The sequence below is a fragment of the Lepeophtheirus salmonis genome, chromosome 5 (genome assembly GCF_016086655.4).
Source record: "Lepeophtheirus salmonis chromosome 5, UVic_Lsal_1.4, whole genome shotgun sequence".
In the NCBI taxonomy this organism is placed as follows: domain Eukaryota; kingdom Metazoa; phylum Arthropoda; class Copepoda; order Siphonostomatoida; family Caligidae; genus Lepeophtheirus; species Lepeophtheirus salmonis.
Window position 1 is genome coordinate 45,694,734 of NC_052135.2, and position 72,089 is coordinate 45,766,822.

Consider the following 72,089-nt stretch of genomic DNA (forward strand, 5'->3'; position numbering starts at 1 on the left):
GATCAGCCACAATCAGCTGTAACTATGGAGGAAGGCAAAAAAGGATATAAATAAGGAAATTTGATAGTTAGTCCTATGTCGATGCCCAGTTCTACTCTGAGTCCAACAAGGACTTACAATTATAACCCCGCAACAAATCCTCAGAGTTACGCTCCGTTTTTTATGAGCACACACGAATGTTAAATCACATTTGGAATATAATTGAATCTCTTTAGGAAAGGATGTTCGTTACTCAGGAATTAAATGATAATGACAACTGCTAGGGAAACGAAAATTCCTTCTTTATATTACCAATCACAAATAATAGGGCAGTTAAAAGACACACCGGATTTATAACATTGTACACAAGGTTAGGACCATCAAGTAATCGTGCTTGCTAGAATTTTTAATTTGACGTATCATACAGACTGCCGGTGCAAGAAAGACAGATTTTGAAAAAACAAAAAACAATACGCAACCAATCATATGACGTCAATATTAAAAAGTGTGGTGGAAGTCAAACATCGGTTGTACACACGTTATGGTATAAGTAACTTCGTATTTCTATTTACCTTTCTATTGCACATAAGTTTATTTTTTGATGAACATTAAGTATTATATTCTAATAGGTCAAGAGCAAATTTTTAAAAACCACCAACATTCGCAAGATGGTGCTGATATGGCAAGTTGAATTAAACAAATAACTAAATAAACTACTGAACTTCAAGATTAATCAAGCAAAGTTTGTATGTCAGTCGATGCCACATTTTTGAGTTTGCGTAAACCACATTACTACTTGATACGTAGAAATGTCAATGTCACAACGAGTGTAAGTAGCTTAAGCTTAGTTCATCATATTACAAGTGAAAAAGGGAAGTGCATCATATTTATATTATTAAGATAGAGTTTGACTGTCTTTTTCTCGATACTTAATATCTCCAAGCAATACCGGATACCTGATTGTAACAAAAAACTTAAATTTTTATAACTCCTCAACAAATTAACCGGATTACTCTCAATCTTTGATGAGCTAACACAAATCTTTAATCCAGTTTCATACATATCATTATGTTGTTTTTAGTAGAAAGAGAAGTTCACTTTTCAGGAATTAAATAACAATAACAGCTTTAGAAAAGAAGATTTATCCTTCAGTTTGCCAACTCCAAAAAACGGGCGAGCTAAAAAAAGCACCCAATTTTCAACACTACTCATACCCATTTACCCTGATACCTACTTAATTTGACTCATTTTGTAATTTATCTACTCAAGTCAACCCAAACAGAATAATACAAAATAATAATTATCAAATCATTTAAATATATATCTTCATAAATTTTATTAATTTTCTCATTTCAATTATCATACATATTTTTTTCTCCTTCAAGAAAAAAACACTAAAGATAACAATAGGGGAAAATGGGTTTGAATAAAAAAAAATGTAATAAATAGTTTTCTTTTTACTAAAAAAAATCAAAGATTATTTTCACATCAGTAATCTCCCCAAAAGATGATGATAGTAGAACGGAAAAAAACAAAAAACAAATACAAGGAAAAAAAAGTGAAAAATTTTGGTGTAATATTAAAAATTATATTTTCGAGAGAAAAATGCGTTTTACATCACCACCATCACCACGACCCTGAGGATGGCTCAAAGGGAAGTTAAAAAAAAAAAAAAATATAACGAAAAATAGTCGTAATATAATCAACGCTAATTGTGAAAAAAAAATTAGTGGGTGGTTGTTTGGTCAAGATGGGAGGGGAATGACTACAACATTAATTTATCAGCAAAAAGGGCGAAAACTCAACAAAGCTTTGTTTATCATAATAATTTAACAGATGCAAGAAAGAAAAAAATATTTATCCCCCCCTAAAAAAGTGAGGAGAGGGGAGAAGAACACAACTCTTGAAAAAAAAAAAGACAAAAAAAAACTTGTAGATGATTTATAAAAAAGCATTTTTAAAGTAAGCATTTTTTTTTTTTTTCAGTAAAAAAAAAAAAATAATTTAGTAATACAATTATTTATTTAAAAAAAATTCTTTTCGTGTTATTTTCATAATATATTTTAAATAATAATAAACAATGTTTGTTGTTGATGAACTAAGTAGGGGGGTGAAGAATTGTCATATTATAATAATAGAAGATGATTACCATTATAAAATAATCCTGTGATAATAATAATCATTTTTCTTTAATGTCATACAAAAAGGCGTGTGCGGGAGTGTACTTAAGAAGAGACACAATTCGCTATTAATTATTGTATCATAAATAACTAATCATCTTCTTTTCAATACTCCTGTCTATTATTAACACTAATAAAAATGTCAACTGTATTATTACATTTCACGAAATTAAATTTGTATTTAATTAAGGGGAGTTTTATTTTTTATTTTTCAGAAAGTGTAGCAAAAAAAACAAGCCTTTTCTGAAAGAAAAACAAGGGGAACACGAAATCTTACTTATTCAAAGTACGATTAATCTGACAATATTTGTTGATGCAAAAACATTATTATTTCTTAATTTCTTTAAGTCTCCTTCTGAGGAGAGGAATAATATTAAATTTGAAAATAACAATCTCGAAAAAAAATGAAAAGAAAAAAAAAAGAAATATATTTTCCAAATGTATTTAGTAATAATAATAATAGTTATAGAATCATCAAATGCACAACATGTAAATATTTTGAAATTGAGTGGGATTCTCTCTTCACAATAATTTTCAAAAAATAAGTTGCAATTATTTGTGAACATACAAATGTACATACAAATTCACACATATAAAGGAGAGCGAGCACCATAGGGTTGGATGTGGTTTTTTAATATTTTTATTTTAAAAAAAAGTTAAAGAAGGGATTATTCTTCTCCTTCTTCTAACCACACAATTATCATCAAATATATATATATATACATATTTGTAATATATATAAATGTTTAATGTGTACATACATTAATATAGTTCACTTGTGTGTGTATTTTGAATTTCTATGTTTTAACGAAAAAATAAGATTTAATTTAGATTGATGCTGCGCTTTATTCACCACAACATGAAGATTAACTAACGCAGTATCATCTTTAGGATAGGACAGACGAGTTTATAGAGTAGAGTATATATGAGAATTAATTTAATTTAAACAAAATATTGATGATGATAATATTATAATGAAAATAGGCACTTTTTAGCTAATGTTAAGGGAAAACGGGATTCATTCAAGGGGACGACGCGACATCATATTATTCATTATTTTTTTCTTACATAAATTATACTTTATATAAAGAAAATTAATAATAAGAAAAAAGAAACTTATTTTATAAAAAAATAATAATGTACAAAATATTTCAAGTGTTTCTTGAGGCTCCAGTTTTTTGGTTACACAGAAATATTACAAATCATCCCTCAACAAATTATTAGAGATTATTTTCTGCTGCAACTTAATTATAAGTTTAATTTGAAGTGATTACTAGTATTACTGTCTCAGTAATTAATTAACATGAAAGATGAACCGAATCGATTTATTTTATTTTTTTTTTAAAGTTTTTTTTAAATATTTTTTTTTACTTTTTATTTTTTTGAAATCAATTTTCTAAGATAGTCGTTCGTTCATATTTAAGACCAAAAAACGGAAGAAAGAAGAACACCTCATTTTTAAAGGATAATACATACAATTAAATCCTGTTTCATAAATATAAATTATTAATATTATAATAGAATAATAACGACAAGAAGAAGTTGGTGAGAAGCAACAACTCTGGTAAGTTAGTAGAAAAGGGAAATTGAATTAGTATATCTTTAAAAATGAAACGTTGAAAATTTAAATGTCTCTGAATGTAAGATAGGTCTGAATGGACTTTTATATAAGTTTTTTTTTTCTTTCACGAAATGAATTCTTCCACTAACCAGGAAATTTGAATAAAAATGAGTTATTAGACTGCCAGCGCACAAACTTGTTACATATGGTTTTTCCCTCAAATTTTAACAAAAAAAACTAATCAGACATCTGATAGTCGTAGTAGAAGTAGTGGTTAAATCAAAGAGTCAATTTCTCTATATCTTCAAAATTTTATAAATGGACGCAAAATGAAAAATCTCTCTTCGTTTGAAGACTATTTGAAGCAGCTCCACCACAGTAGTACACATGTTGCACTTCAAAAATCACCACTTTTATCAGTTAAATAAATAATTAAGGCTAATCCACGAATATAAAGAAGGAAATGTTTTCGATATGACAAGCAATGCAATATAAAGAAAGAAGTTTTAAACTAAACCACTGAATAATAAAGATTATTCATACGATATCCAAGAAATGTCCACTTCAAAATCTCCTTCTATATTATTATTTAAATAGCATCCACAAAAAAATACTATTTTCATTTGGTATTAGCAGATGAAGATTTCTTTAATGAGTTGTTGTTAGTTGAAGCACTAACTACTGTGGACGCTGAACTTGTTGCTGACTTAGGTGATACAGTTTTTGTAGGTGTAGATGAAGCACTAACTTTGGCCGTTGACTTAGCTTGCTCATTGCTATTGTTATTATTAGGTTTAATTGATCCATTATTAATGCGAATAGGATCGTTATTGCTGGCACTATTTCTTTCTTCCTTGTTAATTCCGCCTATACAAAAATAAAATAATAATAATAAAAAAACAACAACACACATTTAATAACTTAGCATTACCATGGTTAACGGCCTTAATACCATCTTTCGTGGTTTTTTTAGAGACAGTAGAGGAGACTGTGGTAGTAGTCGAAACTGAAGCAGGCGCATTGACAGAATCTATCGCTCCTTTCTCCGCTGTAGTAGATGACGTCAAGGCAGCCGCAGCTGCGGCAGCAGCCTCCCGTGCCTCTTTCTCTTCTTTTTTCTTTTGTATCACCTGTGCATATGATAACGGAGGAGGCTTTCCTTCCTAAATGTAGAGTGAACATCTTGTTTTATCACAATAATAATAATAGAAATCCATAAAAAAGTACAAATTGAGTAAACTATTAGTAATTATAAACAGTCAATTAATTATAATATATTTTTGTAGTTCAAACCATAGTTTATTCGACTTGATATTATAAAGCGTAGTAATCATCTTACACATGAGGCAGCGGCGGTACGAGTAGATGAGGAATCGTTTGCAGGAATTGGAGGGGTAATTTTTGAGTGTGAACGACCTACTACTTCACCATTAAAACTGTCAGTGGGCCTGTAATTAATAATAAACTAAAATATATAACTGAATAAATATTAATTTATGCATCTACACTTTTCCCATTCAAATAATTAATTCAAACAAACTCATCATCATACATTTCCAAATTAATAACTTATTATGAAAATACCCTTCAAGCATTAAAAATAAAATAAAAATAACGTTCAAATAATCTATATTTTTATAATAACAATAATTAAAAATAAGGCATATACACAAATAAACAACTATTTGTCCACTGATGATGGTTTAAAAATAGATTCTTAACATCCACAAATGAAAAGCTTTCTCAAAAGTATAAAAATACGATAATAAAGCAGTAAAATTTAACTTATGTTATTTTGAGGAAAAGTATAGAGGAGTTAAATACATATATATATATATACAAGTTTCCAGCAATAATATTTTTTCAATTGTGAAAATGAGAGATGATTTCGTTTAATTGAATTACAATTATAAAGAATATTTTATACTTTGAGATAGATCATGTGAAAAACAATACTTACTTATTGGCAGGAGTTGAGGACATGACTTGTTCGCTTTCAGAGGAGGTGGAGGGAGAGGACTTGCTTACATTTTCCGTGGTCTCTTTGTGACTAGATTCGCTTTTTGCGTTGTTAGAAACATTGGGTGCTAGTGTAGGCTCGGATGCACTTACAGGAACGACTTCATCAGACCCTTCCGATTTTGATGATGAAACTTTCATTTTAGCAGTTCCTTTAACAACATCTAAAAATCTACAGTAAAAAAAAACAGAATAAAATGTTATAATTTGGAATTTAAATGTATGTACATAATATAGTTTTTAAAAATCAAGGTTGAAATAATGGATTACCTATTACTATTGGATTCCCAAGCAGAGCCAGATGCATTATTCACATTATTTTTTCCAGGTACAACAGAGCCTGATACTCCAACTACACCACCAGGCACTTTAACAGATTCATTGCCGGAAACAACTTCCAAGTTCTTAACGGATACACCAGACTCTCCTGAGCCTGGCAACGCAGGGAAATCATTTCCCTTCATTTCGAATACGGGTCTTGGTTGTTGAGGCCGTACAACAGTTGGAACTTGATGAGATTCTGAAGAAGCAGATCCACCACCGCTTGTTGCACCTCCACTGCTATTACCCTGTACACCACTACGATAACTATTACCATAGGCACTCATTCCTCTTTGGCTACCAGCACTACCAGAATAAGAATTCATTTGATGATGGCTATTATTTCGATCATCTGAATTCCCACCACCACCACGACTACCACCTCGGCCACCTCTAGTAGGTTTTCCTCGTCTATGAAGAAGAAAAAAAACAAACACACACATTAATATGACTTGTTTTAATGAACACAATATGAGAACGCATACCTTGCTGGAGGACCACCTTCTTTACCAGAATTAGAATCTATTGAAGACCTACTCGTGTAGTGATGCCCAAAATGATTGTAATGTGACGATGGATGCACATTATCAGAATGATGATCTGGTTTTCCTCCTCTTGAGGACATAGTAACATTATCATTGTTCGAATTAGATGAGTGAAGACTCCCACCAGCATTTACCGGAGTGATATTCGGGTCTTGGGATGATGGCAAGGAGGAATGTGATGGTCCAGTATTTGCAGGGGATTGATTATTATTCAAGGAATTACCACTGTACTTCTTGTGAGATGAATTTGAAGAATTTCCATCCCAACTTCGCGAGGCATTATTCCTCCCATAGTGTGAATTACTTGAATAATTATATCCACTAGTGTACCCACTATCATCCATACTATTATTATTTCCTCCACTATTGTAGTAGCCATGGTTTCCGTAGCTAGACCTGGGTTCTCTTTGGTCAGGCCTATCACTAACACCACTTCCAACGGAACCACCTCTTCCACGACGAGGTTTGTTATAGTTATGACTTCCTCGTCCTCCAGAGTTATTTTGTTGTATGTTCACTCCTGAATTTCCAACAGGAGTAGAGTTTGACGAATTATTGCCACTAGTGAGTGGCTTATTATAAGATGTTTGAGAAAATGCAACAGAATTGTCCTGGAACATAGGTGCATGATTGGGGAAAACAGGATTGGTAGGGTACCATGGCAAATTGATTCCATGAGAGTAGTAAGACGGCACAGACTGAAAATAAATTTTATTATCATGAATTTATATATAAAGTGATGTTCAAGATCCAAAAATGCAACATAATATTGTCAGTTTGGAAGTTAAACTTACGTAAATTGCAATTGGACTGCCATTATACGTTGGAGTATGTTGCATTATAGTCGATGTGTTAGTTAGAGAAGTGGCAGTATTGAAAGGATAATTTTGGGGAGGAAGTTGAACAGTCGCTGAGACCTGGGGTTGTTGTCCGATAGTGGTAGGTGCTCCAACAGTCTGATGAGGAACAGCCGCAACGAGAGAAGAAGGAGCAGAACCGGAGGCTGGTACTACTTGCTGCTGATATTGCACAGTAGGAGGTTGAGGACTATTTACTGTCATCGTTATAGTTTGTGCAGGCGCAACAGTTGTACTATTTGACATACGATAATTTCCCTTCATTGCTGGAGCTGCAGAGGTTGAAGTTATCATTGCAGTTGCAGATGATGACACAGGTGGTCCTCCACCACCAGATGAAGGAGGAATTCTATTCATCGGTTTTGATTTAATTCTAGCACAAATAGGGGTACCCTAAACACAAATATATATAATACGATCATATAAAATATTATAATTTTTAATTAAAAGTTAAATCGTTACCTTAAACTCTTTAACTTCTTCTCGCAGATATTTAAAGGCTTCCTGAGCATCTGAGTCACTTTCAAATGTTACATACCAAGAATTATTATGTGCAAATTCACAAGAAACAAACTTGGGGCAATTATCACCACTGAAAATAAACTCTACCTCCTCATTTGTCGTATTCTCAGGTGTGTCTCTTATTATCACAGTGCACCGTGGTTGATTGGGTCTTACTTTCAGACCATCAGCATCTACTTGGACATTGTTGGATTCTATAATAAATTAAGTGTGTAGAGTAATGGTAATAAATTCAAAAATAATATGCATCTACTATTCAGTATATGTATAGTATAAACATATGTATAATAAAACAAATAAGATGACAAAAGATCTATAAAATATGTTGGAATATGTGTTTGTATGTATAAGAGACTTTCATGCATAATACTTGCCTTGTAATAGGACACCATACAATAAACTCTTATTATAATTCAACAATAAAATACAAAACTTGATAAATATAATACTTGAAAAATAAATTAATAATATTAAACCAAATCACTAAAATAAACAAGAAATTTAGTCGTTATTGATAGCTAAATTTGTGATAAGGATGGATATTACTATGGTTACTGAGATACATCGAGATACATGTATATATATATTACTTTTTGGAAAGACATTGAAAGACTTATAAATATTGAATTATGGGATTTTAGATAGTGCAAGCAAAATAAATCAATAAAAGTGAAAATAATACTATGATAAAAGTAATAGTAGCATTCTTACCTCTCAAGACTTGCGTCACTAATTCGATATCCGCTGTCAGTTTCTTAACTTGATTGAAGTTAGCAACCGTGCATATGGACACAAACTGATCCGAATCCATTTGCGATATAAGATATTTATCGTGAGCGAGGTTCTCCCGACTGAAATAGTACTCAAGTTGATTAAGTAGCAACTCTTTGAGTTTTTCAAGAGGAATAGGAGGTGGTGCAGGAGTATGGATGCCATTCACAGGCTGTGAGGATCCCCCACCAGAGGAGGAAGAAGGAGAGGACTCAATAGAAGAATTAGTGGCTTCTTGTGGATGAGGAGGCCCTTGCTGCTGTTGCTGCTGCTGCATGGGTTGAGTCGCAGACATGAAGATGTGAGGTGGCTGTTGGGGTGAAGCCTGTTGCTGCATGACGACCATGGGATCATAGGTCATAAAAGCAGCAGTGGGTGCTCCTGCTTGAGGTGGCGGCGGTGGGGGTGGGTAATGCGATGCACCGTTGTAGTTTCCACTGGTTTGCGCAGGGTTGGATGTGGCAGGAGTGGCATAGTGGCCCTGTCCTCCCGCGTAATAGTTAGCATGATGAGGTGCCCAAGTGGGTTGTTGAGGGTGATGATGGGGCGGGGGTGTGGCATGATCATCATTTCAATGTTTCCGTTGTTGTTGGCTGATCCGTTGGCGGCGGCGGCTGCCGCAGCAGCAGCGTATTCCATGGGAGTGAAGGTCACGTGATGCGACATTTTGGAGGAGGAGGAGGAGTTGGAAGAGGAGGAGGAGCAAGAAGAAGGGAGGGAAGAGGCACAAGGAGAGCCCTCGCGACACAAACTAGAGGCTCCAACCAAGAGGCGACGAGCTCCCAACGGCAATTGGCAACAACAGAGACGACAACAAGAGGAGGATTCCAACTTATCCGCACGCTCTACATTCCACGCCGATCCATCCGTTCGATCCAAATCTGCAAAGCAAAAGACGGGTTCAATCATGAGTACATACGGGTACACGGGGCACAGCACTGTCTTGGCCCACTGCCAACACTCCACACAGCTTCTCCTCTCCCAAGAGGAGGAGACAAGACACTCACAACAAGGACTCACTTGCGGGTTCAACACGATGGCTCAATGAGGAATGACGACTACTCCTGGATGCGATTCTGGCTCTAAATACTAAGTAGTGGCAGTAGTAGTATTCCGACTCCCACTCTACGTAACTGTTGCAGTATGTATGTACAAGACACACTCACACTCACACACACTTCTTCAAGTAGTCCCAACCAGTTGGTGATGATTCCCACCACAACTTCTAGAGCTAAAGCAGTAGAAGAGAGGAAAAAGGGGACGACGAGATGACGATGATGAGATTATTCTCCTTTAGCACTACTACAGTAAGACTACGAAAAAAGGAAAAAAGAGAAGAAGAAGGAAAAAGGAACAGGCACAAACACACACATTGAGAGTGAGAGAGAACTAGAATTATAGAACAGAATACACTTCGTTCAGAAGGTAGAGCTGCTCCAGCACCAGGAGCCAAGAGGAATCTGACAAAAAAAAGAAGAAGAAAGGAATACGCTTTCTCGATCATCCAATCAAATATCGCATGTTCCTCCTTCTCTCTATGCCAAAACTGCCCCACCACGCCGCACACACGCCTTTATCATACAAATATTTCATAAAACCTCCTACAAAATGGAGGATCCACTTTTTCCGCCCTTTCTTTTAAAAACACGCCCGGTACAGATCCAGCCACGCTTTCTTCTTTCCTTACTACTACAACTTACAGCAACCCAACATACATTTTTTTCCTTCTTCTTCTTCTCTATCCTATACACGCAGATAAACATAGATAGACACGTTTTGAATAAGTAATATTGTATTGCATCCTACAATCCAGCGCACGCGCACTATCCTTCGTCCCAGCAGCAATGTCGATATATGAAGTCAAAACCGGAAGAAGCACGATGTTTTATGTATTTAGTAGTTACATACATATTATTATAACATAATTTTTTTTTCTCTCTCTCTCTTTCTTTCTTCTTGCACTTTTTATAACAACATTATTTAATCAATTTTAAGGGGAAGTGAGGTCATGACCGGGGCCTCCTCCCTATTGAGAAGTGGGTATGATGATCACTTGACGAAAATTGTTGGTACAGCAGTGATATTGAGGTCCATTGAAGTCTATAAAGGGTAATGGGCTAATGGAATGAGATGTTATAAAACTAAAGAAAGGCCTACGCTTATGTAGCCTATACAAAGATCTAACACTTACATGAACTAAAGAAGCTAATAATAATATCCTGAAGCCAGTAACATATCTTATTAATTATAAAGGAGTAGAAAGGGGGGAATCATATTATTTACAAGTTTTATCAAAAATAGCTAAATAATCACGTAGGTACAATATTTACCTTTAAACATGATGTAACCCAACTACTCAAAACAATTATCCCTTATGGATGGCACAACATTATCACACTCAGTTTTCATTTGCAAAATAATTGTTCATAGTCTACAATTATTATCCTTCAAATCTTATTAAATGAATTATGTATACCATATATGTATCGGTTGTCAAGAAGTAGAAAACAAAAAAAACTATAGGGTTTTACCTGCTATCCCATAAATTGGTAAAATGAACTATCATACATATTTGTGAAAATATGTTGTCTACATATTGTAATTTGTACGTCACATTATATTTTATTTATTTCTACTAACATCAATCATTTTAATTACCAAATATTAATTGAAGCTATCATTACATTCGATCTATTTAATATTAGACTACTTATTTACAAGTGATGGAACTATGGACCTCTGGATTATCTAATGCATAATATTTATTAATTACTCCCATTCAGAATATTAAAAAAATATTCCTTTAAATATATTATATGATATAATTTATAGCCGTCGAAGACCTAATGGTACTTCAATCATTGGGTTATATTAATTTAAATGCAAATTGTCATTATTTCCAGAGTAACTTATACAATTTGCAAGTACAAGTTATAAATAAGAATGATTAATGTTGAAATTTGGTTCTAATTTTTTCCCTTGTTCGATCTAAAGTGATTTTTTATAGTATAAATTGTACACGTTGTTGCCATTATTGTATCAAACCAACTTTCCTCTAGGAAAAGGCTCAAAGTTAGTTGGTAATTGTGTAAATTTATTTGATCTGAAATATTTGTTCATGGAAACAAGTTTTCAAACATCATCTTATAAAATGATACAAGATTATTAATTCAACCAATCAATGTGTATTGCACTTATTAAGGGAAAATAAAAAATTAATAATTAACAACTAACACCAAAATACCTTGTAGTTTTTGTGTTAAGAGAGGCCCCGGCGTACCAAATTCAAATCATTGACCGAAATTCAGACTGTGGATCCGTAGATCGAATTAATTAAAATTATAACAGTCTCAGACCGGTCTAGGACTTCCGAACCGAAACAAACTACTAATAATAATGTCAACAACATACCTACAAGAATCCAACATTAATCATTTATGTAACTATCATCTTTCCAAATGCGATTTAAATAATATATTTTTTAAATGCTAACAGGATTCGTGCTTTATTTTTAAAATTATGGAATATGTACAAATACAAAATATAAAAAAAATTAATGAATGTACTTATTTAATTAATTTGTAAATGTGTAAATTTATTTGATCCGAAATATTTCTTCATGGAAACAAGTTTTCAAAATCATCTTATAAAATGATACAAGATAATTAATTCATAACTCGGATAAAAAAATAGAACGTAATCAAATTGGTACCTAATTAATTAATTAATAGTTCTTATTAAAGTGCAAACTATTTTATGTAGGATATTTAATTAATTTCTTATAAGTAAAAATATTTTAAAGGTCTTATTCGAAACTGGTTTCTAATTTTGTTGCTAGGCAACATAAAAATAATCTTGACCACGAATCAAGAAAAAGCAAAATTCATAATTTACACATTTTTTTATGAACACACATTAATAACTATTATGGGCTTTGTATTAAAATTTTGGGGATGGCTTGACATATTCACAAATATTTGTTATAGATTGAAACCTTCATTTTATTTATGGGACTAAGTTTGGTTCCGATATGGTTTTTTACATATCGTATTCTTTTTTCTGTTATTATGACCTGGAATTTTTGCGAAATTACATTTATAGGATTAATAAGAAATAATCAAAAGAAATATATAATAATTAATCAATAATAGTTAGTTGAAGAATACAACTGTAATTTATAATTATTTTGGAGAAAAATCATCCTTGTTTTCTTTTATATTGACGACTAATATAAAATATCAAAATTAAATTAAAAATTTGATAAAAAATTTGCTTTTTGAAGAAATCCTAAAAAAACAATTATCTCCTCTGAAAACGTACATTATTATCAGATGTTAGCATGGCCTGAGGGTTGCCTAAAACTAATAACTAAATTTTTTTTTGGCTGGAAAAAATGCCAAAAACGCAAAAAATACTTTTTACATGCCACCCAACTCTATTTAAGGTAAAAATATTCGAAAAGAGTAGATTTTTTTTTGTTAGAGTACATTATTCTTTGAATTTGAAGTAGAGTTGGGACTCATTCTCCAAGTCGATCTTAAGGTTTGAGGCTTGACACAAACACATAAATAATGTTATTTTTTCTACATAAAGTTATTTGAATCTGGGGTCTGCCGGAAAGTTTCTGAAGCAAAAAACAGCTACATCACTAAAAAAATAGATTTTATAGAATTATAACAAATGTATTAATTAATTATTATTATATTAGTTAGATTCTGTTTTCTTTATAAGTAATATAAATGTTGACTATTACATATTTCTGATTTGATTTGATTGCAAGGATTGCATGATTGATCCGTTTCTATTTCGCAAGTTGGAACCAGTTCGCGCATCTTCAAAATAGGAACTGGGTACTACCTGCGCCTTGTTTCTTTTAATATTATAAAGGAATATATATTAAAAGTTTGAAGTTATAACTTTTAACAATATTTGTTTATATCTAATATTTTTCATGGAGTAAAAGCTTCTTGGAACTTACCAGGTACACATGAAATTACTATTGATTGATGTATAGATCTTAATGAACTAATTTTCAATTAAGTAAGTAGGTATTTCTGTATATCTTTTAAACAACACATGATGTATTTTTTGTAGCTCATTTATTATATTACCTATTGGTAGTAGTAAGGGATTTACCTAAAACGGAAATTGAGGCTAGAAAAGATGAACTAATATTAATTTATTGCCTAAATAAGTTATGTGGAATTTTATGATTCCATGGAAGATTTTTTTGTGGCTTTCAGCTATGTAGGTATGTTGAACTAAATATGTACATGCATATTTCAATATAGCTCCTAAACTCAAAATTAACAAATGGCAAATTAAAAGAACAATGGATGAAAGGTTTTATTTAAAAATAAAGACTCGTGAGAAACCGGTCAAATAAATATTTTTTTACGGTGAACACAAAATTAGTAACATTTTATGTTTGTTGGAAAAGCTAATGGAATAAACTCAGCTCGTAGGATAACAATGATTATAAAGGGTTTTTCATTAACAGCGCTCACATTTAAAAAAAAAAAAAACGAAAACGGTTTGAGATATCGACGATTTCTTTATTTGCCGTTAAAATACATTTAAGTTAATTTATGAATAGAATTCCATATCGTTTGAATGACCACCACGTGCACGTTTTACGAAGTTCCAATCGTTGAACCCAATTTTCGACTACTTTTCCGCATAAATTGGCTGAAACTGCAGCAATTTCGCAGTTGAATATTTGTTCTGAGCTCTTCTAACGTCGACGGATTATTGGCGTAGACCAGGGTTTTCACGTGACTCCAAAGGAAATAGTCTAGAGGCGTTAAATCGCCCGAGCGAGGTGGCCAATTGACTGGTCCATTTCTGGAGATAAGATGCTCACCAAACTTACTCTTCAATAAATCGATTGTAACATTTGCTGAGTGTGAAGTGGTGCCGTCTTGTTGAAACCACATATCGTCCAAGTCCATATCTTCCAATTCAGGCCAAAAAAAATCGGTTATCATGGCGCGGTAACGATTTCCATTCACAGTAACGTGGCGATTGTCATCGTCGACGAAAAAGTACGACCCAATGCAATCAACACCAAACAGTAATTTTTTGAGGATGTAATGGCGCCTCATGAATCATGTGTGGTTTTTTTCTGGCCCAATAGCGCATATTTTGCTTGTCAACAAAGCCATTGGGCCAAAAATGTGCATCATCGCTGAAGATGATTTTACGTTGAAAATCAGGATCATTTTCTAATTTTCCTTCAGCCCATTTTACGAATTCCCGACGTTTGAAGTGGCCAAGCGGCTTCAGTTCTTGTGTCAACTTGATCTTATACGGGTGTAGGCCAAGATCTTTTCGCAAAATTCGCCACAACGATGTCACAGAGACCCCCAACAATTGAGAAAAGCGCGTAAGAGACAAATTTGGGTCATCTTGAATTGGTGCACTTGCTGCAGCAATATTTTTTTTACACTTCATGCATTTCTTTGTCTCACTGGCACAGGAACATTATGTAGCGTGTATATGGACTCAAATTTTTCACCAAACGTTGAATTGTTGATTTTGCAGGTCGATTTCGTTGAATTTACCATAAATTAGCGTGAACGCTCATAAAGTTTGGATAAAAGACTCACCACTTTTGTAATAAATTTTAATAATTTGCAAGCGTTGCTCGAGTATGTACTGCTCCATGATAAAATTACAATTATTTCTGAGCACAGCTGTCAAAGAAACAATAACAAATATGACGTTATTTTCGAAACATATTAACGTAAAATGGAAGCGTTCCTATTGAAAACCCCTTTATATTCAACTTAATTTACATAATAGTTATGGATGGATTGAGAGTTTAAAGTCAATTTTACCTTTTGGGATTCGTAAGGAAAAAATATATATTGCATGATTGACATCATTTTTCATACCACACAACTTTTTAGCAAGAATTGTTAATAGTAGCATACATTAAAAAATCAAAGATTGCCATTCAATATTAATTAATTGTTCTACATTTTTACATGTATATACATATTACTTTTAAGAGAAGATAAAAGCTCTTAAAAAATATCTACATAGAGATATTTCTTAATTGTTTCACAGGTCATTGCTAATTAGACGTTTCATAAAAGAAAGAATCCTACACTATAATACTCTATATATAAATATAATTGATCCTTTAGTTTCAGAAGAACATTAAGAGTTGGTGATGATTAAAAGTTATTTGACACTTTGCATGATCATTTCGACTATAGGTAAGATAAATTGTTTATATATGTTACATCAAATCGAATATCACCTTAAGTTAATAATCAATCATTTAATGATTGTTATAAGTAAAGAGCTATGGATGCACATAGATGTGAAATAGTTAATTATCGACTCAACAAAGCCATTTTTTTAAATTACATAAATACTATCATTTACCTTTTTCTTTACGGACTTTAAATAACAAAATTGAACATAATGTGAAATAATAATTGATGAGAAAACTACATATAGTATATTATCCGCAAGGTGGTGTGAAAGTATATAGCTTGTTGTTTAAAAAATGTTACATGATCAGAAATTTTTTGACACCGTCCTCTATGAGAGAAACATACATACAAATGTCACTAAAAATACAAGGTTAGTCCATCTTTTAATTGGGCTTGCTAGAATTTTCAATCTGATGTATTATACCGACTACTGAGCAAGATAGGCAGATTTTGACAAAACACGCAACTACTCATAGCCTATGACGTCACTATTGCTAGAACTTTGAATTTAATGTATCGTACAGACTGCTGGGTAGGAAAACAGATTTTGACAAAACACACAACCACTCATCTACAATGACCCCAATATCAACGTTAACCTCGATACATACATGTTATTTTGTATTAAACAGGGAGTTGTGTTATTTTTCCACAAGACTGCGCACACTCTCTCACTTTGTTTACAAATGTATATAAGTAAATATTGCTCCTGCCTCATTATATTTTCTTTGTTTTTTCGATAATTTTGAAAATTATGCGTAAAGATTCAGAACAGAATTTGGTCTCTTTTTTTAGTTCATAAATAATGTACAAGGGATTTAATTATTATAAAAATATGTGTAGTGAAGGCAATTCTGAAATTTTTTTCAGCCAAAGAAAAATATTTTTTTATTGAATTGATAAAATCTAAGTTATTCAACAATTAAGTCAGTTTGACTACTTCAATAAGGCGGTCAATTATTAATCGAAAAATAATCAGCTAGTTTTAGAAAATATTTATTTGTATCTTGGAATGTTCTTTCAAAAAGTTGTATCCATATAATCACAACTAAACATATAATAAAATTATTATCATCCAACCTGCATCACTACCAATTATATTTACTTTTGATTAAATTATTCTATATTCGAATATTATGAGTTTAATAGAGTTTTTCAAATAATATTTGGGCGAGTTTGAGTAATTTTAGAAGATTGTCGAAATAACTAAAGTCAACTTTTATTTCTAATTCCTGTAAAACTCAAATCCAACAAAACCAATTAATCTTTTATTTTATTTGTGAATATGCAAATACCAGAATATGAATTTGAATAGCTGAATAAAAAAAAACCTGATGAAATGATTTGAGATAATTAATTATAAAATTCATTCGTCAATAATACTATACTTAGTCTCATATAAAAAAGCTTATAAGGTTAATTTTTCTTATAAAAAAAAAGAAAGAAAAGAAGGTTGATATCGAATATTAGCATATACATTATTGTTAGATTTACGCCCGAAAATCCTATACCGTGGATTAAACTAAATTGATCTTTCATAGAAATTTGGTCTGGACCAGTCTCAAAGAAAAATGCAGTCCAGATAGTTCCAAAAATGATTAAAATAAAAATAACCAAGACAGAGTTCAAATGGGAACTGCTAACAAGAGCTAATTCGAGGTGAAAAAATCATCATTAAAATAAAAAAGTTGTTGACAAATCGAAAGCTAACAAAAGAATACAGTTTAAACGTTCATGGTACTAAGTGGAATAAGGTCGTAATATGTGTCAAATGTCAGAACAACATTTTTTTTTAGGAATTTACTATTAAAAATATGAGTTTTACTCAAAAATCTTTTATTTCTTTTGCTAAGGAATATAAAATATGCAATAAAATATTATGTGCAAATTGTATTGAGTGTTTTTATTTTTTAAATTAATAATAATATGAAATATTAGGATGGGAATATATAGATAGGTAGACAATACACTTTAACTTTAGTATAGACCTATACGTCAACTTTTATACAAGTTTTAAAGAATAATTTTTTGAATCACTTATAAATACATGAATGCTCGCAATTTTTAATAGTAAGAAGCTTGTAAAACCATTTATATGGATGTTCATTTTTCAGCATACATGGTTAATTGCAAAGCTTTAGTAAGCAGAGCTCACTTGAGTACTGCTCAAAATTCTTGAGCGAAATCGGATGAGCGCTCATCATTTTAGAAGAACGATAAAAGCGTTCCAATTTTTTCTCACTTATAGCAATTTTATTATTCTTTCTGTTTTTACATCTTATGAGATAACATCAAACATTTTTGAAAGATAAAGAATAATTTTAAAGATTGCAAGAATAGCCGGTTGAAGTTATTTTACAAGATAAGCTAGAATCTTTTTTTTTCATGTTGTATCCGTGACTCTCTGCTGTTTCCATTGACGAGTTTGCCTCTCATGTAGCTGGTCACTCTAAAAAAACTCAGATATCGGTTCCCTCAGAGACACCGCCAGCTCTCCTGTGATCTTCTGCGTGGAGATACTGTTGGAAGATAAATCTTTATTATTTGTAAACGAATTTTCCTCACTGATATACAATTTTCTTATATTTCTATGTAGTAAATTGGCATAAGATCTCAAAATCACATTCAACCATAAGTTCAAAAACTTGAGAACCCTTTGTTCAAGGTTAAGGCTTAACTGATGATTGTGCACAAAACCTCGTACATACATGTCTCCTAAGATAGTGGCCCCGAACCTTTTGTCCTCAAGGTACACCAAATGAAAAATAAAATTTTTGACCTCCCTATTTTAATCAAACCAATCATTTGGATCACTATAAGCTATTGCAAATAATGTATGGTCGTCACAAATCATACGGCACACTTGAACTTGTAATAGATTGAATTTAATTGCGATCATAAAGAGTTGTTAAGTTCAATTAAATCTATACGAACAAAAAAATGAAATTTTTTTGGAATTAGTAATCTGAAGAATACATTTTCTTTTCCTTAGCTGTTGTCATTATTATTTAACTCCTGCGTAGGGAACTTCCTTGTTTACTACATTCAAAACCTGATTGAACATTCTTGTGTGCTCATAAAAGGTGGAGAGTAATCTTGAAGATTTGTCCCGGAGTTATATTTGTAAGTCCTTGATGGATTCAGTTTAAAATTGAGGATATACATCGGAGTAATTTTTGGTCAATATTCTTGTTTATTTTCTTCTCCCTTCTCTCATCTCACAGCTGATTGTAGCTAATCTAATGAAATATCATGACAACTAAGCTATTCTCCTACAAAAATTCTTCAATTATAAGGGTTACCATGTTCATTTTCGGTTTCTTTATTTTAAACATCCCCAAAATGCACACTACTTGTAGGTCTAATACAAGGAATAGTCTATCCAAGTTTCAACTTGTCTTTTCTTCTTCCTTTTTTCACCCTTGGTTTGTCATTATAGCTAGGAAGGCCGTAAAGGTTTTATAGTTTGATTGCCCTTATTTCCTCATGGATAAGCCTCTGAATGCCTGCTCGGATATTTTTTTAAATTAAAATATTCGAACTAAGGACGATTTTTTGGGGTTCAATAGTTATGAAATGAAAGAAGGAATTTAATTGAAACAAACATCTGCTAAATTTGATTTTTTTTTTCTTTTGTTAATTTATTTATTATATGTCCTCAGAACCATAATTAATAAATTAAGTTATTTTAATTCCTTAATACATTCATCAAAAAATTGTTATAATTCAATTTCCTCCTTCATTTCATAACTATTCTACTTAAAAAAAAAAAAAAATTGGTTAAAAAAAGTAAGGAAACAAGTGCTTGTTCCATATGTAGAGTATTCCATACCTTATCCTATAAACTCAAATTTTGTATTATAACAGATGTTTTTGTTTGTTTTCTAAAAGCTCTATGTAGGATATTTTTTACACCGTTTATTATACAAATATTATGCATAATTGATCAACATGTTTCTAAAATTCCATGTCCCTACGTCATAATAAGATTTATATTTTAATGTAACATTTTCTTATTAATTGATTTAGCACTTATCCTTTTTTATGCATATCGAGATAGCTTCCCAATGGTAGTTGGCCATGTTAGAGGCATATATTTAGGGAGACCACATATACTTTGATTTAAAAAACAAAAAACAAGTGGCAGATCGATATGCATGTTAAGAGAAGGGTAAGGTTTAATATTTTAAGCTAATACATTTTAAAATAAATATTAATAAATACATTTTGACTGTTGTTTGTTCCACGAAAAAAGACTTGACACATTTTAATTTTTTAGTAGATTCCATTATTGTCAATTTAAACTCTCAGATAACTTAATTATTTATACTATAAAACCCTATGATAAGATGATGAAGCTGGTAATAATAGTAATAGTTTTTTAGAAATTCAGCTTTGCCGTATTCAAGGTTTGATCTCCTTTCACGACCCAGAGTTTTAATGTGATTGGAAAGTAACGTAGCAATAGGACATTAATTAATCAAAAAAATATTCATAACCTCAGGATGGTGCAAAGATTCTGAGTCTAGTAAACAATCAACCAAATATACAACGCTCATATCCTATTGTTCAAAATTAACAAAAACAGGGGTCTCCAATAGACAGACCGCGAAATACCTTTGTGTGGATACAGGAAAAAAATCAACAACACAACACACCAACAAATTTCGCCTCCAAAAATGTACTATGGACCTTAAAAATCCTCAATATTTAATTTATTGCCCTTTTAATCGTGAATCCTTGAAGTAGAGACTCCATTTGTGATGTTATATCATCAGCTTAGTCACAAAATCAAAGTACTTAATACTGCTACAGAGCTAAACAAAGCATTTAAGGAGGTGTCTACCTCACTTCAACAGAAGAGTATTCCTAATAATTTATAAATATAATATTTTGTGAAATATAATCTTACTTTTAAGAAAGCTTGTCGGATTTTCTTTGGACTTTTTCGGAGTAAAGGAAGAAGAAGAGTTAGTATTGTTTGAACTGTCTGCTTGTCTATGAGATGCTCCTTCACTATTCAATGACTTTCCATGGAGCTTTTTATTATTCAATTTTGGATATATTTGAGGTGATTTAGATGCCCAAGTTGTTTCCGTAGTAACATCGAAGGAGCTAGATGATGCAGATGTAGCAGTGTAGTGTCTCTTAGGGCCAGAGTTTGTTTTGGAGTAGGATGGAGTGGATAGGAACGTAACACTTTTGGTCGAAGTAGGGGCCTGTGATTTCGAGACTCTGGTGTTAGAGTTAGAATTAGAGTTTGTATAGCTGATGATAAGATCTGTTTTATGTGCAATACTTCCACTGCTCTTGATCTCTGGATAGATATTGACAACCTCTTTACTATTGTCACTAAAATGGTGATGATTACTTAAAGAAGAAGAGGATGATGGGATACTGGGAGGAGGCTGGGAAAAGCTTAGTAATGAGACAGGGGCGGAGAATGAGGATATTGGATTTTGGTGTGAAATACAGCAATTGCATGTATTACTGTTATTATTAGATTTACAAGTGCTTTTGAAAGACTTGGAAGAGGAAATATTGGAGATACTGCTCTTTAATAAACTTGGATCACGATAAAAAGTACATAAATCCTCATTGGACTCCCAAATAATGGATTCAGAGTTGACAATTATCCGTGCTTTTGTTTCTAATGGATATAATTCCTCTCGAGTTGAATGATGTTCATATGAGCCCAGCTATATTTGAAAAAAAGTAAATAAAATGTATTGAAATAATTCTTCTTTCATTATACATATAACAATATATAATTATTAAAAAGTTAATAAAAGTGATTAATTGGACATTTGATAGAGATTTTCATTAATATCAATATTTTCAAAATCACGGAGAGTGTAAAAAACCCAGAAAAACAAAAACAAAAAAAATCCTGCAAGATATTAGTGCTCTTATTAAGTATAACTCCCTATTATGCAAATTCAAACGAACGAGAGAACAAAGTTCGAAGTAATGATCTCTGACAGGAGATATGTTGTCTCTCAATGTCACCATATTTTTTATAACCTTTTCTCAGGTGTAATTTTTACATTCAACCCAATTACAAAATTTTCACATTTTCAAAGGAAGGGGAAAAAATGCACGTTCTATGTGAAGAATATATTTTGAATTAAGTATAGAGTTGTAAATTCGAAGCACTTAAGTAATGTTAAAAAAAAAAAAACTAAAAAAATGGCATTGTAACAATGCCAGTTCGAATAATGTTTGGGTAGAGAGCAGCATAGCTGTCATGGCGTCTTATTAGATTAGCCACAAGCATTTATAAGAGGATGAATATAAATACAATTAATAAATCCAACTCCGTATTTAACAGGGTCATAGACAGGAATAACTCCGATCTCAATCTTCAATTCTATGTACTTTGAGTACAACTATGACTTATACTTATAGTCATTACTCCACAACAAATCTTCATTGTTATTCTCCGTCTTTCATGAGCAAACAAACTTTATATGGATTTAGATGTTATCTCCTAAGAATGTAGGAATAATAGCTTTAGAAAATAAAAGTGAAATTTCCTCAGATTGCCAACTACAAAAAAAAAAAAAAAAAAAAAAAAAAAAAAAAAAAAAAAAACTCCCTCCCGATAAAAGGTATAATCATTTACAGCTCTAAATTTAATTATGTCCATTCCACAAAATATGTAAATCCTTACTTTTCTAATGATATAACTTCGATTTGCATACACTTGACAGAGATATGTTCCAGCTTCTTTGAGACAATGATTGAGGGTATCATTGTGTAATTGGCAAACATGACCAAGTTCGTCAGAGCCTTCTTCTTCTATATTTGGAGAGCTACCGCTCTTTCTCTTATTTTTGTTCAAAAGTGAAGATGAAGAGCCTTGGAATTGAAGTAAATTATTCCCTGGAGAAGTAAAATTCTTTCCATCATTATTAGTACTTGATTCAACTACTCGAAGGTGGTGCAAAGGTTGTTGTTGCTGTTGAATTTCATATCCTCCAAGTAGACTACTTCTATTCGGAGAATGAACGTAGGAGGATGACGACATGGGTTAGGAAATGGCGGTGAAGGTGAACTCAGAGTTCCATTATCCATCTCATCATTTACTTGATTTAGAATGGATGAAAAGACTCGAAAAAAGAATTGTTCTGGTATGTATTGGACCTACTCTTGCCAAGGTATTTTGTCAAACTAAGCAATCTATATATTTCTGAAATAGAAAGAAAAAAAAAAATCTAATCAATGATTAATATGAATGATGTAAAATAAGCATAAAAAATCTTTTTGGTTAGGTGGGAGAAAAAGAAAAAAGTTCTCAGCCAGGGATTATCACTTTGCATTTTCTTATTTAGTCTTGATGAGAATCTGGTTGCATTGAAAAAAAATTATATAATAGTGACTCCATTATCATGCAATCTTACAATTTTATTATATGATTGTTACAATTTGTCAAAAAAAAGTGGGGGCCAACGACCCCTTGGCTCTTTAATTCTGGTGCAACTAATATAGGTACAATAATAGGGGCTGTACACTATTCTTAAAAATAAAGATGCCAGTAGTGTGAAAATAAACTGGATCAGCATTGATAAATTTGTAAACAATGTAGTACAAGGGTCAAGGATTCGAGATACATTCCGAAGATTTACTTGAATTTTTTAGACTTTGATATCAAATGTATTCTTTTCAGATGTATTTCGTGGTTTTTATTTCTAAAAAGGCCATGAAATGAAAACCCATACCATAACCAAACCCGGTGTATTGCTCTATATACATCCCATGTCTATGATATTCCATGTCTAGAATATAGTCCCTCATTTAAAAAGAGGGCTCCTTACATTTTGACTAGGACCAGTATATTCCAAAACCAAGATTTTGAGATAACCTATAATCTTTTTCCTGAGAATGATCTTACTCATGATATTTATCTTGTATAGAGTCTTTTATTATATTAATGACCGACGTAGCTGCCACGTATGGAATTTATTTCAAGTTTTTGTTTTTTGACAACAAATGATCGAATAATAATCATATAAAAAATCATTAGAAGTGTTAAAAGGGATTTAAATATTGCCTAAGATGGATGACAAATAAAGTTTCAAAAATGGTGATTGGGTTTGCAAGGGTTAAACTTGTAAACTTTGTGATTTTGTTTTTACTCATTAATCTAAATGTTGATAATGTTAGTTTTTAGAGAGATAGGATGAGAAGGCGAGGGCAGTTGTAACAATTTCTGCTTTTGAATCAATTACTCTAAGCTATTTTGACGTTGGCATGCCAAAATCTAATATAAAATATCTATAATTGGGTGTTATTGTTTGAATTTTTTTAAAGGTTATACTAGCCAGTTTTTTTTTTTTTTTTTTTTTTCCACAAATTGTGTTTTTATATGACTCGTCTAATATTACATCTGTCCTCGTAGGCAGTGACAGTTGTAACAGTTTAAGGTAGTCTTTATTAATATATAATAAGTTCTGTGTTATAAATCAGCATTTATAATAATTTAACTTCGATTTGTATTTTCATAATAAACATAACCTAAGGGCCTTTTCTAGTTATTGTACATTCATACATAATATACACGTATAGTACAATTAAAATTGCAAAACTTGTTGCAACGATATCTCACATTCCTCCACAATGATTAGGTTTTGAAGTTTGATAAAAATATTCAAAGATAATAGTAGAATCAATATCCAAAATATATAATTTTCAGTAAGCATAAGGAAAAACTGACTGCATTATAACAAGAATATTGTTCTTCAAAATTTCTCAAAAAAGTAAAATTATTTTTTTCCTTTACAATTACGAATAATCCACATATGATGTAAATTTTGTAGCTACATTTTTTTATATTTGAGAATTAGGACTTGTTGCAACTATACTACAGTATTAATAAATAAAATACATAAGGTTTAATAAGTTAGTTAATTTTGGATTATGATTCTTTTGGAGAGAATTTACCCTGGCTTCTTATTTTTACCAATATTTTTATATCTATTATGTCGACAGAATCAATTAATTATCAACTCAAATAGTGATTCTATTTTCAAATTAAAAAAAACCAAAAAAAAAAAACCGAGTAGGCTTGCTTTTTATAACTTAGCCTCATCAAATGTTTCGAGTTGTTTGGCTCTGCCTGGAAGTGATTTTATAACCACTCATAATTTAACCAAGTTATTGGCCGAAATTTGATTTTATAGGTTTGGCTAAGGAGTTACAAGCAATTTTATGATTCCAACTAATAAACTTTGTAGCTTTTATGAGATGTTGGTAAAAATACGGCTCCATCATGCCTCATAGGATACAAATTTAAGGATATGTGAAGAATATTAAGGGGATTTTTCTACTTCTCCTCCACCAAAGACCCTAACTCCATTACAGAGGCATAAGTAGCTAAATCATTTTTCTTTTTTTAATTTAAATTTCGACTTAACTCAAGTTGACACAAAACTAATTTTAATGACTCAACTTGGACGAGCGCGATTTCTACTTTATATTCTATCTAAAGTTTTTAACCAAGTAGCGAAACGAGGACCCACGTGATCCATAGCTAAAAAAGTTTCTTTTTTGCAAAGAAACTTTTTTTTTCCTCTACAGGTAGAGTTTAGTTATTAGTTGCAGATATAATCAGGAGTTATTATTTTATCTAATATATTTTAATTTTTAGAAGATGCTCATGAGCGTTCTAGAAGACAGACTTAGCTTAAATAAGAAGATTTTTATAATGTGGAGTTTTTTTATTCTAGTTCAAGGATGATGATGTTTATTCTGCGTTATTTTTTCTTATACCATTAATGTAAAAGTATACGTTTTATAATTAAGCTATGGAGTCCAAGACAAGTCTCGAGTCAAAGTTTCCACCTCTGAAAAAAATTGACCATTGTATCTTAAATGATACATTTGCTATTAATTATTATAAAAACAACTAACAAGTGATAAATCATAAATGTGTAATTGAAAACTCTTCTTCTGCTTGGTCTTTGGGGGATATTCAAAAAAGGAATAATCAACGAATAAAATAATTTCTTCCTTCCCCGAAGCAATTTTAGTGTGTAAGACACGCTTCATAAATCTCCCTCTTTTTAATCCCAGTCTATATCAGTAAGAAAAATGACAGAGTGATGTCATATATAAGCGAAATATTGTGAAAAAATGTTAAAAAGCTGCACCATTGTATCTCCTCAGGCTAACAGTCACGTTTCGTTACTTTGTTAAACACTAGAACGACGGATAGTAACGACCCTCCTTAAATGAGGGTGGATATCAAAAATGATGCCCATTTATTTTTATATTTGGTACCGTTAGAGGTACCTAAAATTGAAAGTAATGTGTCACTTCTCTACTCATTTATATTAGCTAAATTCAAAATATTATAAAAAACTTGTTTAGAGGACATTAAACTTTCACGCTTATGTGAACAGAGCTCAAAATTACAGTATTTTTTTTCATTGATAAGAAATCCATTTTCTGCCACTATTTAACTAAACATTTGATGAATATAGTGCTTATTGGTAGACTTTAGTTCCGGAGATATTTCTTTGCGAATACGATTAATAGTTCCGAAAATATTCGTCCTATTTTTCTGAAGTTCATTTGCAAGAAACAATGCTGTAATCTATTGTAACATTTCTTGTTGTACCACAATACTGACATATTCTTATAAAGATTTATTAGTTGGTCTTAGATAATCTTTTCCCAACTTATGAAGTCAATTTACCAAGTATTTGCATCAACCACTAACCAAAATGTTATACCGAAGATATCAGGCTTATTTGCCATAAATTGAGTAAATAGATACCTAGCTTTTGTGTGGAAAAGTTGCTCATTAATTGTTAGTATTATTACCTGGCCTGTATGCTGACTTAGAATTTCCGAAGAATCGATCCCATGCCCTTGAAATCAAGGAGAACTTGTCGTTTTGGAGTTTTTATAATTTTGTAGAACGAATATCAAAGTGGATATATCTCAATTATTCCTTATATTTTCGCAAGGGATTGTATTCTGGAAGAGATTGATTCCCAATTTTCTTGAACGAAGGACTTTAGTCGGCTTTCCGTTAGGTAAAATTCTTCTTGCATACATTATAACAATTAGTAGGAGTATTTATCGTTAACTGATTGTCCATCCTCCATTCTTGAGTTTGGAACAAGCCTCAACTATTGTCCATTTTACAAGTTACAATGTAACCTTTTCAGAATGATGATGGACCTGGGACTTCTTTCAAAAAGTTTTCTCGGCTAAAACAGGATAAACACTCTCTATTTCCTATTTGTTATCCTTGCAACATACATCGACTCTCCTAATAAGTCGGTTGATTTATATTTCTTAGAAAGCGGGAATTGAGTCACATGCTTACATCCTGACATTTATTTTAAATGTTATATATACGAATTAGTTGTAAAAAAAAGACATATATCATCTACCAAAACTAATATTCAACAAAATTACTTATCGTGAGGCTTGTCAAAAACTTCAAAATAGTCATCAGAGTCAGAAGTACTTGAAGGTTGGGCATATTTTTCATCTTGTTCATTTTCGAAATCGTCACTTTCTGAATTGGATTATGATGTGGACACAAGATAATGTCTCGTTTCTTCGATACATAATTTTTTCTTGGACATCCGTGCACAATAAAAGGTGGAAGCAGAATGGTTAGTTCACCCAAATCTATATTTATATTAATAAAATGAAGGTACACTATTCCTTTCTAGAGCCGTTCATTAATGTTTGAACTTGATTGAGTCTGTTCATACACAATTGTAGAGCAAAGATAATTGGATATCAAATATAATAACAACGTCTGTGTACGTAGTGTTCACTATTTTAAGGAAACGATTACTAATTTTAATTATGAATTTGGTTTTTTGTGGTTAATTAAAATAATTATGAAAATTCAAAAACTTATAAACAAATGCAATCAAGAAGTTTCTCACAATATTTAATTGAATCCCAAATGGGTATCAAAAATGATACCCTCGTCGTTCTAGTATTAAAGAATTAATTCTATCTATCTACATCGTCATAAATTCCTCCTTTTTATTACGAGAGACTGGAAACTTTTCGGTGTTTCATGTATTAAAAAAAAAAAAAAAAAAAAAAATGAGCACTGAATCTCTGATAACTACGAGCTTTCTCTCGAAACCTTTAGTAGTAAACCAATACTACTCCCCTAATCATCGGCAAACTTTGTCGAATATTAAATATTTTAAAACTATCCGGCTCGGCGATATATTTGTTGAGTTCTATTACTATGTGCTGTTTCTTCACTTTATTTCTTGTTAAATGTAAGATATTTATCTTGTGTTTTACCTGGTAAGATTCCCCCCTCCCCCTCTCTTTTAATTCTTTTTTGTATGTAATTAAGTTCGCATGTTATATTAAGTCAATAATTTATAGATATTTCAAGTTATATCCAGCCCCGGGTATAATAAAGATTCTCAGATCTTCTCTCCTACACTCTGTGGTACTGTAGTTATTTCTGGCAATGACCCTAAAATATATATCTCTCTCATTTAAAGGTATATTATCTAAACATAATATTATCTAAATAGTAGAATATACCTGAATTCCTCAAACTACAAATTCTTATAAATATTATTTGCTTCAGAAGTAATTTTTTTCTCGTTTAAGAGAGAAGAGAAGAGTAGCTTAGCTGTCATGACCTTTCAATTAATTAGCTGCACTGATGAAAGGAAGAAAAAGAACAAAAACCGCACAATGTATCTAGCAAGGATATATAGGTTGGAATTCTAACGATGTTGATCCTTGATTCTACTCTGAATACAACCAAAAGCCTTCACTTACAACTACCCAAGTAATTCTCAGTTTTTATCAACCACATTCATGAATACACATATCGTTGATTACTCTATAAACTAGATATTCTCTTCTCAATGGGTAAAGAATATGAATAATAATAGCTTTATAAACTAAAAGAAAACATTGTTTAGATTGCCAACTAGAAAAAATATTGCACACGTTCTATGTCATATTTTATACAACTCCAGTTATTATGATAATATTTCTACAACCTCCATTTGTATCAACACACTTCATTGCAAAATAAAAAAAATAGCAGTTCCATTTTATAACAAAGAATATGAACACATGAATATAATTAATTAAAGGCATGACAAAGATTTTCCTTGTTGTATGGGTATATAAAGGCATTTCTTTTTGACAATTATGTTAGTATTAACAATATGTATTCGTGGCCCATGCTTTTTTGTACGTCTCTGTGTGTCTTGAAAAAAGAACACCAACGTTTTGAGTACATTTACATATTATTATTGTGTACTTATGAGTGTTACACACACGTATGTACACTGTCCGGTCATCACAGAGTAATTTTTGCTTTCTCTACAATTACAACAGTGGAGTTTTTATTTATAGTTCATAAAGTACGGAATTTGAAGTTGTATGAAAACGTTTTCAGGAGGTATAATATTACCTCATTTAAACTATTTTGTTTTAAATTAAAGTAATCTTCAAATAAATAGATATTAGGTTTGTTGAAAGGAAAGAGAGCAAAAACCTACTAATAATCAACACTCGGTTAGATTATAATATTCTTTAAATTACTTTGTTCATAGATACGTATATAATATAATTATTATTAATAGATAATTCGGCCAAATAGTTGTCATGCTTTAAACTTACTGCTGCTAGTCCAATAAATTCTCTTTTTATAAACAACAACATGTATGTGTGTTAAATAAAGATGTTTTTGGACTGGGTCATTGGGGCATTCGTTCATTACGTTCACCCTTCAGTATTCTATGTTTTCTTCAAATGACACTTTTTCGTAACAGTATTGATCAGTATTTTAGTGGTACCAGGGTACTGATGCCTTTAAAACGGCACTATACTAGATTCATGTTGGAACTGCTATTACGACACCACTACGACACAAAAAAATTGGTATCGTGACAAAGATACTTTGTAATTAACGAAGTTAAATTCCGAATTCAATCAAACATGGTGTTTTTCAATAATCTCAATCGACTCAAAAGTAGAGATAGGACGGCTCAGAAATCCGGGTACAGTATATATAAACTTGTGTTATCCAAAAGGATCAGAGACTCGAATTGGCTTCAGATACTTTTATGGGTCTTAAACAAGATCCTAAGGATGTTTTGGATCTTAAAAAGCCAATGGCATTTCTTAATCCTAGCTTAAAAAAAAAGAAATAACGTTGCATCTTTATTTATATTGATTAATGTCTGGAGTGACATCTCCATCAATAGTTGCATTGAACCCGTGGTTATTCCAGACAGCGTTACCTCACTAGCACTGTATTAAGTTGTTAGCTGTCGATGTTTCGTCTTCTTTTCCTCTAATCAGTGTTTTTAATATTGATTGGTTGGATTTCAATTAGTTCTTAATGAGCTGTGAACAATTATTAGCTGTTATTGGATTAATTAACTAACTACCAACTGAGAGTGCCCCTTTTTTCTGTTAACTTTTTGTTGGAGAGGTTGCGAGATACAGTATAGGTATCGACTTCTCCAATGTTATTATCACAATAATTTTAATAATAACTAATAATTATGTTCTAATGGTATAACATTGGGCTATTCATTGTATGGAAATCAGTAATGAGTAAAAATATAATCGTAATCAGGATTTTTTATTATTAAGATCCGAAATTTGCTTAAATTAATATATGTTTAGAAAATATTACTTAAGAAGGAACCCGGGGAAAAATCGATCTTGGAACGTGTCTCAACTCTAATGTTTAAGTCCTATTATTAACTCAATAACATCAAAATTTACATCGTACTTTATTGTCTGCTTTCGATTTTTCTACTTCTTTCCCCCTTATTAGCATTCGGAACGTTGATTGATTGGATAAGAATGAGTTCCTTTTAGGCTGTGAACATGTATTAACAATTATTGAACAATAATTTGGAAATACTTGGGAATAATTGCAAAAAACTAACATCTGATTTTGGTCTTTTTAAGGTTTCTTTTCTAAGAAAAGGTTGCGATATGGCACATCTACAGTACAAGTCTATACAACGTGTTAAATCAAATACTTTTATTGTATACGATATAAAGTTATATTTAAAATGTGATACATTTGTTTTTAATTGAGGTACGTTTTTTGTCATTGATAATGAGATATGTCGCTGGAAATTGTGATGTAATAAAGGAGACGGGAGGACCGTTGCAGCATATAAAATAAATGTTCGTATTCAAATGTAATTTCTTCAAAAACTACTGCATTGCATGGAATAGTTTTGTTCGGTACCCCGGTACTATATGTAGTAGTATTCATACAAAAAGTTTAAACATAAATTTTAGAAGTTTTTATCCCTCCCTCTCATAAAGAAAAATCATAGACACAACTCTGCCGGGTAACTCTGTATTAAATAATTGTGATCGAAAACCGATTTATTGGAATACCGAAAACGCTTGCTCTTAATCTCCTTTCTTAAAAAAAAAAAAAAAAAAAAAAAAAAAAAAAAAAAAAAAAAAAAATGTTGTTTGACTTCAAGCCCAATTTGGAGTAGAATATTTTTGTTTGAATTGCAAATCATTTGATTTGGGAGTCGTATAGTCGTATAAGTATCTACCCATGTAATTACTTCATACGATGAAATAAAAATAATTCAATTGTACTTTTAATTTACAATTATATTATCCAAAAAAATAAATATTGTGTGTTCGTTTGGTGATATATGTACAAATCATTGCAAGGAAGCGGTAATTTTGTGGGCATTTTTAAAGTTTGTAAATAACACTCGACGATATATTGTAGCACATTTATCTTCTTTTAATCATGCCAAAGATTCAGAATCCTATATGAAGCCATAAAAGGAAAAATAATAATAAAAAAACACTTTTAGATTCTATTATTATATGAAGAAAATAAAAAATATAAATTTCTTGATCATATCACAACTAACTCTAAATAAAAAAAGTATAGAGGTATACACAGTGGTGTAGTCACTTTTACTGATCCCAATTTTGTTTTTTTTCAGTTTCATAGTTTCCTTTTTTGGATGAATGTGTTTTACAGTTCACGAGTGTTGTCATAATTTTTATATAAGTATCGGTATTTCGATATTTTTCCAACTAAAAATATATATAAAATATGTCTTTGAAGGAATTATTATGTATCTGGAGGATTTTTGTTTGGGTTGGAAGATGGCACCGAAATTCGATGACTTTTTCCATAAACAAAAATTGAAAATTTAATTAATTTTTTGTAAAGGACAATTTTGTTTCGGGCGGGGGCTTAGAAATTTGAGGGGTAACGTCATCGTCAGTCAATTTTTTTAATGTCGCAGTGGAACTGTAAGTACCGGTCCTAAGATTGGTTTAGTATGTACGTGCTTTAAAAGTTTGAGTACCCTGGTACCCCTATAGCCCCAGTATACATTACAAATCTACCATTAACGAGGCTCCTCTCCTTCACATTCTATGACACTTCAGATACTGTCATGGATAATTATAATTTTTCTTATACATTCAATTTTCTAGCCAGTTTCTTTGACTTGTACTTCATTCGTTGAGGGTGTTAAGTATCAAGTACATTTAAATATACTTAATTCAAGTACAAACACTTCATTGAAATTTTAAGCAAACGTATGTATTAGTTTTCTACTGGGATATTTAAGTAGTTTACAAGTACCTGCAATGCTTTTAAATACACATGCAAGTAATATAAATAGTATATTTACTTATGGTTTTGTTTCAATTCCATTTAATGAGCTAGACTACTTTTATAGGCAGTAAATGACTGGGAGTTAGCATATAAATTCCATTAAATGTAAGACAATTTATGGTACGAAATGTAGAGGACAAATCTATCGATCTTAATCTAGGAATTTCATCTTGTTACATTGCCAGATTGAAGCCACTTTTCATTATTCAACAAATCAGTAGCAATTGAAGATTTCCTAACCGATGCAAATAGATAATACGCTCAAAGCCAAATTTTTTAGAAAAATTTCCAAAAATTCAAAAGAAATATCTATATATATATATAATCCTGTGGACGCCATCAGAGTCAGAATTTGATATTGGAAATTAATTGATGCAATTTTTTAAGAGAAGATAAATGAATGATTATATATGTATAAAATATGATCTGGAACGAGTGTGAGACATTTCCGGGGTGGGATTTGTGTTTGTTTCCTTCTTCTCACGGCTGTATGGAACCGATCTAATGAAACATTCCGAGAACTAAGCTACTCTTCTCCCAAACATTTTTCAAATTGTCAGCATTAGCACGTTAAATTTCGGTTTTCTTTTATTTTTAAACACCAAAAGATCATATTTATAAAACTCTATGTATAAGTTGCATTGTATTAGACCAGAATATTTCATACATAGGAGGGATTTTATTTTTAAGGTACTCTTATAACCGGTCTTTACCTAAGGCAAATATAAACGTATGAGATCCTGTTCACTCTTTTTTTTAAATATGAATTTAATTTCGTATACATTTTACAGAAAACTATTTTGAAACTTGTTCAAATGATATAGTCTCTTTGTTAGAGTTAAATAGGACAAGTGCTCCCACTAAACCTGAGACTATGTACTATACAAAAATTGTACAGCTTAAGTCGAAAGTCGAATTATCCAGGGAACATCATAATTAATTTCATAATTGTATAAGGGATATGCCGTTTTATAAAAATGACGTCACATATTGATGACACTTTAATCAAGCAAACTTTTCATTGTTATGTTTTTTTTTTCAAAACTGTTCCTACTACTGTAGAGTAATCATATTTCAATTTCCTCAAAAATAATTAAAATTTTTTGAACAATCAGTATCAATATTATGGAATTGGAAGAAGGTAATAATTGTAAATTATATAAATTTAAATTTGAAGTCTGAAGACATTTTGTGACCTCTTTTTGTAAATTTCAAAGTTGAATTTATTTTTCTTTATAATTTTGTTTTATGCTCTTCCTTATAGTTTTGTATTCAATTATTTATTTATAACTTAGTTTTTATTTGTTAAAAGATTGTTGAGTAAGTTCTTTCTAACATATGGTTATGTTGCATTGATGATAATAACTTCTCTCTCCCCCCTTTATGTAAAAGAAGAAACATCCTTTTGAAAGTCATGTGATGTGTCAGATTTTTCCCAATAGAACTTTTAAAAAAATATTTATATTCAAAGATAAGAAAATCCAAGATTGAAGAAAAAGATAAGCAGCCATGGGTACATGCTGAGGGGGATAATTTGAAGGCCATTGTACTTTAAGTAAAAAAGAAAAAAAAGGAATCAACCTGTTGAACAGAAAAGGGAAGGGGGAATGAAAGGACCTGTTGTATATGAAAATTAGCTATTTTTATAAATATGTGGGAATAGTTTAATAGTTCTATGTATGAAGGAAGGTTTTAGGGCCCTGATTCTACGCAATAAATCTATAAAATATTTAAGCATTAGGGACGAATATGGAGTTACAAAGCAATATACTAGAACCTTTTAATAATTTTTTATTTAAAAATATATATTATATAAAATTGGAGCATGTTAAACATCGATCCTTTGAACACATTGAAATCCATTATTAATTAACTCTATTACTAATATACACTATATGAAAAAAAAATATATATACATTCTTACCTATAAATGATACTGAATAAACTTAAATGACAAATTTCCCCTATCAGTACATATCCATTGACGACCACAAATCACTTATTCTATGTATGTAGTTTGGTAAATAAGAATATCTGACACACCATATGGTGAAAGAGTAAGTAAGTGTAATAATCTAGACAAAAAATATCCTTATAACTTAACACATTACATATTTTTCTGTGTATATACATCTATGTTATAGTAGTATAGTATCAGTGTAAACATTCTTATAATATTCCTTTGAAGGTGCATGGCTGCGCTCTCTCGCCGTTTCTCTCTTATTATTATGGAGCATTCTTCTTCTCTCTTTTATTTTCTTCAAAAGGGCTTTCTTTAGAAATTATTTGTTTTGACGTTTACGAAGCTTCTGCTTATTTACGTGAAGAGGAGGGGGGGGAGGAAGAAGAGAAAAGCAAAAGGGAAAAAAGAGAAAGAAGCAAAGGAAGAGAAGAGAACAGAGGAAAATAAGGAGAAAGGAAAGAGAGCCCTACAATACAAGCAAGGATTGTTTCAACATCTCCACCGCAACAACAACAAGTAGGATGACAGCGGAATAGGTTCCATGCCGAAAAAAAAATATTGGAAATATTCTACGTAATAATAAATAAATAACTTACATTTACAGTTAAAAAATGCCTTATCGACATAATATTATGAATGAATGGAAATTTAACTACGACTTATACAATTATGTATGTATTCAATGTCTGGTTAAAGATGCTTTACATATTTTGAAAGAAAAATTTGAAATGCGCCATTTCGATTGCAGAATCAACCACAGAGGTGCAAGGTTTCTTTTAAACTATTCCTTTAGCCCAATCCTGGATGCTCTAAACTCAGATGGCAAAGTCTATTTCTTCAAGCCAGTAGATAAAATTGGAACAGATTCATACTACAAGGCAGATATGGGACTTGAGACACAGTGACTTGGACTCGAGTCGCTTTTTATTGTTTATGGTCATCACTTGAGACTTATTTTATGAGTGAAAGGTTAATAAATTAACAACGATTTCAAGATAATTACAGGATAAAAGATTCCTCATACAATATCATTTGCCATTTATTAAATAATCAATTAAGAAAATATTTATATACATATAGTTATGTAAACAAAGTCCAAGCTAGGAACCTCTGTAAAAACCAAATTCAACTCTCATTCGGATCCTTCTGCCTCTTCTCAAAAATGATAAAAAAACAAATTTGCAGGGATCTCAGATAAAGTTATGTAATTCTTCTCTTATAGCTTGATACTTACTTCTTACTTGAGGGTTATGATTTGAGACTTACCAGAGACTTAGGGACATGTCTCATACAAGGTACTAAGCTATAGGTACCATTCCTTTGATCAAGTCCAACGATCAGGAAGAAAATTATGATTGACTGTAGCATTCAAAAATTCTGTCAAAAGAACATCGCCTATATAGTCACATTTTATAATGAATTAAAAATTCATATGAAGTTTAAAAAAATTCAATGAACCTTTAGTATAAGCTAATTTTATATAATAAAAAAAAAATGACCACCGAGGTCATTTGACCTCGAGGATTTAAATAAAAATAGTTGTTTTCTATAATTAATAAGTAATATCATAATGTAGCACATTGCCTTAGATTTAATGATTTCTTGATTAATAGAAAGTATTCATATTCAATTCTGTATTTTCGTAAACCCTTCCGACAAAAATCACAAATCACTCATGGTAGAACATAATAATCAAATGTAAAGTTTTACTAGATATACGTTTTAATTTAAATTAATCCAACACTTTTTCAATGATGCACTACACGTTTGCTATATAGAAAGCTCATTCATAAGTTAAAAAAATTGAAATTATTTCTGTTCAATGATTCATTGACTAATTTCTAATTGCTTTCATTAAATTTTTAAACCAAAAAATTTTCAAATTGCTCAAATAGTGAATTTAAAAACCTAAGGATAATATATTTGGTGCTATATGGCTTACTTGTATACTTTTCAAGAGTATATTCAGTGCCCTTACGGAATGCACAATAATATACAAAAATGACAACATATTGGAGGTATTGTGATTGTTGATATACATAGCTAGTAAGCAATATGCACAAATTTCCAAAGAAAAAACGATCCTTTTGTTGTATAGAAGCAAGGGGTTCCTTAAAAAAATTAGTTTTATTCATTTACAACATGGTTGATTTCTAAAACAAAACAAAAAGCTATAAGACCTCTATGATACACTACAATATTGTTTGTGACTGGATGCTAAAGAAAAACAGCTATATTTAAATGAAATCAAAGTAATAGGTTTTGAGAATTTTAATTGGATTTGAGTCTTTTTTATTTTCCAAAGATACCAATGACCTATTTGTTTATATAAGTATACTTGTCTGCAAAACATTATGGATATTTTGTAACTTTTGTAAATAAATATAAGTTAATACAATCCTTTAAAAGTCTTTTCACAAGCCCCTTACACTGTTCATGACTTCAAAAATTTGAACATGCTAGATTTTTTTAATAGTCAAATTTGTTCAGGATAAATTAGGAAAAAGAAAAATAGAAGAATTGAAAAAAAAAAATTAAAAAAAACTACATAAAATGTCCGTTTAATTAGGCCTGGATAAGTTGTGACCATTTAAAAGAGATATTCATGTTTATAATTAATATTTCTGGAAGTTCTAAGCTAGTTATTTAATATGTTATAATTAATTGTATAAGGCAGAAGTATCTTTTTTTTTTTTTTTGACTTTTGTTGTTGGTCCTTTGAGATCCGAATTAATAGAGGATTCAGCTGTATATAATTTATAAGCAGAGCTAGAAAAAAGTCTTTGTTATGCAAGTAAAAACAATTCCAAAGTCTTTGCTTGCAAATCAAAGTTCTTGAATATTTTTATCAAATCCAGTTTGAATTTTGTATAGAGTCCTGTTCGTTTCCCCAAATTTGTTTTGAGCTAATTTCAATATCATAATTATAATATTGTATCCATAGTGTTAAGACTTTTCTTGAGTTCAGTATGTACTAGCCTTAGAGTATAGGTTATTTAGTTATATTTATGTTATAATTTGAGATATAATAATAAAGATAGGCATATTTTTAGTGGGGGTTAAAAGTTGAAGTCGTTAGGGTAGCCGGTTTTATTATAGCATCTAAAAACACAACCATAGTACACCATTTTCCTTGATTAAAAAGGAAACCAAAAAGGTTTACCAGAATACATTCTTTGAGATGGATTACTTCATCTATCATGTGTGTACAGGAAATATATTTCTAAGAACTTTGAATATTATAATCTTCAAACTTGAAACTCTTTCTAAATAAAAAAAGATGTAATTTTAGTCCACCCAATATATAATTTATTCACCGCAAGAAGCTAGACAAATTTGAATTCATAGAACCTTTTTACAGGTTTCAAGATTATAATTAGTAAATTTCTTAGAAATAAATAATTAAAAAACTAAGTACTTCACTGAAATGTCTGGGGTTAGCAAAGATAAGCCATTTAAATTTTTTTTTTTTTTTAAATTGCTATTGTAATCTTATTTCTTATTTAATTTATGGAGCAGAGTTACCATAATAGTTTTCAAACCATTGCTTAGCTTGAACATTATTTTTTTTCCATAAAAAAAAAAATTAAAAAACGAGATTATTTTTTTTACACCGTTTTTTTTGTAAATAAATAAAGTAGCGTCAAACTTAGAATAATAACTCAAAAACTAAAGTACAAATGATCATGAAATGTTGACAGCTTTCTTTTGATGGTTGAAACTCAATGAAAATCAGGTGAATGAAAAAATAAATATTGCCATCTATATACGAAGCTCGGAACTTTTCAGCCAATGTGTTATATACAAGGGTGATCTGAAAAGTTTCCAATCTCAACCTTGAAGATGGCAGCACTCGTAAATAAAAGTTAGTCACATCTAATAGCACTTGTTGATAGATACTCAAGTGCAGTTATTGTGTAGCAGTCGTTTGAGTGAGTCGATGTGAGTATTTTTCTGAAAAACAACATATATGAATATAGAAATACGTATTTTGATAAACGAACAAATCAATTCCTAACTGCTATTCTGGAAATAATTATGTTGGAGTATCGAAGGTATCACTGTATACATGTATTTTAGTTAACCCTTTTATGCTATACGTATCATATTTGATGTCATGAGTTTTAGAATAATTGATTTTAGCAGTTTGACAAATTTTGGCTTAAAAACTTCATAGATGTAATTGCAAATACATAACCAATGGATCATCAAACAGATAAAAGCTCAAATTTCTTACATATGATCTTCTATTATTACAAACTTAAGACCTTATTGAAAAAGTGGTAATACTATGTTGTTACTGTTTTTGAAAATTTACAAATCTAATTATATAGCTATCCCATGAGGATTGCCGCAGGAAAATTACCCTCCAGAAAATTGCTATCTGCGGAAATTTGCCCCAAATTACACTATATATGTAGTAATTGATCTACTAATCCGTCTCATCCATAAGTGGGTCTGACCCATCCAAAGAACAGATGATAGTTTTCCTCTTTGCAGATGGACAACAATAAAATAGCTCTCTTAAGTTCCCAAATTACACCTCAGACACACAAAATTTGCGTAGGAAAACTTTGAGACCTCTAGACAGAATGAATCACTACATTTATATTATAAGTTGTGATGACAATTGTCTGTATTTCCGGCTTATAAAAAAAAATATAGAAACGGAAAAACAATATGGTAACTATGACAATTTGAAGAATGTTTTCGAGGAGAGCAGTTTAGCTATTATAACGTTTCATTAAATCAGATACAATCAGCTGTTACAATGGAGGAGGGGGAGAAGGAAGTCAATAAGGACATTTGCTAGATTTTTTTCGATTCCGATCCCTAATTATACACTGAGTCCAAGCCGGACTTACAACATTAAGTCTGCAAAAAATCCTCAGTCTTACTCTAAGTCTTTTATGAGCACACACAAATATTAAATCAGGTTTTGAATATAATTATATGTAGTAGAAAAGGAAATTCACTACTCAGGAGTTAAATGACAATGATGAGTAAGAAAACATTCATTGTTGAGATTACCAATTTCAAATATACGGGCGAGCTAAAAATACAACCGATTTTCATCACGATGTGTAATTGCGTGCAATTTCTAAAAAAGGGAATTTTCAACAGGGCTCCTACTAAATTTTTTTTCCATTTCCTTACACTCAAAATCAGTTTAGATTACGTAAAAACGTGTTTGTTTTTCCATGAGGTAAATAAAAAAATTCACTAAAAATTTGTTCGAAAAAATATATGAATTTATTAAAACAATGGGTGGATGCAGATTCATATACCCAAATATTACGTCAAAATGATGAATCATAATCATCGATACACCAGAATTGAAGACCTGCTCAATTCAAACTCATCTCTCATAGCGAATAATATAATTTTTCCTTTCGTGGTGGCTCATATTTTGAGTTCCTGGTTATTGGTTCAAACATTTTTCTTTTAGAAAAAGAGCAACGACAAAAATCCCTATGTAACTAGGGATAAGCGTAATGAATTATGTTCCTTCAATAGTATAATAAGTCCCTGCAAACAAACAAATTCTCTGCTAAAGGCTGGACTATTGTACAAACATATATTTAAGATCTTGGAAGAAAAAAGTCTTCTATTATTAACCAATTTAAAAAAACAACCAAAAAAAAACCCACATTGATTTGGAATAATACATTAAATTACTAAGTATTTACTTCCGTTTTTGCTCTACAACGGACATGTAATATATTTTCAAAATGAATATTTCATTATTTTACTTTACAGCAATTATTTGATTTTTTTATAATTGCTAAGTAACATAAAGTGCATAAAAGAAAAAAACCCTTTGTATTTTAATAGAGCGAGTTCACTGACGGTGTACATTGCGTCGTAATTGGAGGCGCCTTCATCTTGTGCCTTGTAGTTTATATTTTCACTATATAAAATAGAAAATTTTGCAATAAATCTTGATAAAAGTTCAGCAAATGGCTTAAAAAAGGCATAACACCTGTATAGACTGCTACTTGATGTCAATGATAGTCAGTGATATTTGAATTAAATCAAAGTAATACACACTGAAAATCCCTATAAATGGCTATATTTGTAAAATTAATTATCTTGTGGATAGATTAGGGACCAAAAAAATTGGACAGTTAGATCAAAATATCTTATTCCTACAAGTGTAATAGTTAATCAATTGTTTAGTATATTGAAATAACATTGTAATTACATATTTTTAATAGATATTCGGTTCTAATATACTTATGTAATAAAACTAGTCATAAGAGTGATACATTATTCACCGACAGTAAAGATTTAAGTTCTTTTGTTTTCAGTCCCATTTTGACATCTAAATACACAACAACAGCTCACTATTTTCCTTCATATTAATGAAAAAGGTTTTTTTGTTCTTATAAAGCATGTTTGTTTTTGGCTCAATTGAGGGAATTAAAGAAGTTTTAACTTCACTACCAACACTAGTACCGTTTGATCCAAGATTAGGAACCAAACTTTAAACTGATGGATTGAGAATAAATGGATTGGGATATGTGTTATGTCAGAAGCACAAAGAAGAATGGAAATTAATTCAATGTGGCTCCCGATTTCTATCAAGTACTAAAACAAGATACTCCATGACAGAATTATAATGTATGGATGTAGTGTGGGCTTACGAAGACATGTCACATATACCTAGCAGGCTTACCTACATTTACGGATCATAAACCACTTGTATCCATTAATAGAAGATATTAGAGAAGATGCACTGAAAGATTAAAGATATAAAGATTTAGTTAATGCAGTTGAACGCAATAGTATAAACGATTTAGTACAACCATTTTCCAAGATATTAAATGATTTAAGTACTGAAAATAGTCTTGTTTTATATGGTAATATGCTGGTAGTTCCAAAAGAGTTCATGTTTTCAGGGATTGCGCAGTTCACATCAAGGTATCGAGAAGACGAAAAGAAGAGCTAGGCCTGGAATGAACTCAGATATTGAAGAAATGATTACAACATGTAGAAAATGTATAGAAAGATTAACTAGTTTACCAGAAGAAACGATGATGAGGGACCCGATACCAATGCAGCCATTTGAGAGCTCGGCTGCAGATTTGTTTGAGTATGGAGGAAACCATTACTCAGTATATGGAGATCGTCTTTCAGGATATCCATATGTAGAGGAATTCAAAAGAGTTCCATCTTCGGGAGAAGTAATAGTGACATTAAGAAAAAAAAAATCTGAAACCGGGATTCCTGTGAAAATAAGAAAAGATCAAGGCCCTCAGTTTAGTTCCAGGGAATTTAAGACATTCTTGAAGATGTGAAGAGTAACATGGGGGCCTTCTTCACTCCATTTTCCGCAAAGTAATGGACATACTGAGAGTTTGGTGAAATGTATGAAGAATCTATTAGTCAAAACAGGAGGAAAATGTAGTTCTGATAAATTATAACATGGAATTCTGGAGTTTCGGAACATTCCAAAGGCAGATGGAATATCACCAAATGAGATCTTATTTGGTCATCAAGTAAAGATCTTGTTTACCTATTCATTAGAAGAGCTATGGTCCAAGATCCGGAAAGAACAAAATACTGTTTGAGAAGAATGGAGGAGCAAAGGAAGAAGGAGAAAATCCGTTATAATAATAAGAGGGATTTACCGAAGTTGAAAATAGGAATGGAGGTGATAGTGCAAAATTACAAGAATACTCGATGGTCGGATGACGGATGGATTATTGGAAAGGAAAAAAATAGAAAATACCAAGTTCGATTAAATACAGGAAGAATTATATGGGGAACTAGACGTTTCTTGAGGCTGAAGAAAGGGAAAGAAATGGAATGTGTGGAAGACAATGGGGATACACATGAACCCGGAGTCAGAATTTCGAAAAGAATTCGAGTAAGATCGAACTCGGGAGGGAGATGATATGATATAAGTATCAACGTGCAAATAGGAAGTATGTATAAATATGTATTAATACATGAAATAAAGAGTCAGTCTGTTGGAAGTGTTAGAAGTGTATTTATTGATATTAATTCAAACGTAACAATTGGCACCTGATGTAATAATTTATCGTTCTAATAATTCAACCAGACTGTTACCTTGTAAAATCATTATGCTGTAATACGAGAGACTACTAGCAAGAAATTCATACAAAAGCGATGAATTCTGAACAATTTAATATAACTTTATGGGAGATTTAAAGATACAAGTCAAAATTTTAGCATTGGACTTTCAAAGTTCGTTTCCCCTAAACACGCAGAAAGAGTTCTTGCTGGTTTTAGTAGTACACACTCTGTGTGCTTACACTTTTCATCAAAAGATTAAACCTATGATCATAGGATCGATAATGGCCCAAATCAACTTACCAAACGTACTGTCATGTTATTGCTTCTACTGTATGCAACCCTGGATTACCTTCGTTCTACTTTCGTACTTTTGATGCCTATAAACTTACTGATAATCATAAAAATATATTACTCGACAAATTTGAAAACAACATCAACAACGAGGTACAATTTCAACAGTAGGTATCCACTGATTTATGTGAATTAACTTCTACACTACAACCAATATAATATTTTGTTGGGCGTTCTTTGAAAAAACAGTCAAGTTAGACAAACACGACTTTATTGCACAGGCCCAAATCATTTTCTAACCAAATAGAAAGAATAAACTTCGGAGGATAAAGTTGTGGTAATTGGTGACTTTTCAGAAAATCACAGTTTTATTGTCCAGGATGCTACACAGTCATTTCACTACAAAAAAGCAAAGGCAACAATACGCCCATGGGTTTACTATTATATAAATAATGGCTGGCTATGGCACCACTCTTGCAATATTATATCTGGTAATACCACTACGATGTTAAAGCCGTACCTTTATACAAGAAACGACTTGTAAATTTTAAAGGAAAAACCTCACGTTTCACCAAGAGGAATTTCAATTGTCTGCTGAGTGGTATTTTTTGCCACAAGTCACGACAAGGGACCTTCAAATAGGGTAAGTGGCACTATTAAAAGAGAAGCTACGAAAGAGAGCCTACGACGTTCTAATAAAAATCAAATTACAAAGCCGAATGATTTATTCGAATAAGAAGATATATTTTTGCATAAAAGAATAGACCATTTTTAAGAAAATGTTAAGTTTTGCAAAACTATTTATGGTATGGTTGACTGTATCGTGTTGTTATTTTATAAAATATATAAATTTTCAATCATATTATTATTAAATAAGAATCCTATTTTATTTTATTAATCAACAGTAAATATGTATATTATATATAATACGAGTTTAAATATAGATCAATAATACTACTGTATATATATAAAGGATCATATGTGTGGGTGTGCAAGTCCTTTATACATTACCGCACTGTAAAATCCAGGGGACTGAAATGATGCATGGTCCCTCTTTTGAGCTTGGACAAGCTAAGACGGGGGTGTCGATTTTGTTTTTTTGGGGGAGAGTCATATATGAGGGGGCTTATGCTATACCCGAAACACAAAAATCGTTTTTTGCAGCTCAAGGAGATTAGATAGAAGTTTTAATTATTTATCAAAAAGAGATTGGCGTTTCAAAAAACAACTATAGCAATAAATACGTTTTCTAAATTTATTGAAAATCAAAAAAGTTATGGGAAAAAAAAGAAATAGGGGAAAATTGAAATTTCGTTTATTTCAGGTGCAAAAAAATGAACTTCAAACAAATTTCTTGAAAATTTAATCTTTTCAATAATCCAAAACTTCATTCGGAGATTGGTCCACTATAAGCGGAATTATGGCCTTCTGAACAGCACCGGTCCAACACATTAGACCTAAATTTGAGGAGGTTTAGAAAGGCCCAGGCGAGTCACATAACCCTGAGTTTCAGACACTCTCGTAATTTATACAAGAAAACCAGCTCATTAAAATAGGGTTGGATCATTCCATAAATTGCAAAAAAGTGTTTACACCTGACGTACTTCTTAGACATTATCATTGTCAAAATTTATTCAAGGTTAAAATAACAGAGTAAGAAAGATATGTATTCATCTAAAACTGGGTCACTGTTTGACCATGGATATTTTTGACTAAATAACTCAAAACTAACTATTTGAAAAATTAAAATTTTCAGAAGAAAGTGAATAATATGTCAAGATAGAACATGGAAAGAATCAATTATAAATTTGTAATAGTTTAATGATGATTATGAAATAAGTAACAGTGGGATCCGTTTTGACCCCTTTTTGGTACAGAAAAGGTTAATCTCCCGGAGGTGCAGCAAAATTTAATTAAAGATAAAAAAAAAGTCCTATAATAAATTATATTTGAAAAGCCGTATTGGAGCAAAAAAAAAAAAAAAAAAAAAAAAAATCAAATAACGACTCAAGACTCCATGAAACAAACATTCTTGTATATTTTCAGGCATTCCGGAATTTCGAATATGAATTATGAGAGCCATAATTTGTCAAATGATATTACTAAAATATTGAGTCTTTTATATTTGTAATGAGTTAATATAACAACAATCTTGAACAAAAAACAAGAAAACAGTAAATTCCCAATTATTTTTTTACAGCCCAATATATCGTAGGCATATTTCGGTCAATTATAAGCTTTGTACTCAAACTTCTGGAAGGGATTGAAAAATCCAGGAAGAAAGTTTATTATTGTATAAAACTTCCTTTGATCTACATAATGGATTTAATTTGGCGCCGATCCAGCCATTTCCATTATAATCGTGATTATGAATTTTTGTAATTTAAGTGTGACTTAAAAAGTAGCCAACAAATTGACGATGATTTTACGTTGAAGAATGTAATCCCAACTCAATTTTGAGAAAAGTAGCTATATCTCTCTTTTGTCTTGACAGGCAAAATTTATTTAGTAAAATAAATAGGGCTAAGTACTTTCGCCTTAAACTGTTTTGCCTCATGAGATTTTGTCTCAAGACATTTCACCTTAAAGCCTTTTGCCTCAAGGATATTTACTTTAATATATAAATAAAAGATGTTTATATGTTGTTATTGTATAGTTGGTTAATTTTTTTTATTAATTTTTAAATTTTTAATGAAAATATGCAATGTTTATCACCATAAAATGAAATAAATTGCCTATTTCTGTTGGAATAATGATTAAATTATGTCCTAAAATTTCAATTCATACATTCTATTGAAATCAAATGGGTTCTAACCAGAGACAAAACAGTTAGTGCAATTAATATAATAAGAAAAATATTGGTAAACAAACACAACAACAATTCGAATAGACCAAAATAAATCAATCAGGAATGTTTCCTTCTTTTATTTAGGGTTTAGACTATTTCTGTGCTGACGCATCACATACCAGAATATTTTGTTTTTACTTAAATTTAGTATTGCCATATAGGTAAGTTTATGTTTATGTGTATCAATACGTTGTATCCTTCGTTAGAAGAACGATCAAGGTTTTACTCACACACAATAGTTACTGCATAGATATAGTAGTACACATGTTGAGATATTTGCTGGACCTTGATCTTTGGAAACATGTGCTTACTGCTTATATTTTACATGTATATAAAGATTTTACTCTCATCGCCTGAGATGATAGCCTGCGTATAAAAAATGAGGCCAAATGAATCATTTATTCAAATAAATGGATTCATTGTAAGTACAACTACGCGACTTCCGTTGTTTAAGTCATCCAATTTGTAAACACTTTTTTTTGTGTTGGTTGTAAGATTAGCAACTTTTGATTCCAATTGGAGTGACTAATTGCAAAAATTGCGAGGTGTCTAACTTATTTATTTACCACTATATCCTAAGGTTAATGCGTGGTCAGAATTTTCTATTTTTCTAGAATGTACTCCTTGTCCATTTCAAAGAACAAATAGTTTTGTGTTTTTAAATCGGTAAAAATTGATGTTTTTGATTTTATTTAAATCGAGATTATCGAGTTTTTGTTTAATTATTGAGATTTTTTTTTTCATTTAAAGTAACTGACTAGCTATTTTTTTTTCTCTCAATAATTTCCTCTCTAAAACATATCTGAATTTAGACATGTCCTTTTTCTAAAAACACGTGGTTCCAGCACATTTTCGATGTGGGGATACATTTGTAACACTGGATATAGACCATACAGTAATAATTTTGGATTAATTTATGTTTAATGATCCATTTATTTTATATTACCCAGTGCATCCAGAAAGTCATTTGAGCACAAAAATTGTCAAACTGTTCAAGTGGAGGATTTTAAAACTCATGTATTAAATATGATACATATCACAATGAAACTTGAAAGACAATAAAATTTATATATTTCAAACAAAATTGATTAAATATGTACTCCACTAGCCTTGATCATAACCTCGACGTCTCTGGGACTAAATCTCTTACAAGCTTCAATGACAGCATCCTCAGGATATTTGATCAATTTCTTTGTCGTTATGGCAGCTTTTCTTTGTGCACTTTTTTCTATCATTTTTTACATGTTGTAATCACAAAACAAAGTGCACATCCACTCCATGTATCTTGGCGTTGTATTTTTGAGATGAATGCGCGTCAAAAAGATCATGGTTTGTAAATAAAAAAATATGCAGATTAACAACTTTGAGTTTTTGTTTGGAAATCTTAGGCCCATTTGAGACAGGTATGATTTTTAGTGGTCCGAACTAATTTGGTCCTTTAAAGAAGTTTGGTTTGGAATAGTCTGAAAATAAAAAATAGATTTGGGTTGATCCCAAAGAAAAATCGATGTGGATTGGTATTTTAAAACGATGGTCTTTTTCAAAATTGGTACAATAAACTCATATAATATTAAATGTGATGCATAAATCCCATTTGTGCAACTGATAAATCAGGATAAAACCTTTATCGTTCTCGATTCCATTTGTTAATCGAATAAATAATATTTTATAAGAATCTAGGTTCTTATGAATATTATTAGCAATTACCAATAAAAATATAAGTAATCTTTTTGTATTGAATATTTTTGATATGCAATAAAAGTCAGCATTTTAGCAAAATAAAGACATGGGGAAAATTCAATCGAGTAACTGCAGCTAAAAAAATTATTTTTCAGACCTAAAATTTTACGTACTGTTTTTCAGCAGTACGTATCTACTTATTTATCACTAGTTACTCATCAATTTTCAAAAAAGTGGTTTTGCTTTCCCAAAATGGCCCACACTATTACCCTACCCACTGGCTAAAAGTCAACTCGTACATAATTATAATCCATGTATACTAGCGATGTAAGTTGTGTGAATTTTTTAGCTTGCCTTTTTTTTGGAATTTATGATCTGAATAATGAATTTTCTTTTCCTCAGCTGTTATCACTATTATTTATCTACTGAGTAGCCAACTTCTTCTCTTACTACAATCAATTATATTCAAGATTTCACATTCATGTGTGCCCTTAAAAGACACGAATTAACCTTGAAAATTTGTTGTGGAGTTGAAATTGTAATTAGTCATTCTTGGATTCAGAGTAAAATTGATATTTAATGTCTAAATTATTCTTGCCAATGTCCCTTTCTATTTTATACTCCACTTCCTTCCTTGTCACAACTGATTGTAGCTAAGCTAATAAAATATCCTCACAGCTTAGCTGCTCCCCTTTACAGCATTCTTCAAATTGTCAGTTTGCCGTGTTAATTTTTGAATTTTTAGCATGCCCAAAATAAAAACGATTTTGATTACCACCCATGTTACACTTTTAAATAAATATGTTTGTTACTTTAATTATAGCCTATAAAAAGAAAAAGTTTTGTTGTTTTAAAGTAACATCATTCGTAACATTTTAGTGCATCGTTGCTCATCATTTATTATCGATGCAGCATATACTGACTGCATTATATATAGAAACTGAGTGATTAAATATTCATTTAATATATATGTATATAACGTTTAATTTAATGAATAATATGTGGTCTATATTAGCAAATAGTTAAATACAGGATTTCCCATAGATATACGTAAATCCTAAGAAATCCTGAGGAAGTGGAATCCCGAGAGACAAACTCTAATAAGAACATTCATAGTACTAGTAATGTGTCGAATATCTTAAAATGTGGGTATGTTGATGTAAACGCAGACAAAAATGCAAATAGACCACTAATATCCCACACTTGGGAACTATGAGAACAGATTAATAGTTTTAAAAAAAGGGAATCGTTGTTTGCTTTATAATACAAATAGCGAATGTATGTCATTGATTCTCGATCATTAATTCAAAAAGGTTTTTTATTGGATGGTACATATAAGGTTTGTGTTTATCAAAATATAAAAAATCACTTTGAGAAGGACTAATACTATGAAGCCGGTTTTTAAAATTATAATTTCCCTCGTATTTGAAGTTTCTCACCTTTTTCCTTAAAATGAAGCCAGTATGCTGTGCATAATTTTAGGAAATATAAATAAATCAATGTCACCACTGGTGATATAAAAAATATCAAATTGGACGCGTGCGATACTTTTTGGAGTTGCAACCTGAAAAGTGTTATAAATTCTCCAATTTAGTTGTGATTATTATTTTATTTTAGAAGAGAGAAAACATAAGTACAAAGTAATCACTAGGTGATGAAAGTCGAAGAAAATCACTGAGGATTTATTTCGGTTTTATAAATGTAAATCCTTGTTTGACTAGGAGTAGAATTGCTATATAATTTTATTACTTTTTATGAAATTTCTCACTGCACACCACTTACAAATTACTAGACTATGGAGTGGTCGTGTATTAAATAGATATTTTAAGTTAGATAAATGTTCAATTTTCTACAAACCCATTCATTTATTTTAAATTCTAAATATTTGAATAAAATTTGAATTTTATTTGAGACACAATGATGATTGTTGTGTAAAATCAAAGAAATTCATGGGAATGCTTGTAAATATGTAAGGTAGTAATTTTTTGGTGCCCCGAAATGATTGGTCTCGGATTATGTATCACCAGGGAAGTGAGGTTAGGAATAAATAATGGGATTTTTGGCTCCTTTACTTCCAATCTTATTTGACTGGCTGATTGAAAATGATTTTTTTAACCAAGGGAATACGAATCTTTTAAAAAGTAGAAGTTATAGCAAAGTATCTTGCTTAGTAATTATAATCATTGGTACTTACAGACGTGCCATATCATTTTTGCAAATATATAATATAATTCTTATTCAGTATGAAGAGTACGCTCATCCTAATCCATGATTCATAAGTTTCTAGGTGATTTTAAGCATTTATATTAAAAATGGTTAAGACTGGAGGAGATGTGAGAATTTTCTTGGTTTTTTCAAAAGCTTTTGTAAAGTGGTCAGATAACCATTGGAATTCGTTCTTCACCATGAGGAGATCACGAAGGGGTTGTGTATATTTAGAGAGTTCATGGCAAAATCGGCCACGTTAATTTTTTAATCCCATAAATGACCTAAGACCGGTACGAGTTGTCGGAATAGGGAATTCAAATATCGCTGAAGTCTTCTTAAAATCTTCTTTGATCGAGATCTCGGAAATTTCATATCGAACAAAATTTTTAGCATATAAAACTGTTTTAGACTTATTTAATGACAATCCATGTTTAGAACATCTTTCCAACGTTTCAAAAACAAGGGTGACGTGTTCATCGAACTTACTCTTTTCCCCTTCCCATATCATCCACAACATTGTTAATGGTTAATCGATCAATGGCGATATCTCTTCTATAGGAGAAAGAATCTCCTATAGAAATCAGTCCCATGGAAGATTTAGGAATTTTTATCTCCCAAAGGAGTAATGAATATCGTCAATTCTTGGGAATCTGAATGTAAATGCATCTGCCAGTATCCTTTTGTTAACTCTATTTTAGTAAAATACCGATCTTCCTTACAAAATCCAGAAATATCTTCAGTAGGGGTTTTGTATGATTAGATCCACGTAAAACCTAATATCTCTATTTAACTTAGGAACAATGATTATTGAGTGGGGATATCTCCAACCATTTTAATAATTTTATTTTTTCCAATATTTTCTAAAGTGGGCTTAACCTTGTTTTGAAGTGAACAATGTATTTGATAAGAAGAATGAATAGTGAACGGCTTATCATCGGACTTCAGTGAAATCTTCATAGCGTCCCCAACGTATCTACCTTTCATAGGTTTCTATTTCATTAGTTTCATCAAAAACATAATTGTAGACTAACCGCAATTTACTAACTTATTTAGTTTTAGATCATCTGTTTTTGTGGCACGTCTTTCTGGCCAAACTTCGTTTTCTGATGAAGGGTTTGTATTTGTAAAAATGAATTAATATTTTTCAAAATAGGGTGAGGGAAATTATTGTGTATAATATTGAGATTTTGACTTGTTCTACAATCAAGGTAAAAAACATTGGCATTTTGACAAACAACAATCTGAGAAGAAGCTTTTGATTTATCAATACAGATATTTGCACAAAATATTCCACATTGATCTAAACTTTGACCATTCACTCAATTCTTCTTTTATTCTTCGCTTTAATTTATTTTTATTTTTAATCTAATCTTCCGAAATACATCCATCCCCATCACTGAAATATCAGTGCCAGTATCTGAAACTGCTAAAGTTTTAGTTATAAAGTTGTTTCCGTTCAGCTTCATCACAACTTCTATAGGTGTTTTGTCCTTATTTCTCTCTACTATATCGGTCGTTGAAATATTAATAGAGTAAGCAGTTTTTTTAATTTTTTATTTGAACGATTTTGATACAAAATGACCTTTGATTCCATAAGATTTGCATTTTTGACTAAAGGCTGGATATTCAAAAACCCTATGCTTAGTCCAGTCGCTAAAATAACACGGATTTTGTTTATAATTCTCAGTAAAATTTGATGTTTTCTCTGTTGATGTTTGTCCCTGTTTACGATCTTTAAATTCCGTACTCTTATTAGCATTGACGCACTTAGGCATTTCTTTTGAATAAGAACTGAATTGTTTAGCACCCTTTCTCGCTGTTTCTAATTGTATGATAAATTTTCTGGCATCTTCAAAAGATATCGGATCTTCAGACATTAATTTAGCTCTACCATATTCATTTTTCATAGCTTGAAGTAACACACAATGTGCAGGCTGTCTTTTGTGATGTTCTCCGTGTTAGAAAAATCTCTTAATTCAGTAATTTCGTTACATGTGTCCCTATAATCTTGACTCTGACTGACGTATACTTAAGAGGTCTTTCATATTTATATACCAGAGTCTTCTGAGGGGAGACATGATTAATTCTAATATCTCGTCCGAGTCGCTTCTCGTATTAGCTTTAATGCTGAGAGATTCATGAATAATTTTTAAGAATCCAGGGGAACAGCATTTCCACTAACATACCACCCTTGTTTCACTCGAGCGCCTAGAAAATTTATTGAGTCTCGAATAATTTTTCCATAGAGATTTCCAACAGATAGATTGTCATAAATCAGTGTCCCCCTCTAGAATAGGGGCGGGTTGATGTTCAGTCTCTGTATACTCGACTTTGATATTTTTGATTCATTTACTTTAAAAATTTCCGGGGTTTGAGTTCTATTGAGTTCGTTTAATTTTTTTGCTTCGAAATCTTTACGAAGTAACACTATTTGTCCTTTAGCTTCACAAAAGTCTAACTAATTTTTCCCAATCTCAGTATCTTCCACTTTTTCATCTCATAAAAACTGATTCTGTCATTCAATTTTTATATTTTTGTCAAAAATGAAAAATGTTCCAGCTTCCTTAGGGGTTAAAAAAAAATCTCTATTAATCATTTTTGGGCAAAAATGTCGAAACCAATTTGAAAATAAAAAAATATTCCTATTATTTATTTAAAACAACAAACTTTTTTATATCATATAAACTGATTCCATCTATCAACTTCATCAATGAATAGAAAAATATTCAAACTTTCTATACGTGTTTCTATTTTTTTTTTTTCTATCTACTTGAAGGAGTGATTTTTTGCCCCAAACTGCCACACAAACCTGCAGTTACATTCTTTATTTATTAGTGACTACAAATTGTTTCATCTCATAAAAAGTGATTCTGTTTATCAATTTATATATTTATTTCACTAATGAATAGAAAAATGTTTAAGCTTCTTTAGGTTTGAAAAACATTATCTATTAATTAGAACAGTCATATTTGGCCCAAGACATCGAAGCTAATTCGGAGGTCATTTTAAGTTATTAAATGAAGATGTACATGGCAACTTTTTCATGAATTTTTGCAATGCTAATATAGTTTAAACCCTCTAAAGTATTATTAAAGTAAAGTTTGTGCGATTTTTACAGGAAAAATTCATCAAATTTATGATTCAAAAGTTGTATATATTTATGGTGTTTTATACGTACGAAACTTCATATCGATCAAACTTAATACGTTGGGGGAGTTTAGAGCACTCTCCCTTTTGTAACATACCTACAAAGTGATTCATATATATACGTTGGATAACTTAACATCTGGATAAACTATTCAATTTTAAAATAACACTACTTCTCTATTATAATCATTGCTTTTTTGATTCTATGAATTATTTAAGTTTATCGTTTTGGTGAAGCATGAATTACTTAACACAAAGTAATCTATAGATAAAAAAATTTTCTTCCCCAAATCAAGCGAAATAAGATGACCTACAAAGGAACAGTAAATATACTAATTATGTTATGAATACTCATTCAAATAATATCTTTCCTCTATGAGATTTAATAATTGGTCCTTCCTCCATATTCACTAATAAAGTTTCACCCCTCAAAAATGAAATTTTACGAAAAAAATATTTTGTCCTTCTACAACTCCATGATTAATTACTTAATCACAAATGAGGGTTTTCAATGGATGAGATAAGTCCCTGTTTGGATGGTTATAATTAATCCCTTTTCAAGAAAAACTAATTATTCTCTTTTACAATAATCGTTGATTATTTCCAAGGATCTATTAACGAGGTTGCGCGTATAGTAAATATCCAGATATTAATTAATTTATGTATATAGGTATATATGATTAGTGTTGCGACTTTTATTGAGGTGAGTGAGCACGCCTGCAATTGCTATCCCGTTCATCTATTTCATTCTATAAGCTTTTTATTAAGAATAAATAAGGATGTAACTTTTGTTGAAAAAAAGTTGAATTGAAGCAAATAAAGACAAATAACTGTTGGTATGAGCATGAAAATTAGTTCAATTAGTATTATTTATTATTAGGGAGGGGCATTTTGTAGAGAACAAAGAGAATGCAGGAATGAGACTTATGTTACTACTGAATTAAGGGCCTTAATAACATTTACTGCCTGTTATATAGTTTTTGGAGAAGGTTGGGTGAGTGAAATACTAACATAGAGAACCTGCTAAATTAGAACAAGTGTAGGAATATGGATGAGTGTATTATTTTACTCTAATGTTCCGGGTACGAGTCTACAGGTATGAGTATTCGCCAGATCAATCTCTACAAGGTCATAATAAATACAATCATATACAAGTACAAATCAGCTATATACTCTTAGCATTTTTATATGCATTTAGGCCAATTTTCGTATATATGAATAGCCTAAAATTTTTGTGACTATATAGCGTTAACTCAGTAAAACAAGTGGAATTTAACTTCCTCTTGCAAATATTAGGTGATTACATAAGAACTTATTGAAAGAAATAACTATTGAGTAACAAAATCATCAAAGTATATCTCTCTGCCAAAAAACAAAATAAAACTCCTGAAAATTTTTTTGTTTAAAAAAAATACAGTGGTGACTTGTTAGAGTTAGTTAAAAATTTATTGTTGTTTACTATAGTACATACATATAATATAAAATAGTACACACTATACATACATATGATAAATAGCACTACCACACAAAGGTGCTACTATAGAAATTCTCAAAAACACAAACTACAACAAAAATTGATCTTAAGTCCTACTTAGTTTTATAGTTATTATCAATAATTTGTTTAATTGTTTGTACATTTCATATATTTAAGAATACAAAAATCTTCATCCTCTTTTTGCATGACTTGGTATCTCTCATATGAGAGCGATGGACATCTGTAAATAGATAATTATAGAACAAACCATGAATGTAAATGATTATAAGTTCAAATGTATGCTCTTAGTTTAGACTCATGTTTTAATGGATAGTATACCCACTTAGAGCGAGGCTTTTTGTTGAGCCGTTACTGGCGTATGGCTCTGTTATTAAGGCTATTTGAGATTTTCTCAGTTTTAATTCAGAGTTAGCTGCATTGCAGTGTTGATATAAGAGCAGCTAATCATTTTTTTTCTTTTGTTTGGTTTTATCCAATAATAAGGGTTCGGCAGCCAAATCGAAGAACATATCTATTTGGGACTGCTTTTTGCTATCATGACTTTTTGAATAAATATTTGAATTTTTTCCAGAGTCTTTCACGCCTCCTACTGCTTGATTTAAAATGTCATCTCCTTGCTCATCTGGCATTCCGTGGTCCTCAGTAGCAGTTTCTCTGACAGTGCCAGTATCTTTAAAAAAAAAAATATTAGTGCCAGCATCAAAACAGACATTTACAATTTCCTCCGTACAACTACTTGCACTATCATAAACAATAGTAGTTGTTTTGTGTTGATTAGACTATCAATACAGGGTTTAAAATGTTAATCTTTGTCTATCACTTTTTCCACAGTTTCCTCAATTTCTTGAGTTACGGGTGTGTTCCGAGGGTCCTGAAAGCATATCTTTCCTGCGGAAGCCACTTTTAGGGTGAAGTCAATAGCTTGCATACTGTCAAATGCTGCTTGATCCACATCAAGGAGTAAGACATTTTCTAACTGTGTTATTTCAGATTTGGTCAGTTCGACCTTACCTCTAACACGAAGGGAGTTACATTGATATGCAATGATATGAGCAAGTATCTCATAGCTAATATTTTTTTGTGACCCCTCTGATGAAGCCATTAAGCCTTTTCTAGACATTTTTTTCATCTCTCATTTTCTTCGCCTCTCCCCACGAGGCTGCGGTACAGGTCAAAATGTCCCACTCTGAAATATATGAATTAACAATATAATAAATAACCTTTAAATTAAATATTAATTAATTGTATATGAACAATTACTATAAAAAGATCAGATATAATTCGAAGTCACATTAAATGTTTCCTATATTTCTTTTTAGAATAAAAAACAAAACTATAAATAGCTTGAACATGTTGGATATATTAATCTTAGTTTTGGCTTAATAGCTGGAACTGGTACATGAAGAACTTGATTTATTGTCATTTTTGGAGGTGCAAAATTGATATTATTATTGAGTATGTCTTAAAGTCTTTCAAGGGCATTTTAGCCATAAAAGTTTGTCTACCATCTGCGTCCCGAAGACTAGAAGTAGCTTCATCTCAAGATCAATAGACACCTGCCACAATTAATAATCCAAAGTATGCTTGAAGGACAGTCTTTTCAAGTGTATTCCAATTTTCGCCATATCTTGTAAAGCCTTGCAAATTAATAATTTTGAATATGATTGGTTCAATATTTGTAGTGATGAAAGGAATAATATTGAAAGGATGTCCTTCGAATGGGTTATGACATATTTTGTTGGCCTATATATTGGCAATGAAGACTATGGGATCGTATTCATCCACATCATTTTCTTCCGATACAGCCTTTTGAAACTCTAGATATTGCAATTCTTCCTCAACAAGGATCTTTTGATATATTTGGTTTCTACAATAAGATAAGTCAATATTCCTTTGGTATTTCCTACATTCGTAAAATTCTAATTTAGAATATTATCAATAATAACCGGGTAAAAAGGAGTCGTAAGACAATCTTTGTATACAAGTCCTTTTCAGAAAAAATTAAATCATAAAAAACGTGTTTTTTTCATAGGTTAAATTTGAAAATGGTTCATTTTGACCCGTAGGACGAAACACGGGTTAATATACAATTTAAAAAAAAAGTAATGTGACACAAGCTGAGGCTTAGAAACGATTTAAAGTTCGGTCATCAAATCATATTTGTTTTTTTTTCTCAATCTGTTATTATCATTTCTTTATTCTTGAGGAGAAAATGTCTTAGTAAAAACGGAGGGTAAACCCAATGATTAGTGAATAGGGGGAGGTTTCTTCTATATTATTAAAACAAAGTTTGTATGTTTGTCAATGCCGGGTACTACCGCTAGCTAATTAATAATTAAAAGTTTTTATATTAAAAATTAACGGAATAAGATTTTTTTTTTTTTACGTATTAAAATTTTTGAACAAGTTGTAACATACATTTTAAACTGGTTCTTAAATGTGTTTTTTTTTTGCTCTCGAATGTTGGGCAAAAAAAAAACAACCGAAAAAAATGGAACTGTATTCATCAAGGCTTAGAGGTAGCACAAAGCCTAGAAACTGTAAATGTCGCAATGTTAAGAAGAAATAGTTATTTATTTAGATTGACGATATGTAGACTATTTTATGATGAATAATTTATTTTAAAAAAATAGTGATTATTTTTTTATAAAAAAAGACAAATAGCTCGATTGAATGACATCAAAACTCAGTTATTAAATGGATGTCATTGCGTCAGCTCGAACTAATTTAAAAACCTACGAGCCCTCTATCCAAGCAACAACTGTACAAAAATTGCAACTGGTAGATATATTATAAAGTATTTAATCTTTTTGACGACATAATATGTACACATGACAAATTGAAAGTTTGCCGACGAAATGTATACTTCAAATACGTATGAAGATATATATTAAATATTTTAAATTATGCAATTGTTACATTGATTTAATGTTAAAAATTAAACAAAATTGAGGGTAAAACCAATAAACACAAGACTGCTGAGGTAAGATTTTTGAGTGTTCGATACCACTAGACTAAATTGCCCTATGAACGTGGAGCGAGGAAAAAAAAGAAAGAACTAGAAGAGCAATGTAGGCAGTTCAGATGAATTGCTATACTTCTTTTGTATGCCTTAAATAGCTGAGATACAGATCAACAGCTAAATGTAAAATATTATTTGATATTAAAAAATATCTAGCTAAAAATCTACTTGTATGTATGTATGTATATGATTTCTACATTTTCTAATTCTTGATATTTCAAATTATACATGTATGACGTCATAAGAAAAATTAATATTTTTAATTAATAATAACTTGAAACCAAAATATGGAGACAAAACTCACAGGATGTACAAATTATCTATAAGTTGAATTTCTCACGAAGAACATTTTCTAAGAGATTATTCTAGGAACGGATTACACAGAGGTGCATTTAGATACTTACGTTTTTAGATACTCGTGATGTTTTTTGTCAAATTTATTATTCAGTTTGTAGAAACTTTTTCTATTCAGAGAGTTATCTACTCTTGACATTAAAATTGACGCTAATATTTTGATAATTGCCCTAATTTTTGATATAATTAAAATGAATGATGCATTAGATATATTCTATAAGAATTACTTTAGGGTTAGTTAATAGAAATACAAGTTTTTACTATAACATTTTCCGACTGATGTTTGACTTTCCCCATGCTTTTTAATAGTGCCATAACAGAGTATAACTTTTACCAAGAGTAGCTATATATTACCTTCCTTTACTCTTACTGTTAGAGTACCACTTTTATACTTTATGACCTTGGATTTATATTAACCTTGATTAGACCGAACAGAATCAAAAATTTGGTCTTGGACCAAGTTTCAACAATAACACAGCCTATATAAAGATTCCATTGACGTTGTTTATTAATGTAAACCGACCCAAATTATTAATTAAAAGTAAATATTTCCCATCTATTGTATGTATAATTTATTTAATACATCCATAAATACATACATAACTTTAGAAAAATATTGAATAACAAAGTTGAATGAGGTGGGCATTGTTTTTAGAAAAAAGTATTAGCAATTATCTTTTTATAAATGAATGAAAGCATCATTTCAACAAATACATATTCCGAGAGCCTACCTACCCATCAGGTACAGTAGGTTTGCCCCCTGAATTTACTTATGTCACTAAGAAAATTGAATTTTTGTTTCTCAACCTGGCCTCCAGTCCTCCCTGAAAATAGACTCCAGACGTTTTATTTGAACCATAAGGTACATAGACAAAACTTGCACCAGTGTATAGTAATATGTGAGGATATCATAAAAAACCAAGACTGATAAGAAATTCGGGCGGAAACTTGAGGTCAGACCCTCCACAAAGTACCCTGAAAATATGTAACCCAGTCAGGGGGGGGGGTGAAGGCGGGTCAGGCTGGAAAAAAATCAATGTTCTAGGTGACATAAGTAATTTGAGGGGTTTGAGCCTTCTGTACCTTATGTGGTGAAAACTTCTGTGGCAGCCTCACAGACTAACAGACTAGAGATTTGTATATATCTGAACTCCTTCGAGCACTAGAATGTTTGTAGTTACAACAAGAACAGGATTTTTTATTTTCTAAATCTTTTTTCATTATTCTTTTATTCTTGAGGACAGAACACCAGAGTATATTATAATGAATGAGGAAAAGTATCTATAATGATTTGTTATAAACGAAAGTAACTGTTGGACTCAGAGTAGAATTTAGGATTAACATCCTAGTAATTTCTGTCCATGTCATTGCTAGGTACGTAGTGTCTATTTCATTCCTCTCACGGATGATTGCAGCTAATTTAATAAAGCATCATGATAGTTAAGCTACTCTTCTCCTAAAAATTCTTCAGATTGTCATGTTTACTAGTTAATTTTCGGTTTCTTTTCTAATATACTGTCAATATTGGAGTAGTTTTTTTATTTTATTTCTTTTACATTTCAAAGATGACACAATTAGACATGTTTGTTGTTTACTTACATTAGTTTGTAAACACAGCGGGAGAGTGTGGCAACGTAATAAAGTTCCCTGAATGATAATATTATTTAATATAAAATATAGTTGTACATATGTTACTTACATAGACGGGGGCTGCACAAATAGTTCTAGGCATCCCCCATTTAGTTACAACAAGATACAGACTGTCATATCGCCTTGCAGATAATATAAGAGTTCGGAAGCAAAACGTGGACTGAATGACTGATTTTTAGAAAAATGTCAATAATTTTGAATTTTTTTAACAAAACTTTGAGACACGACATTTGTGAACATGTTCACTCAATATGGCCACCCTCTGCAGTAATTACAGCCTCCACACGGTGGCAGAAAGCCTTGCAGGAGTTGATGATGAACTTCTCAGACAAGTTGTTCCACTCCTTCACAATGGAGGCCTTCGGGGTCTCCACGTTCAGGTGAGATGTCTGGTTAGTCTCCCTCTCCAAAGTGCCACACACAGCAAAGTCCAACAGGTTCAAATATGGCGAAGATGATGACCACATGTCCTTGGGGCAAAAATTAGCCATGTTTTCGGCGCAGAACTTCTAGCCTTTGGCCGATGTGTGTGAGGGTGCCCTATCTTGGGTTCAAACATAGTTGTCCTCTGGGTAGGTGGCCTTGACCCATGTCATTATGGTGAATCTCAGCACCTTGTAGTAGGCCTCCTGACCGATTTTCTCCCCCGCCTTGAAAAAGAACGGATCTTCTAGCCGTCGGACACCACGGCCCCCCAGAAAATTGTTTGGGGTCGATGTTTTGTAAGCAACGCCCCCTTGACCACCTCTCGTGATCCCCCAAGCCAACAGTCGTTCCGACGGTTGTAGACCTGGCCCACAGTGAAAATCTACTCGTCAGAGAACTTTTTTACTGTAGAGACATTTGCCTTGATACACGCACAAACTTTCTTGCACCTCGGCATTCTCCTTTCCTTCAGAGTGTCCATCAACAGGTGGTGTGGGTTCCTTGTGTAATGGGACATCCATAATTTCTTCCTTCACAGCCCTCTTGATTGTCTCCTCGTCCACGTCAAACTCGTTGGAAAGGCGATTCATAGGTTTTGTGGGGTCCTCCTTGATCTTCTTCTTCAGGTCCCCCAGAAACACAGAATCCCTTTTCAAGTTGTGTCGCCCTCTTCCTTCTTTCTTTGAGAAGTTTTTCCCATCCTTTTTCATCTTGGCCACCTTGAAAATGAGGCTCCACACTTCAAAATGTACATAACCTCTGCCACTTCAATTTTGGCATCCAGAAGGTCTGAGATCCTCTGCCTTTTTACTTCTTGCTCAATCATGATGAAAGATTTGAGAAATGTTTATTATTGTTTACTTATGAAGAAAGGAAAGGAAATTCGGAATATGCAGGAAAAAATCATAAAATCTCTTTATTTTAATTACATAATTAGCATTTATTTACAGTCCACGTTTTGCTTCCGAGCCCTGTATATATTTTTTTCCATAGCTTATTGTTTAACTGTTTAAGTATAGTAATGTTACTACGCTTCAGCATCTCAATTATTCTCGATTCTTTACTTCATTACCAGAAAATATTAAATCACTACAACATTTTTTAGAATATACATTTAGTGTCCTTTTTTTTTTTGCCTTAAAGGATGTAAATAAAAAAATAATTCATTAAATAATAGATTGTAAGTACAGTTTCAAAATTCAAAAAAAGTTTTAATTATTGCAATGTAAAAACATTATAATACATGTATCCAAAAAATGAGAAAAAAATAGATTTTTCTGTACAAATGTAATAAATTTGTCATTTTTGAACACAATAACAAATATCAAATTTTGCTGTAAAATGAAGACATACAACTTCATAAAAACCTACACCTTAAAAAAATAAAGCATTCTAATTTTTTTATAATTTGTTGCTTCTATTTTTTTATATTGATAAATATCTATCGGGCTCTGTTGACAGTATGTTAAATATTGCATTTTCTAAGCCACATAATCAAACATTTATCGTTGAGAGGAAAATTTTCCTGTTTCTTCATGTGAAAGCTACTCACTAACTAAAAAGTTGAAAACTATAGAAATCCTCGCCAGAGTAAATTTAAAATAAAAATATATGCTATTAACTTTTAAAATATTAGTATTTTAATAAAATATTTATCCCTCTTTTGAAAATTTAAATGTATAACCAAGCAAGGAACACTATAGTTATCTCTATCAGCTGATTCCTCACATTTATTATATATTTTATGACTTTGTCTTAGGTGCAATTTCGACAATTTTTACATCCCTAAAAATAGCCCATAGTTAGTATACAAAGTGGGAGGGGGGGGTGGAGAAAGTACACGTTCCAATTGACATATAAAGTATTCCTTCAGTAATAAAATTATAAATATATTGCTAAGGTATTACATTTTAACTTGTTGATCCGCAAATCGCAAATATTGATTCTTTTTCGGATCATAGATTAAAATGAACTGTTAAACTCTTTTTATTCTATATCACATATTACTTCAATTGAAAAAAGGCACTTGATACTGAAAACTTGCCCCGGTCCCACCTTTGACTGAGAAGCCGTGCTCAATAGAACTTTGTGACAATGTAAATATGTACACAGCTTTATTAAAGATGTCAGTAAAGAAAATATGTACGCAGTTTGATTAAAAACGATCATAAAAAGGTTTAGCTTTTTCTAAGAAAGGTCATTTGAAAAATAAAATAAAACATTATTTTCTATAAAAAATGTCATTCAACAAATATTAATACCAAATTTTCTAAAATTAAAGAAATGTTTCTTCTTCTTCTAATAAAAGGTTATTTAAAAAAAAGAAAAGAAAGTGTCCTGTCTTTATTTTCTAAAATGGTGAAAATATTTTAAAGATAAATCACTTTTTTGAAGAAGGAAAGAAAGAAAATAGCCCCGGACAATTATATTTGCACTATGTCTCTCTCACCCTACAACTTGCTCTACTCGCAATCCATGCATGTGGTTGATATTTGAGATATTACTGTGATAAATATGACATTTTTATAGACAGATAAAATATAACTTTATAATGAGATATATTAGTTCAGTTCATTTCATTTTGTGATATAAATTGTAATAATTCTGAAGAAATCAATTGACTTTTATAGTTTGTTTGATTTTGAGTCACGAAAATATTAAGAACGGATATATACCTTTGATTGTGTATGCGGTATCAATACATTTTATATAATTAGAGTTGTAAAAGTAATACCTGAAACGATTGGGAGATTTTATGTAGTTGCAACCTGAAAATGGTTTTTGTTTTCTAAAGCTGTTATCATTATTATTTAAATCTTGAGAAGGGAAAGTCTAAGTATAAAGTAATAACTAGTGCATGTGATCATGTAAGACAGAGGGTTACAATGAGGTTTTACTGAGGAGAATTGAGGATCGACATTGTTGTAACTCCGCCGATACCCTTGTTAGATACGGAGTGGGATTTACGTTTATTTCCTTCCCCTCATAGTTGCTTGCAACTCATACGATATCTATTGAACTCTTCCCAAACATTCTTCAAATTGTCAGGATTGCCACGTTAATTTTAAGTTTCTTTCTATTTCTACAAACTATTTTAAAATTAAGACAGCCCTTATAAATAAGTCTCTTTGGTCTGTAGTTTTTCATCTTCTAGACAATATTATGAAATACTGTAGTTCAGGTTTCTTTTATATATATTTAAACTTTTAATTAAAAAAAAAAGTTGTTGTCCTGGGTTTTATATTAACATGAACTACACCAATACCATCAAAACGCTTCCTTAAATCTAGAAGGATGTTCCATGAAGGGAATTTCATGATATAAACCCAATATACATATAATATGAGTAATCAGTGAGTTAATAGAATTTGACTTAATTGAGTGAAACATTTGTTCTTTTACAAAAATGTGAAAAAGTATTTAAAAAGTAAAATTGATTCAAAACAGAACCCTCTGGTCAGTCATAATAATATAATTTTGCTATGTTAAAATGAATTTTGTTTGTTATTGTTTCTTTTAGGCGAAAGTACCCATAAAATATTTTTTTTTGTCAAAATCTAATTGTTATTATTTCATTCTTGAGGAGGGAATAAGTCATATAAATGGTTAAAAGTATTATTACATCGAGTAGTTACGTGGGAGTTGGCTCATCAAAAACGGAGAGTAACACTGAGAATTTATTGAGGAGTTATCTTCTATATTATTAAAGAAAATTGGTATTTCAGCCGTTGCCTAGTTACTCCAGGTAATAAAACGAGTTGATCTGATCTAGCTTTACTCGACGAGGAACAATACTATATCTTGCAATGTTCTTTATAAATTATGATAGAAATGCCAAACGGATTTTTTGACAGAGTGATACTCCTACATGTGTAGAACGATTTTCAAAAGTTTAAGTAATAAGAAAAGTTGGGCAATTTTTTTTTGAAAGTATATTTCAGAATTATTCTTTTTTAAACCAAAATTGAGGTAAGAAGCCATTTAACTATTATACTTTTGACTTTATTCTTGGAATCTTTACACATTTAAATTCAATAATAAAACATTAAAGTGACGGCCAAAATTTTAGGCTAAAAAGGGACTGGGACAAGGGTCTGTATCTCATGAAGGACTATGAATTATGTACTTAAATTTGGCAACTACTTATTAATTGGAGATTGTGTGCCAAAAGTCATGGAAGTTTGAGAGGTACAAGTTACATTTTTTTTGCTTTTCTATTGATTTAACATGGACACCCCCAGTAGAATTAAGAATCGACATCGGAGTAATTCTTGCCTATATCCTTGCTAGAATCAGAGTTGAATTTGTGTTTATTTCATTGGTCGTATAGCTAATTGTAGCTAATCTAATGAAACGCCATGACAGCTAAAACTACTCTCCTCCCAAACATTCTTCAAATTCCCTGGGTTACCATGTTAATTTTTTTAAACCGTTTAGTCCAATGCATTATCTTATTCAAACAAATATTTTTGATTTCTCTAAAAGATCCGGAAAATATTCAAAGTATTCTTTGTAATTTCGGATAGAACTTGATTTTTTCTAATATATCTCGTAACCTACAAAAGTACGATTCTTACAATGTTTCGTGTCTAGAACCGAAGATATCGGATCTTTCAGCTTTTTCGGCTTTGCAAATAACCATGGAACCGAATTTTTGTTACGGGTTTATACCCAAAATAATTACTACTCAGATTTCGTTATGTAAAAGGAATAAAATACTTTATTCCATAATCAATAAGATTTAAAAAAAAATAAAAATATAGACCCATTATAAGTATGTTTTCCACATTTGAGGCTGCATTACTCCAGGTATTTACTTTTAGGGATAATACAAAATTAGTTAATGAGTTTTTGACCAATTTTGTAGTTAATTATAGAGATATCAAAGAATGCTTTTTAATTTACGTTTAACTTTTTTACGACAAAACAATTATTTTATATGACGATAACGATACAATTTTTGTAAAAGTGGCCCCTCAAGCTGTGGCCCCACTGCTTTACAGTCTACAAATTTTAATATTCTTTTCTACAACAACTATTTTAGCTTATGAATTCAAAAGTATAAAATATAATGGTAAAAAGTATTTCAAATGAGAAAAGAAAAAAAGAGCACACGCACCAACCTTTTTCCTATTGTAATCTCTAAAGGGGGGTTTTTCGTTACAAAGTTCCAATTTCTAATAGTACCTACAAGTAGATACTATTTTCAGTCTCTGCAAACCGTTTTTGAAAGTAGACAGTAAATGAAATATAAAGACGTCACATTTTTTTTTTGCTGCTAAATGATAATTGTAAATTTCAAGAAGTGGGAGGACAATAACCCCCCTTTTACAAGACCCCTGATATGTATCAACTACTAAGAAGAAAAAACTTTTATTTTGCCACAATATCGATTTTCATGTAGGGTTAGCTGAACACCACAAGGAACTATTTGTGTTAGGATTTGAAACGAAGCAACGGATATTTAATATTGATATTTTTATCCATGATTAACATTACTTAAAGATTATCTCTCAAAAAACAAAAGGATAATATAAAATACATATTAGACAAAGAGAAGCGGTATTGGGAAGAGATTTTAGCAAAATCCTTTTAGGATTAATAAGTTCTATTTAAAGCATGAATAACTTACCCAACTAGAGGGGGAAGGGGGCAGAAAGATCAATAATGTTTTTATGTTACGTCAGAATTGTTCATGTACACCAAAGGTTCTCAAACTTGTTAAGACAGTGGACCACTTGTCATTTTTTTGTTTTTGTAGACCCCCAATTGAATTTTAAATACTTTTGACAGCTTACACAGTAATTTGCACTTTGATAGTGTTCTTTTCAAATTAGACCATTGTAATAAAAAAGAAAAGATAAATTTGTTATTGATAAAACATAAAATCGATGTAGATAATTTTAAGATTGTAATGCAACAAATTAACAAAGAGGAAGATTATTGGCTACATAAAATTATCAGAAAACAATGATTGAATCATTAATAGGAAGGTTGAGTTTGGGGTCTTAAAAACAATTTGTCATCATTTGGCTTCAAATTAGTAAACGAAATAAAATAATCATTCACATAATTGTATTTTCATATGTAGACAAAAGTATAAAGTATGCAAAATCTGCATTTATTATTAGTGTTATGAAAGCAAAATTTACGCTTTGTATAACTGTAGGATTGGAAAATTGCAAAAAGATGTCCCCCAATTTTTTATTTTTGCGAACATATAGTCTTGACAGCTATATATCGATCCCTAGGGGTCAATATAGACCTCTAGGGAGACCAGTGATGTTTACCATCGTACATTTTATAAGTATAACACTTATTTTCATTAATATGAAAGAAAATGATAAATTACTACTGTGTATTTGAATGTTAAAAAGGAAACTTTACAAATAACAGGATTTCAACCTTTACTATCTATCAAAATTTATTTGTTTAAAGCATAGTTTCGTTATTTATATATCAGACCCTAATATGTACTAAAAATATATTATTACATCGTTATAGAATCCATATTATACCTATACAATAAATTAACTATTTCAATGGTAATGATTAATATATTATATGTAATTTTTCTACTTGGTTTGTCCCTAATCGATCAATAACAACACTAATTCGAAGAATATAACCATTTCAAAGATATTTTTTTTACTTATATATTTGATCATTGTTCAAATATCACGGTTCACCATTGGGATAAAGTAGTATTCAAGTCAGGAGTTAAGGATTTTTTAAGGCATTTAATGAATTTTTATGGGAAATTTGACAACTTCATTTAGTAAAAAAAGTAAACTATGAGGCACCAATATAGTGTCGCCTATAGTTATGATGTGGCGGGTCTCTGAGATCATGACTGGCCTTGAAGCTTCGAATTCGGGTACTAGACTCATTGGGTATATAATTATAAGCCTTGCTGAGAAAGAAGAGGAGGTTCTCTCGCATGAGCCTACCCTAACGTGCCTGCTACATACCTAAAACACAGAAGGACAGTGTCGCCTCCTCTCATCCTCAGCCAGCCAGCCAGGTATACTTTTAGGGATCTTGGCTTTACCTCGCTAACACAAAAATCCCCTCTGTATTTGGTTGTCAGCTGTCAATTATCTCGTCTTACTTGATACGTCAAGGCTTTTTCATAATTTATTCTTTTAAATAATAGTATGAATAGTTATTTTATAATTATGAACAGTTTTCATAAGGACAGGAATACAATGTCTTCTTGATCCGTCCTATATATATATATATAATAAGTGAATTAAAAATTTCTGAGCGTTTTTTCCCTTTATTTTGTCAATAAAATTAACGTAATTAGGATTATACTATTTAGATGGTTCCAAACGATTTTCTGGCTAATTTTCAGTTCCTGGCCATGGAATAAGTTCTCACATGTCGATCCAACTCGACCATTTCCATTATTTTATCGACATTTTCGATGATTATCCTACCAGAACGTACCTCATCTTCAGAGTCCATATTACCAGAACGAAATCGTTGAAACCACCGGTTTGCTGTTCCATTCGATACTGTATTGGGTACATAAACAGAAAAAAAAAATGGCTGCCTGCTCTGCTTTGTCACCTTGGTCGTAGTGATACTGAAGAATGTATGGAATTTTCTAATTTTTTCTTCCATTTTGGAACTTTGTAACACACAACTATCTTCATCAAACACAAAAACTGTAACTGATTTTTTTTAAAAGTGTACGCTTAACCTTCAAGCATATATTAAGCTATTTTTTATGCAATACATTAATCGTGAGATATAGCTCACTTAAGACATCTAGCTAAAAACACTCAGAACTTTTTACTTAGCCTAGTATATATTGACCTATTTCAATTTGGCATTATATAAATGTATAGCTACGCTTTTAATAAAATATCCCTATGCAATATTATAATACAGTATCAAATAAAATACTATATATGTAGGATTTTAATATTATGAAATATATATATGTAATTCATTTTAAAAACTGTGGAGAAATAATAGGATAAAATAGTCAAGGAGTACTTAATAGATAAATTAGTTGGTATGATTGACTTATTTGTCTAACTTCCAGGCGATTATTGGTATTTTCCCTTGTATCGTTTTGAAGGAAAGATTGAGTGATACAATATAATTGACAACGTGGCATCCTACAGGCCAGGGAGTACTTATGGACATCAAGATATAATTTTCAATTGTGGTAAATTGTAAAGTTGTGATTATTTAGGACAACTATTGTAACGTTACCTTTTGGGAATATTATTAAGTTCATATACGGATAGCTATTTATTGTAAAGAGAGCTAATCTTATCTCAGATTGTTTTAATAAATATTTAATCATTAGTTCTATTTATATTTTACTTACCACCAGCTTCAAACTAATTATATCAGTTTTTGAGAGACAGGAAGTGATAAGAAAATGACATTGGGAGTTATATTGGATAGATTTGGAATACATTGATACATACATCACAAACAAACATGTTTATTATCTTCCTCGGAAAGTCCAGAAATTGTTTTGTTGTTTATTTTGGTCTATGAACAATTATGATTCTGGTGCAAATTTATGGCTTCGTAATTTCATATAAAATATAGAATATAAATCCTTTTTACGCTTTTTAGAGTAATATACTTAACAATGCAACTATACATTTAAAAAAAAAAAAAAGATTAAACCTACAGTACATCCAAATACTCCCCAATTGTTTATCGAATTCTGTGTTTGATTGTAGGAATGAAGGTTGTCAAGTGAACAATATTTCTGTAGCGGCTCTGGCACAAAATTAGTATTTGTATTTTGACTAAAATTATTTAACAAAAGTGTACTTAAGTACAATTCAGATGTACTTAGGAGCTATTTAAAAAGTACCTATGCAAGGTAGGATGGATTTTGAAATTATGAACACAGTCTATAATAAAGTGAATCTAATGGGGAGAGAGGGGGAGTAAATGCTAAAAACTTGTATACATACTTTGTACATGAGTCCTAATAGAAGCGTCTATAGGACTTTTGTTCGGGGTTGCGGGAAAGTATTAGCTCACAAATTGGATGACAATTTAAAGTACAATTTTAATTCTTGCTTTGTTTTATTTCAAATAATAATAATTTTCTAACTCATAAATTGGGGGTGAGGGTTGTCCCGCCAATAATAGTTACACTTGTTTTATGACGTAATCACCTTGGAACTACCAGTTCAAATATCCGTATCTGTACTTTATTAGTGCTGTAGTTGTACTCCAGGATGATACAATATGGATAAATAAGATTAATATCTTGGTGGCACCTATGTATGCAATGGAGTTTTTCTAACTTGACATTTGCTCATAATTAGGGATGGTCATTTCTTGGAGCGGGAGGATAAAGCAGGAGCGATACTGAATATACTACTGAATTAAGACCCTTCTTAACATCAGGTACCTGTTATGTGATTTTAGAAAATTTATTATTGCAATAGAGTAGATAACTTACACCTTTTAAAATAGTAATAGTGATGGTCATATATATATTATTATTTTATAATATACTATGACATACCCGTATTATATATTTTATTTCGAAATATTTTATTAATGCTTTTAATATCTCCAGAATGTTGTAAAACTTGTTGATAGACAACATTTGAAGTTGGACCATTATAATTAGAATAATTATAAATATGTTCCATTTCTAATCGTAATGAAGATACTTACTAAGACACACTGGCTAATCTTCTTCCTAATTCCCTTTTTAAATTAGTCTTTAATATATGTTCTCCCTTTTTCCGTTAGTACAATAATTGTATTTTGGATTTTAATGGTTTTTGGTACATTTTCGAATCTACAACTCATACCTTAAAAAAACTTTAAGGCACGGGCAATCGATCATGTTTTATGAAAAAAATATCAACTAAATGGCAAAAAAAAAACTTGCCCTCCAGAGCCCCGGAAACTGGTCCAATCAGAGCAAAACATAGCTATCGGTCTGCAACTCAAAGTTCTGAACAACTTTTATTTGTCTTATGTTATTTTTTGTCTAAAGTCTGTATCTGTCTCCCTTTTTGAAATAAATACCCTATGCATTTTCATCAGGGGAAATACAATCTACAACTATAATTTTTTTTAAATTACACCAAAAGTTGGCGGAAACTCATAATTCAAAGAGAGATGATAACATCATGGCAATCAAAAAAGAAAAAAAAAACGCTAGTAGCAACCCTTTTCCCTTTTTTTATCTTAAAACTGTGTATTTTCTCTACTTTTTACCCATCCTTTTAATAAAAAATGTATATCCTTGATCCGTATAGACTGTTGACCACAAATACGATTGAATGGTCTTTACATATAAATATTTGTTTTTAGTAGTCCTTAAAAATATCTAAGGTAGATTGGGGCTATTCCCATCGTCCATTTGATGGAAGAATGAAAAATGTTAACTCATGGAGAGAGGTTTTTGGTCCTCTTACGTAGAATCCCGATGTTGATCCTTTAGAAATCATTTAATATAATGGATTCGAATTCTTCCTTCATTATTTATTTTCCAAAATGGGGTAATCTCTCTATTTCGCAACACATAAAATGATAACCACGCACTTCTCAACGCACTCAATCAATCATTATAATAAACAAAGAAACAAAACGCCAATAAACAATAAGGTACTATGTATAGGTCTGAATTTGTACAAATGAAAAGAAAAAAGTAAGGACTGTATTGTCCTCCTTTTAGATGCTCTTGTGCATTCTTATGAAATAAGTATCAGTATTATAATCATGTTTTTCCAGCACATAAAATAATAAGTATCACGAGCACAACGTTAATTTCGCAAAGACATGGTATCAGTTGTGACTACCTCAACTTAATTATATGAAAAATTTGCCACATCTGGTAGACAGATTGACAGCTACCAAAAAAGGTCTAAAATACAATTTCAACCGTACGTATATGAGCTAACACCGAGATTCCTATGTGCATTTATTAGGGATGTACCGATACCAAACAATAAAATTGTTTACTTTTCTTAAATGTTTAACTTTATATTAATAACAAATAGGGAAAAAAATACATAAATGAATCAACCATAATTAGTTGTTGCTAAATTTTAATTTTAAAAAGTTACTTACTCTCCGTGGCAATTAAGTACTGGTTTGCTCATACTTGGGAGTTTGACGCCTTCCTTTGTTAGATATTTAAAGTCAGCATTTTTGCCCCTCGGCATCTGATCAAATTTCAACTGCTTCACTTATAAAAATAATAATAATAATAAATAATACTATCTCCAGTTCCTACCTAAGTTTTATATCCTTGTCCTAGGAATCGAAATATGTATAAAATAGTGCCCCAGTCGGGACTCGTGTCTTTTTAATAGCCCGGGACGGATACTGATGACTCGAACTTGACTAAGGATATATGTACTTGTCTTCAGTTCTATTATGAACAATATTATTTGACAAAGAAATATTTAGCGAAAAAGTTCGTTAATGGTTTTAAAATAAACCGCTTAACCCAATTCCTTCTGTTACAGAGTTTTTGAACGACTCCTGGTACAATTCAAATGTATGGGGCACTTAAAATGTGTTTATTTCTAAATGGTTACTTTCAAGTAAATTTCCTAAACAAACCGGCCCAAAACATTCAAAAAATTAATACTATATTTTAGTTGAAGAACTCTACAATGGCGATATATTTTGTCAAAATACTCTAATTATGCCCTCTTGTTGTGCTCCGTGGATTACAATAATCGTTCTTGAGCTGAGGGGATGACACTTTTTTCATTTCCAAGGGACAAATTCCTTGGAAGGCAATGGGTCCTAAAAATGAAATGAAATCTTTGGAAACCAGAATATAATTATTGATTGTGCTCTAAGCATTTTGAAGAAATAAGGAATTTCAACGTTAAAGCCATTCCAACATTGTTTAAACATCTAAAACCCAAAGTTTCAAGGCTCACCAAAAACTTCAACAAACCCATTTTCATTTGGGAAAACAATGCTGATGCTAAGAAAATATAATAATTAAGGAAAGCATGCAAGGAGTCAATAGTGTTAAATGTACGTTTATTGGACTCTCTCTCATAGATACCTCAAAAATTGTAGTCCAAGGGGTTGAGATTCGACGATCTAGAAGCAACATTTCCTTTGGCTTCAGGAAGTCTAGAGTGTGTCTGGAGATTCCCTGATGGGTGCAAAGAAGTTTATACCTCTACACTTTTTGTTGTGTACGCTTTTTCCCTGACATATTTTTGTTTATATTTAAGGCAACCTTTCAATCTTTATGAAGAAAAAAAAGAAAATTCTTCATAAAAAGAAATGAAGGTGCAACTCTCTGAAAAAATGAGATTGGCACCTCATCTTCATTTTTTTGGTATTGTT

General features: G+C 31.1%; 2 protein-coding genes and 1 long non-coding RNA gene across 8 annotated transcripts; all 3 read right to left on the minus strand.

The window, feature by feature from the left end:
• Window positions 1-1,290: 1,290 nt before the first annotated feature.
• Window positions 1,291-10,769, minus strand: Larp4B (La-related protein 4B). 4 transcript variants are annotated; one of them, XR_005864623.2, is made up of 11 exons: window positions 9,776-10,769; window positions 8,696-9,636; window positions 7,925-8,178; window positions 7,400-7,855; window positions 6,546-7,303; window positions 6,010-6,471; window positions 5,681-5,911; window positions 5,060-5,168; window positions 4,652-4,883; window positions 3,870-4,587; window positions 1,291-3,237 (listed from the first exon to the last, which is right to left on the minus strand). XR_005864623.2 is itself a non-coding variant. In XM_040713564.2 (10 exons), the coding sequence occupies exons 2-10, from the start codon at window positions 9,114-9,116 to the stop codon at window positions 4,340-4,342; spliced, it is 3,171 nt and encodes a 1,056-aa protein (XP_040569498.1). In that variant the 5' UTR covers window positions 9,117-9,636; window positions 9,776-10,769; the 3' UTR covers window positions 1,291-4,339. The 4 variants fall into 4 exon arrangements, 3 of the variants coding, with proteins under 3 accessions (XP_040569498.1, XP_040569499.1, XP_071744815.1); XM_040713564.2 differs by having other exon boundaries at window positions 1,291-4,587; XM_040713565.2 differs by having other exon boundaries at window positions 1,291-4,587; window positions 9,763-10,217.
• Window positions 10,770-14,289: 3,520 nt separating this feature from the next.
• LOC121118895 (uncharacterized) lies at window positions 14,290-34,851 on the minus strand. Of its 3 annotated transcripts, XM_071888716.1 has the most exons (5): window positions 34,560-34,796; window positions 22,903-23,173; window positions 22,655-22,842; window positions 20,894-21,680; window positions 14,290-15,450 (listed from the first exon to the last, which is right to left on the minus strand). In XM_071888716.1, exons 2-5 carry the CDS (start codon window positions 23,009-23,011, stop codon window positions 15,338-15,340), a joined length of 1,197 nt encoding a protein of 398 aa, XP_071744817.1. In that variant the 5' UTR covers window positions 23,012-23,173; window positions 34,560-34,796; the 3' UTR covers window positions 14,290-15,337. The 3 variants fall into 3 exon arrangements, with proteins under 3 accessions (XP_071744817.1, XP_071744816.1, XP_040569423.1); XM_071888715.1 differs by having other exon boundaries at window positions 22,655-23,173; window positions 34,560-34,851; XM_040713489.2 differs by lacking the exon at window positions 14,290-15,450 and adding an exon at window positions 17,187-18,500 and having other exon boundaries at window positions 22,655-23,173; window positions 34,560-34,851.
• A 19,401-nt stretch (window positions 34,852-54,252) lies between these two features.
• On the minus strand, window positions 54,253-65,589 carry LOC121118700 (uncharacterized). Its single transcript, XR_005864542.2, has 3 exons — window positions 65,395-65,589; window positions 55,041-55,496; window positions 54,253-54,980 (listed from the first exon to the last, which is right to left on the minus strand). It is a non-coding gene; the product is annotated as an uncharacterized lncRNA (long non-coding RNA).
• Window positions 65,590-72,089: the final 6,500 nt, after the last annotated feature.

Bases quoted from the DNA above. Each gene is read 5' to 3' on its own strand.
- Larp4B (XM_040713564.2), bottom strand. From the start codon at position 9,116: ATGACCTATGATCCCATGGTCGTCATGCAGCAACAGGCTTCACCCCAA. The intron at 5,912-6,009 runs GTAATCCATTAT...TTTTTACTGTAG, and splicing joins TGGGAATCCAATAGTAATAG to ATTTTTAGATGTTGTTAAAG. The intron at 5,169-5,680 runs GTAAGTATTGTT...TATTAATTACAG, and splicing joins TCCTCAACTCCTGCCAATAA to GCCCACTGACAGTTTTAATG.
- LOC121118895 (XM_071888715.1), bottom strand. From the start codon at position 23,011: ATGTCGTCATCCTCCTACGTTCATTCTCCGAATAGAAGTAGTCTACTT. The intron at 21,681-22,654 runs GTAAGGATTTAC...TTTCAAATATAG, and splicing joins GAAGTTATATCATTAGAAAA to CTGGGCTCATATGAACATCA. The intron at 15,451-20,893 runs GTAAGATTATAT...TTTCTTTGACAG, and splicing joins TCCGACAAGCTTTCTTAAAA to CTGTGCTCAGAAATAATTGT.